A 72,089-nucleotide genomic window follows, 5' to 3' on the forward strand; every position below is an offset into this window, starting at 1 on the left:
CCAGTAATTTCATTTTTTAAAAAAGATTTCACTTATTTTTTTAGGGAGGGGAAGGGAGGGAAAAAGAGAGGGAGAGAAATATCCATCTGTTGCTACCCACATGCCCCCAGTTGGAAACCTGGCCCACAACCCAGGGGTGTGCCCTTACTGGAATCTAACCAGTGACCTTTTGGTTCACAGGCTATGCTCAACCCACCAAGCCTCACCAGCCAGGGCTGTAATTTCATCCTTTTTATTATAATCCCTGTCTATAGCTATACCAATTTTTTTTTACACATGCCCTAGTTGATGGATATTTGGAATGTTTTCAGTTTTTAGAAATTGTGAATAAAGCAGCTATGCACATTTATGTACAAGTCTCTTTTTTTTCTTAAGGTAACATGAATTTTTTGACAACTTATTTGAGCAACCAGATAATATAGAGTGAAACATGCAACATGGTGGTGTGGTCAATAGCTACTTTTATGTGTGGCTATTTATATTTGCATACAAGTGCTTTTGTGGACATTTAAAAAAATCACTCTTTATACTTACCTGGCAGTGGAGATACCATGATCACAGGCTTATCAATTCACTTCAGATATGCTGACACCTATGATTTCCCCAAATGTGGGAAACTTGACTGCATGATTTGTGGTAGTGGGGGACTGCATTCATGTTCTCCCCTGGAAAAAAAAATAAACAAATTAAAAGTTGCTCTTTGATAAATACCTAAGAGTAGAATTATTAGGTCACATGGTAGGTATATTCTTTAGGTCCCCAAGTGGTTGTACTATTTTCTTTTTTTTTTAAGATTGTATTTATTTATTTTTAGAGAGAGGGGAAGGAAGAGAGGGAGGAAGAGAAACATCAATGTGTGGTTTCCTCTCACATGCCCCTTGCTGGGGACCTGGCCCACAACCCAGGCCTGAGCCCTTAGACCAGGAATCAACCTGGTGACCCTTTGATTTGCAGACTGGCACTCAACTGCTGAGCCACACCAGCTAGGGCTGGTTGTACTATTTTTAATTCCTGCTGGCAAGATATAAGTATTCCAGTTTCTCTCCATCCTAGTTGATACTTGGCATTAGAAATCTTCTTAATTTTAGCCATTCTACAGGTGTTACATGGTATCTTGCTGTAATTTTATTTTGCATTTCCATGAAGACTAATAATGTTAAGTATCTTTTCATGTGTTTGTCAGCCATTTCTACAGTGTTGTAAAGGGTTTATTCATGTCTTTTGCCCATTTTTTGTGTTGTTTGCCTTCCAATTAATGAGTTGTCAAAGTTCTTTATATATTCTGAATGCAAGTCTCCTTTCAGATACCTGCTGCTGTGAATATTTTCTCCCAAACTGCTGTCTGACTTTTCAGAGCAGGCAGTTTTAATCCGGATGAAGCCTGACTTTTTCCCATGGTGTGCTGGCCTCCCTGGCCCCTCACTCCTCTCAGGTGCCCCATGACTCACTTCAATTTCTTTTTTCCTGCTTTGCAGACAAGCTTGTCCAGATCCTCTCTCCAATCTTTTATAAAATGCTTCTCAGTGCTCAGTTGAGGGGGGCGGGGAGGGAAGAGGAAGAGAAAGAGAGACAGAGAGAGACAGAGAGAGACAGAGAGGAAGACAACCCTCCTTGAAAAGAATACCTTTCTACTCCCTTTCTCACAGGTCTCTCTCTTCCTCCCCCATTCCCTGCACATAATTTCTTCCTTTTTCATTCCCTTACTTCTTAATTTGCCCTGCCCCTGTTTCTCATTTATCTTGGACCAAAGAAAGTAAAATCAGGTCTTTTTCCAACTGAGGCTTTTATGCAGAGTGTTCTATTAGAAACTTGTCTGGGTCCCATAGTACCAGAAAAAACTCTCAGGTATGTGCACCTAGAAAGTAAATCCTGTGACACCAGGAACCATAAATTACAGGAGTCTTTATTGTATGAAAAGAGGCTCCATACAGGTCATGTCAAGGAACAAATTGTATTTCTTCTCCTGGAACATTCTCACCTGTGTATGCTTCCTGCCCAGAAATAGGCCTCCTGTCAGATTAGATAGTGAAAATGTATGGAAACACTTATTAAGCTTCCTCACCTGCATCAGTCACTCACCTGGGTAGCTTTTATTATACCTTCTCCTTCTGCACCAGAGTTTGGCTTTACCCATTAGATAGACAGTGGTGGTTCTCAAAGTGTGGCCTCAGAACAACAGCATCCACATCACCTGCACTCCTGTTAGAAATGCAAATTTCTAACTACAGCAGTGGGGCTTGCACTTGAGTGCACATCAAAATTGCATAGAGGGTTTGTTCGAGTAACTAGAACAGAGATTTCTGGAGCTAACTCTAAAATCCAGTCAGTCAGTAATGGTCCTGAGAATTTGTGTTTCTAGTTCCTACTACAGTAACACACTTCGAGCACCACTGCACCAGCTGTTCTGATTCTGTTGGTCTGGGGTTAGGCAGGCCTAGTGTAGTCAATGTTTCAAAAGCAACATGCAGTTCTAATGTGTAGCCAAAGTTGAGAACTGGTCCAAGGGCTAGGTTGCAACACTGCTAGAGTTGCACAATTCCTTTGGAATAAAAGATGTTTTAAATATGGAACCTTCCTAAAGGATTTTTCCCTTGCCTAGCTTTTTTCTTATAGGTCAACCCTGCACATTGTGTGATCAGGGCCCCACACATTTCCTCTTAGAATCTGCAAAACCTTGGAGGCATCTCTGAACAGTGCTGGTGTGGGGCCTGGCTATTAGCGCTTGGCCCTAGGTGTTGTCAGAGCTATAAGAGGGCCACTTAGGGGAGCTAGTCCTTTGAGAGCTCTGGGCAGGGCCAGAGCTTGGTTGGCTGAAAAGGGATATGTCCTTTTTGATACTTATAACTGGTAAGCAGTGTCAAAATTATTGCCAAGGACTTGGGACTGGTTCTGTATATGAGGCTGTTCTATTAAACTTCCAGATGACTGTTTATTATATTACATGCAAGTCTTTGATGTTCATCCATGCTTCTGTCAAGTATGGCCAAGGCTTTTTTCATTGTTTTTCCTCTTTTACTGAGGCATAATCTACATACAGTAAAATGCACAAATTTTAAGGGAACAGTTCAGTGAATTTTTACCTATGTACCTCCATGATCGAAATCAGGCCAGCAAGTTCCCTTAACTCCTGTTTTAGTCAATTCTCACCTCTCACTGCCCCAGCCATAGGTCCGTATCGACATAGATAGATGTGTTTTACCTATTCTTAAACTTCATATGAATATAGTCACATGGGATGTGTTCTTTTTGTGTCTGGTTCCTATTTCTTAACATTGATTTTGAAATTTATCCATATTATTGTGTATAAGAGCAGTTCATTCTTTTTCTTTCTGTGCTGTACACAATATATTTACCCATTCTTCTGTTGATGGGCATTTGGGTGGTATTTGGGTTTTGGCTATTACTAATTCAGCTGTAGTATACATCTTTGTACATACATACGTCCTAGGCTGTGCATAAACACTCATTTATGCATATACTGGGAGTGGAGATGCTCAGTCATATGTATCAGTTTAATTTTAGAAGAAATTGCCAAAGAGTTCTTTAAAGTACTTGTACAAATTTGCACTCCTACCAATAGTCTGTGAGAGTTCTGGTTGCTCCACAGCCTCATCCATCCTTTCTATTCTCAGAGGTTTGATTTTAGCTATTCTAGAGAGTATATAGTCACAGCACATTGTAGTTTTAATTTTCATTCCCCTTTAACAATTGATGATCAGCATCTTTTCATGGTTCCTGGCCATTTGGACATCCCTTTGTGTAAAGTGCCTGTCCAAGTTATTTGCCCATGTTTCTCTATTGGGTATCTGAGAACTTTTAACAGAAAGTATTGTGAAATAGTGCCTTACTTATGCTAGGAATTGAGAGGGTCCCAAGTGAGTTTGTGAAAAGAAGGATGAGAGAAAGAAGGACCCTTTTTACTGAGTCTGCTCCCCAGGTCCCTGAAGCTCTGTGTTTTCTGTCTCCCCAGCACCTACGGGAGGGCCAGACACAAGATTGGAACCCAGTAAAGTTTATCAGATATGAGGATTGTCCTTTGTTTTGTTTTGTTTTGTTTTGTTTTGGGAAGGTGGGCTGTTGTGGGCCTTGCAGTCAATGATATTCATCACCCTCTACTCTTCCATCCCTCTGAAGCTGCGCCAGACATTGGATCCCTTCCAGTTATGGACAAGAGGCTCATAAGCAGCCTGAGTCCACCAGATGGTTAATACAGCCCTGACTTAGACTTGTTGATATGCCAGCTGTGATCCCATAAACACCCTTCCAGAAACTGGGGTCCTCCCCAATCCTTTGGGATTGTATCACTATTTATGACTCAATTTCTTTAAAGTTAAGATTTGCATCCAATAGCACAGGTCTCCCGGCATCTGGATCTCAATCCCCAGAATAGTTTCTCAGAGACCACCATCCACCCTCTATGCCCAGGTCTTTGCTGACCATTTGCTCTGTCTGTGATGATTTCCAGATTGGGGATTAATGTGGGATACATTGTGTTCTTTTGTATGCAGGACTCTGAAAAGCAGCCCGAGCTCATTTCCTTTGTCACCTGGCTCCCAAGCAGCACAATCAATATTTCTAAACTGAATGGAGAAATGGATGGTTTAGGGTCTTACTCATCTCCCAATTAGGCAAACCATCTTTCATTCCTGCCGCATTGGGCCAAAGGAAAAAAGTAAAACATCTTTTTATGTTTTCTGGAGACTCAAAAATTTTCATGTCTTCTTTTTTTTTATGACTTCATAAAGTCCAGACATTTCTTGATTATAGAACAGTTTTGTGGTCATTAAATTGTTTGAAATAGTAATTCCTGTTTCTGCATTGACATAATATAAGAATGTGTCCAGTTGGTAAAAAAAAAGAGAGAGAGAGAATAAAATGCTCAGTGATGCAGTTCTGGAATCCTCAGAACCAATCAATCAATCATTTAAGTAACTAACATTTATTATGTATTTCTTGGGTGACAGGCATTATATGAGGCATATGATACTGGAGATTTCAGTCTGGTGATAAAAGAATTTTCTCACTCAGTTTCTCCTCCTGGTGCTTCATTCCTGATCCTCTCCTGGTGTGAGATTTCTTCCGCACTTGTGGATCCTCTGACATTCCACTGATGGTTGTTGGACCCCAATGTCTGGCCAGTTTCCAGTGTCTGATTGTGCTAGGTTGTAATTCCATGTGCTGACAATAGGTGCCTCTCTCTTAACACTTGATGCTCCCATGGCTGAAAATTTTCCATATGACAACTGAGAACAGTGTACAATTACATTTTGTGAATTTGAAGTATTATTTTTTTTTAAAAAGTTAACTTTGAATGAAGAGTGACCTTGGGTAGTGCAGGAAAACATAAATTTTTGGAATAGTGCCGTCCAACAAAACTGTGGCAATCTTGAGTTGTCCGATGTCAGTAACCCATAGCCATATTTCACCAACTAGCGATTGATATGTGGGTAGTGCAACTGAGAAACTGAATTTTAAATTTTATTTAACTTTAGTTAATTTAAATTTAAATAGCCATACATGCCCAGTAATCACTGTTATCAGGCAGCACAGCTTTAGCATAATTTTTGTTTCTATCATTTCAGCAAAGAAAAAACAAGAAAAGCAATACAAGAACAGAGCAGCAACCAGTAATTCCCCTTCTCACAATGTCCAGATGACAATTCCACTTCAGGTTGGTTTAGTGTAAGACTGTGGAGCCAGAGAGATTTGAACCAATTCTGGCTTTGCTGCATAATAGCTGTTGTGGTCTTGGGCATAAGAGTTTATCTCTCTGAGCCTTATTTTTAAATCTGTAAATTGGGGACAATGATATCAACCTCAAGACTGTGGTGAAGAGTGAGTGAAATATAGCCCTTAGGGCACCACCAGCATACAGTAAATGCTCTGCTGCCCCTGTTGGTGATGATGATGTTGCAGTGATAGACCACTCAGATCTGAGTTGGTCACCTGCTCAGTGCCTGTACTTGAGCTAAAATCAGGATAAGGACACAGTCCAAGGTCAAGAACTGTGGCAATCTTGAGTTGAGAAAACATCAAGCAAATGGATTAGGCAGGAGTCCCCTAGGAGTCAGGCTACTATGTCAACATCAGTCACCCAGAGGTCAGAATCAAAAGGGCTTGTGAGGGGGCTGAACTGTGCTCTAAGGGGGTATGGTCTTCACCCCAACCTATGCTCTTTGGATGGCTAACCCCTGCATGGCCTCTGACTCTGCCTCCCTCTTAGGGTCCTGACTATGACGGGTGCTGGAAACACACGGACCAGCTGGATCTCCCATTCTGGGTCCAGCAGACTGGCCACCTCCACCTGTCTGGGTTATGTTAACATCTTTGTTACTAGAGGGTTTTTTCCATCACCCTAATGGTGGTTCTCGTCACCTGTACCCATCCCATCCACAGTCCTGAGTACCTGAGGTCATAACACGTGACTGTGTATGAGGTGTGAATGTGTGTGGTGAGATAGTGTGAATTTCCCTTGAAGCGGTGCTTCTCAAACTTTTCTGTGGGCACAGATCACCTGGAAATCTTGTTAACATGTAGATTCTGACTCAGGAGGCCTGGGGGTTGGGTGCTGAGAGTCTGCATTTTCCCAAGCAACCCTGATGTTGCTGTTCTTGCACCACACTAAGTAGCAAGATTGTCTCAATCAGTTGTTCTCAAAGTATGGGCCTAAAACCAGCAGCATCAGCATTCCCTAGCCAGCACCTTGTTAGAAGTACACACTCTCAGGCCCCACCCCAGACCTCCCGAATGTGGAACCCAGCAGCCTGTGTGTTAGCAAGCCTCACTAGTGACCTGAACACTAGATAATGTTTGAGAATCTCTCTTCTAAATCCCTGGTTCTCAAACTTGGACTAGTCCTTGAAATCACCTGTTTCCAGTTGTTCATTTTTTTAAAATTTGTTTTTGATTGTTCCTTTTGGAACCAAATATTTGTATATTTGGAAATCAACATCATGAAGGTATAATATACAGCAGAGTTAAAAAGTTAAGTTACTTGGCCCTGGTTGGGTAGTTCAGTTGTTCAGAGTGTGGTCTTTATATGCTAATATTGTGGGTTTGATCCCAAGTCAAAGCACATACAAAAATCAACCAATGAATGCACAAATAAGTGAAACAACAAACTAATGTCTCTCTCTCGTTCTCTGAAATAAATAAATAAATAAATAAATAACCTCTGTTACTTGCGTCCTAACCCTAGAGCTTCAGGTTTGACTGGTTGGGAATGTGGCCGGGGTATCAACACTTTTAAGTCTTCCTGGGTGGCTTGCAAGGTCAAATTTTTAAAGCCTGGCAACTCAACAGAATTACTTGGAGACCATTAAAAAGCCCTGGTGCTTGGGTCCCAGCCCAAGAGATTCTGATCTAAGGTGTTGTCTAAGCTTTGGAGTTTTTAAGGTCACCTGAGGTTGAGAACCATTGTCCTAACTGGTGGGGATCAGTGGAGTTGGTGGTGGGGGAATTCCTGCTTTACAGCTGGATTTGGAAGGTCTCTTTGTCTTTATTAGGGAAAGGGATTCTTAGATTGTCCCAAATGGGAATTTGGAAGGGTCAGCCAGGATGAGAGTTGTGGAAGAAAGGTGTTCTTGTCGTGGCATGAAAAATGCATGTGAGGGAAGGACAACCCTGAGTGCTGAAATGCCTGCAGTGCCTGAGGTTTGGGGAATTTTTTTCTTTTTCTTTTTTTAAGATTTTATTTATATATTTTTAGAGGGAGGAGAGAGGAGAGAAAAAGAGAGGGAGAGAAACATCAATGCAGGAGAGAAATATTGAGTGGTTGCCTCTCACATGCCCTCAACAGGGATCATTGCTCATAACCCAGGCACGTACCCCAACTGGAAATTGAGCCAGTGACCTTTTAGTTTGCAAGCCAGAGCTCAATCCACTGAGCCACACCAGCCAGGGTGGATATTTTTCTTTTAACTTTTTATTTTAACATAATTTTAGGCTTATAAAAAAGCTGCAAGAATAGAACAAAGAATTTTTTACTCTTTACCCAGATTCATCTGTGTATGTGTGTATTTTTTTTCTGAATAAGGTGAGAATAAGGGCAACATGATGCCCTTTACCACCAAAGATTAACTTGTACAATTTCTAAAAATATAAAGGACATTCTTTTATACAACCATAGTGCAATTACACAACTCAAGAACTTTGTATCAGTTCAATATAATGATCTAATCTGCAGACCTTATTCAGATTCAGATTTCACCAGTTGTCCCAGTAACATCTATTAGCTATCCTGTCTCTACTGTCTTCCAGTCTGGAACTGTTCCTCAGGTTCTCTTTGTCTTTTAATACATCAACATTTTGAAGAGTATGGGCTAGTTATTTTGTAGAATGTCTCTCTGTTCTGGTGTGTCTGATATATTTCTTTATGATTAGACTCAGGTTGTATTGTTGTTGTTGTTGTTGTTTTGGCAAGAGTACTATGAAAGGGATGTTGTGTTCTCAGTGCATCATATCAGGAGGTCACAAAGTCAATTTCTTGGTTTGGGAGACTTTAAAACAAATTTGGATTACCAATATTTCTAGTGAGTAGGAAAATCAAGAAACCTGTAGGGAAACTGGTGTGGTTTGCACAAACAATGGCAATTAGCTCAGATTTTTGAAGGACAGGAGCAAAGGTTCAAACGCAGAAGGGGAAAACAGGAGAATAGCTGAAAACTGATGCCCCAGGTGAACTGAGGCTATAAAAACTGCTGAAGATAATTGCATGTGCTTTTAAATTGCTTACTTTAAAAACACTAACTTGTTTTTCTGTCAATAAAAAATAAAATGTGACTATTGTGTAAAATACAAAAAGTGTAAAGAAGAAAATAGCTATTCCCTAAGTCCTACAATCAGCAACCACTGCTAATATTTTGGCACAATCCCTCCCAGCTTCCTGAAGGGGCATTTAAAGCTGTGCTGGACCATGAAACAACATAAGGTAGAACTAAGTCTTCTCTGCTGGGGAAGGTGATGTCATGCCAGTGGAGACCGGTGAGAGAGGGTGGCCTGTGTGTTCACTCACCCAATGAGGATGGCATCTATAACCTGGGACGGGGAGAGTGAAGCCAGAGAGGAGGCAGAGTGTGTACGTGAAAGCCCAGAGCAGCTGCCCTGGTCTTCCCAACACTCAGGCTGATTCCAAAAGATTGGAGATGGACAAATATTTTACTGATTTGTAGAAATAAAAGCAGAGAGGGAGAGTGTGTGGTGATGGGAAAGTCTTGAGGCTAAGCTCTGTGCACTCCTGATTCAGGTTGGGGAGGCCCACAGGGGCAGGGGCAGACAGGGAGGCACCCAAAGTAGCCTTCGCAACTGTCTGTCCAGGTGGGTATTTCTCATTCCTGTTTTACAGACATGAAAACCGAGACTCCAGGGTAAAAGATGTGGCAGATACCATCAGTGCTCAACCCAGTGTCCTTGGTCACCCAGCACTTACCCCAGAGAGTTCCAGTATGAGCTGATGGCTTCCTGCATCTCCCTGTAGGGTGATCTCTGGCCTTTGGAGCATGGGGAATTAACACCCAAGAGAGTGACTTTCAACCAGGGAACTGAAGGTGAATACCTTAACTTGTTTGCTTCTTGGTGAGACAAATTTCTTTATTGTGGTAAAAAAAAATACATTACGTATGATTTACCATCTTAGTCATTTTTAAGTTTGTAGTACATAGTGTTAACTACATGTGCCTTGTTATACAACAGGTCTCTAGAACTTTTTCATCTTACACAACTAAAATCCTAGACCCACTGAACAACTCCCCTTTGTCCCTCCCCCCAGCCCTGACAACCACCATTCTGCTGTCTCTATGAGTTTGGCAACTTTAAATACTACATGTAAGTGGAGTCATGCAGTATTTGTCCTTCTGTGACTGGCTTGTTTCACTTAATGTTTTCAAGGTGCATCTATGTTGCAGCATGTGACAAAATTTCCTTATTTTTTAGGCTGAAAAATATTCCACTTAGGTATATATCACATCTTTTTTATCCATTCATCCACCAGTGGACACTGGATTGCCCCCATGTCTTGGCTATTGGAAAAGATGCTATAAACATAGGTGTGCAGATACTTCTTTGAGATCCTGTTTTCAATTATTTTGGATGTATACCTAGAAGTGAGATTGCTGGATCATATGGTAATTCTATTTTTATATTTTTGAGGAATGTTCATACTCAAAAATTTAAAATTTGAGCAGTTGCACCATTTTATTGATGAGACAATTTTGAGTTGAGTTTTACACATTCTTTCAGAGGCCCCCCAGAGGGACGGACCACCATGGTGACATAGTCATAAATGCTCTCTTTCAATTGGCTGCCTTCTCTTCCTTTTCTCACCTCCCCACTCTCCTACCTGGGTTTCCTGGAATAACCACCCAAATAAACTACATGTATCATGACTTTCTCACAGGGTCTGCTTCTGGCTGGAAAGTCAACTAAGGCCAGTCAGTTGCTTCAGGTTGCAAAATTAATAAGTGATTTATTGGAATATTTATTTCTGTATAATAAACCACCTAAAACTTGATGGTTTAGACAACAAATTATAATCACTCATGGTTCTGTGTTGTGACTGAGCTCGGCTGGGTGGTTTTCACGTGGGGGTGTAACATGGCTGCAGTCAGATGTTAGTGGGGTGGAGGCGTGTGAAGGCTTAGTTGTGCTGGACCTCCATGATGGCTGCTCCATGCTGGCAGTTGGTGGCTAGCAGCTTAACTGGGGCTGTCAGCCAGAGTGTCCATAAGTGGCCTCTTTATGTTGCATGGGCTTCCTCACAGGATGTGGCTGGCTCTAGAGAGGAACGTCCTAAGAATGACATTCCAACAGGCAGGAATAGAGAACTGCTAGCCAGGCAAAGGCTTGGTCCAGTGACACTTCCACCATATGCTATTGGAGAAAGCACTTTTAGGCTCACACAATTTCAAGGGGGTAGAGAAATGGACTCCAGCTCTTGATGGCAGTGGAAGTCAGGTTCACATTACAGAGGAGTACATGAGATGGGAGATATTTTTGTGGCCATCTTTGGAAAATACAGTCAGCCACAGTGATGGAATAAAGACTCAGATCCTGGCAGTGTGAGTTGAGAAACCAAAATCTCAACTGTTTGGCTGCCTGCACTTAAGAGATACATTCTAGGGCACAGGTGGCAAACACAAGGCCTGCGGGCTAAATCCGGCCCTCTACCTTGTTTTATCCACCAACACCTTGTTTCTACCCAGCAACAGTGCCGAACTCTTGCTTAACTGTTAAGGAGTAGTTACATTTATACCATCCTAAAATTAGCCCTTTGAAGGTAACCATGAGGCTGATGTGGCCCCTGGTGAAAATGAGTTTGACACCCCTGTTCTAGGGATTCTTGACATTTCTAGGGAGGATTCTGGAGAACTGGCAATAATGCCAAACAGGAAATGCTGTTTTTGTTTATTATGGCCCAATTTTTACATCCAGACTGATGTGGCCTGGAGAAGTATAGGTATCAAGTGAGTTCCAGAAAGTAGAGAGAGTATCTGATGTTGACTTTTGGACAATGACAGACCATGACATGGCTTAGTTGTAACTGTTAGAAAAGAATGCAGTGATCATGAGGCAGAAACCTTGGGGTGTGTGTGTGAGCTGTGCCAAGCTGTGGTGGGCTAAATAACAACCTCCCAGCGATATCATCAGGTCCTAATATCTGGAGTTGGTAGATGTTACAGAGAAAAGGGTCTTTGCAGGTGTGTTTAAAGATTTTGAAACAGATCACCCTGAATTGTCTGGGTGGGCCCTAAATGCTATCACAATTGTCCTTATAAGAGTGAGGCAGAGGGAGACACAACACGCACACACAGGAGAAAGTAATGTGAAAACAGAGCAGGAAAAGATTTGAAGATGTTGGACTTGAGACTTGAAAATTGGCATGATTTGGCCATAGACCAAGGAATGCCAGCAGGCCTGAAAGATGAGAGGCAGAAATGGGTTCTGCTCTAGAGCCTTCAGAGAGAACACAATGCTGCAGCACTTTGATTATGGTCAAGTGGTACTGATTTCAGACTTCTGACCTCTAAAACTGGGAGAGAATAAACTTTTATTGTTTTTTTTTTTTAATTTTACTTATTTATTTTTAGAGAGAGGGGAAGGGAGGGAGAAAGAGAGGGAGAGAAACGTCAGTGTGTAGTTGTCTCTTGCATACCCCTAACTGGGGACCTGGGCTGCAACCCAGGCATGTGCTCTGACTGGGAATCAAACTGACAACTCTTTGGTTCCCAGGCCTCAATCCACTGAGACACACCAGCCAGGGCTCCTTATCTCCATTTCATTTAATTATTTTTCTGGAGTTTTGATCTGTTCTTTCAAAACATGATCTTGTCGTGTTTTTTTGTCTTCTCATTTTGGCAGTGTCCCTGTGTTTGTTACTATATATTAGGTAGAGCTGCCATGACTCCCTGTCTTGGTAGCATGGCCAAATGTTTTAGGTGTCCTGTAGGGCCCAGTGACACAGCCTTCCCTATCACCCAAGCTGGGTACTAAGTGTGCACCCTTCGTGTGGGCTGAGTGCACCCTGTTCATGTAGTTGAGCCTTGATTGTTGTTGGCAGGTCAATGGGAAGGATTTACCCAGACCAGTCTGCTGTAAGGACTGGCTGTGGTCACTGGTCACCAACCCACGCCCTCCATGGAGTATCAGCTGTGCAGGGGCAGGGTGGTGGTGCTCTGATGTTGTTTGTAGCTGTCCACTGAGTGCATAGGCTTTGGGGTTTCCCAGGTGGTGCAGGTCAAGGTCATCCCCCATCTGTGTTCTGCCTGGGACCACTCTACAGGAACTATAAAGTAGTCTGAGATGGCTGCTACTTGTGCTGGGCTTGGAGATTCCCAGGCGAAGCCAAGCTATGAATCTAGGTTGGCTGCTGCTGGTGCCAGGCCTGGGGCCACTTAATAAGAGGTATGGGGGCTGGGGACTTGCTGATGCTGGCTGCCACTTGTTTGATAGGATTTAGGAAGTTGTGAAGCATGAGCCAAGACCAGCTATTCATATGGAAAAGTCACTGTTAACAGTTTTGGTAGGTCCTTAAGTTGGGTGCAACAGAGCCTCAGGGGATCTCCAGAGCCAGAAAAACAGTGTTAGCCAGGTAGATGGAGTCTCAGATATGGCACCTGCCTGCTGGCTCTGTGGCTCTTTTGGGCAGAGGGCTCAGAAGAGGGACAATGGCTTCTGCCCAGCTATCTGTCTGGGAGAAAGCCGCCCCCTAGCTGTTTCCTGATGCCAGACACTTCAGTTCCTCCCAGTATGCCACTGGTGCCTTTTAAGCTGCTACCCTGGTGCTGGAGTTCAGAGGGAGTGAGTCTGAGTAAGTCCCTGTGTGGGTTCTTTAAGGGAAACTGCTTGGGACTCCATCAGTTTCTTCTACCAGCTCAATCTCTGCTGGTTTTTGCAGCCAGAAATTATGGGGTTTATCTTCCTGGCACTGGAACCCTTGGCTGGGGAGCCTGGTGTGAGGTTGAGACTCCTCGCTCCCAAGATGTCCCTCCCAAGGTTTTATCTACCACACTTGGATGTGGGACCAGCCCTTTCCATGTCTCTGCCCCCTTACCAGTCTGGATGGATGTGGTTTCTTTAATTACATTGTCAGACTTCCATTTAACTCCATTTCTGATGGTCCTGAGAGATGCTTGTACTATATTGCAGTTGTAATTTTGATGTGGTTGTGCAAGGAGGCAAGCTGTGTTTACCTATGCCTCCATCTTGACTGAAAGTCACTTTGTTCCATTTTTAATACTCCCTTCATTTTTAGGAATGAGAGACAGCATGGTAAAGAATCAGGAATCTGTGACTTTGAATAGGTCACTGAATTAGTGACCATTTTCTCCTCTATGTCCATTCTCTGCCTTTCTTTGCTCTGAGCCTCTTTTTGGATTTGAGCATCCAGAATATTAAATTAATGCCATGAAACATATCACCCTGTGTATAAAACACAGTGGCCTAAAGCCACAATAATGATGTAATGTTTCACAATTTCTGTAAGTCCAGAATCCAGGAGCAGCTTAGCCAGGCAGTCCTGGCTCAAGATCTCTCATGAGGCTGTCATCAAGCACAGCTGGGTCTGCATCATCTGAAGGCTGAACTGGGGCTGGAGCACCAGCTTCCAAGAAGGTTCACTCATGTAAATGGTGAGTTCATGCTGGCCGCTGGCAGGAGCCTTAGTTCTTCACCCTATAGATTTCTCCACAGGGTTGCTTGAGTGTCCTCACAACATGGCAGCTAGCTCTCCCCAGAAGAAGGGATCCCAGAGAGAGAAAGGTAGAAGCCACAATATCTGTTCTGACCTAGTCACATTCTGTCACTTCCATAATCCATTACATAGGTAAACCCTATATAATGTGGGAGGGTACTGCATCACATCTGGAGTGCCAGGAGATGGGGTCCATTTTGAAGCCCAGCTACCACAGGGATAGGGGTGGGGAGGTGATGTGGCTTAAAGAAAATCTGGAGATATGAAAGCCGGAGGGTATGATGAAATTAGCTCCAACTCAGGTTGGCCAAGTTTTGGCCCTGGTTTGAGGTGGAGATCTCCGTTCATTGGTCCTGTCCGTATGTTTCTGCACATGCTGGAAGGGAGTGAAGACCTCCTTTGAGCCTTGCCAGGATCTCATTACTGCATCCACCAGGCAGGGCTTGGGGGAAGGATGATGCATTGTGAAGACAAGAGCAGTGGAGCTGCTGGCGGGAGACAATGACTTCCATTGAGGAAATATGACATAATGAACCAACCAGTCCACAGCCACCAAGTCAGAAAACAATAGGCATTTCAAGAGGGCACAGGAGGTGTTGCTGAACGGGCCGGCAACCCAGCACCATGCCCTGCACACCCTCTCCACTCTGCCATCTCAGAGCCAGTGCCAAGGGAGAAATTCTGCTGGGATTTGTCTGAAAAGGTCAGTTGTTTAAAACAGCTTTTTAAATACACAGTGCCTTCTAACCTTGGTGCAGTTTGTCCTTGCTTATTTCAAAGTGATGCTTTCCTGATTAGTCTTCCAAGTTTATAAAGCCACCATTACCCATTAGTATAAGGTGAGAAGAGATTAGGAACTAGAAGGAGAGGGTTTGAGCATGAATTGTTTAAAACAATCATACAGACACACTGAGGTTCTGTTTCCATGACGTCTGGCTTTGTGATCACATGCCCAGCAGAGTGCTGGCTGACATAGTGTCTCAGGAGCCCGGCCTGTGGACAAAACCACATGTCTGCTGGCAGGAGGTCTGTGGTCAGCTTGGGCCTTGGAGTTGAGCAGAGCCCCCAGTTAGATGCAGAGTCTGTCCTCAGGGGTGTCATATGTGAAATTATTAACAGTGAAGTACAACTTTGCAATGATGTCTCGTACCTGGGACATGGAGAGCACAGAAGAATCCCCTCAAAAGCACTTTCACTGGAAAATGCTTGCCAGCTGCTAGGTCACCCATGGCAGCCGGCACAGTAATAGTAGACCTGGGTATTCCTGATGGGTGCAACAAGAGAGAACATCTTTGGGAAAGACTCTGCTGATTGGGTGTTTAAAGATCATAGTTTAATTGTAAGGCTGCTTGGAAAATTTTCCAGAGCTGTTGGGGAGGCTGGTATTTCGATTGGGATTTAGCCACTTAACCAATGGGGTGAACTTTTGCACATTAATTTGCACCTTCTTGGAATGTATGGCTGACATCCGGTGGCCTTCCAGCAGCTGCTCCCCCTTTCAGCAGCCTTCTAATTTCCTTTTGGGGAACTATCTGCCCTCCCTGCTGCCACCCCATTTGGATGTAATCAAGGAAGTCCCTGGAGGGAATTTTGCAGGAAATGTGCTTAACTCAAAGTCAATCCAAGTTTGCTTCACACCTGTATTCACCTGAATGTCTGGGATCCTGAACAGCTCTGAGTAAGCTGAATTTTCCATAAATAAAACCATATTTTGCTCTGGCTGGCATGGCTCAGTGGATTGAGCGTGGGCTGAGAACTAAAGTGTCGCAGGTTTGATTCCCAGTCGGGGTACATGCCTGGGTTGCAGGCCATGACCCCCAGCAATCGCACATTGATGTTTCTCTCTCTCTTTCTCCTTCCCTTCCCTCTCTAAAAAATAAATAAATAAATAAAATCTTAAAAAAAACAAACAAACCATATTTTAATTACAGGGGAAGTTTGTTATTTAAAGATAACTAGTTGAAAATGTTTGTAAAACAAAAAAAAATCAGTTGTATAAATAAATCAATCAGTTGTGCAAATAACTAGTTTCTGTGCACTAAATTCATAATTTCTAACTGGGTAGTATATCTTCAGAAGATTTGTGAAAGTATACTTTTGCTCCTTCTTGTACCCCTCTGAGCCTTCCTTGGTCCCTGCCTCCTATGACCTGTGTCCTGGGATTCTGGGCTGTTAAGTTTGCATCAGTGGGAAGTCATGACATCTGGTTTCCAGTTGGGTCCACTCAATGAGGTGATAATTGAAGAAAAGTGAGGTCTGGATATTTGTCCCCCAGCTCCTTCCTTTCTGGATCCTCACAGGTTGAGTGTATCTGTTCCCCTTAAAGGCTCCAGCTCTTCTCCAGGGACCTCTATATTGGGTTCCAGTAATTGCCCCTTCAGTTTCAGCAATGATCGCTTTATGTTGTTGGCCCCAGGATTTTGCATCATTCTGCACTGGTTTCCTAAATTATTCCTTCACTTTTATAAAAAGTCTTGTTATCAAACTCCTCTCAAGTTGCCCAGTTTGAGTGTGCCATTGTGTCCCCAGGGACTGTGACTAATATGATATTCAATATTTTACTCTGTACAATGTTTTTAAAAGCTCTGTAGTGTTCTCTTCTCTTTTGAAGGCCTCTGGAGAGATATGATGTGTGTATTCAACTGAATTGTTATTGTTTGAACTTAAAAAGTAGAGCTGGCCTTTGAAGAAAGAGAATAGTAGCTTGTGCCTTCCTTCAGTGCAAGAGTGAATTGTGTTTTAAAAGTTACATCTTCTGGGGAACATGGCCCAAACCTAAGATGGTTTCATTCCCCAGGGGGAATAACTCCAGAAACCTCAGAGTAAGTCAAAGCAGGACTGGAGAGAAAGGATGCCCTGTCTGCCACAATACTGACTGTGGTGAGCTTCAAATGAAAGCCAGATCAAGGGCTGGGGGTGGAGGAAAGAAATCAGTATGGAGTGAGTGGATAGCCTGCTTCAAAAGGAATCTTGGGAGTTGCCTCTGGGGAAGGGACATGTGTCCCAAACACCAGTGATAGTTCCTACAAAAACATCCTAGGCTAAGGGACAAGTCAAGGAAATAAAACACTGGTAGGACATCCAGTGGCAGGTTAGGTGACTGCTTAACATGGTGACATACATCTATAGTACAGAGGAATATCCAGTGACACGGGAGCGGTTCCTGGTGATAAATGGGTAAAAGTAGGTTACAGCACATACTGCAATAGTAAGCCCATTTTTGTGGAATAATTTCTATATTTATTCAGAGTATATAAACTCATGAGCAGGAGGGGAGCCATGTTTGGCTACATTCGAAGTGTAGCAGAGAGAGGGGAAGAAGGAGAGAAGCAGACATGGAGAGACCAAAGGAACCAGCAATGGGAACCTGAATGTAATTCTTCATTCCAGTCAGGACTCCCAGTGCCTTTTCATAATTCCCCCTCTTCTCCTGAGTGGGTCTTAAAAAGGGGTCTGTCATTTGCTGTGTTGGAAATACCAAGAAGGTTAGCATTGCTATTATCATACCCATTTTCTAGAAGTGAAAACAGGTTGAGGAAGCCCAGCAGCTTAAAAGTAAAAGTGGCATTGAGATTTGAGCCTTGGTCATCTGAGTCCAATGCTGAATATTTGCTGCTTTGCTGGAACCAGATGCCTCCAGATCTGGGGGTCAGAGAAACAGGAGCTAAGCAGCAACCCAGTGGGGATTACTAAGGCATTTGCTTAATGGAGGGGCTGCTCATAGCTGGGTGGGCCAAGTGAAGGAACCACAAGTAGCACTAAGGCACCAGTAACAGCAGTGGGGAAAAGGCCAGAGGAGAAAGAGCATTTCCAGTCACTAGTAAGAGGAGGGTTACCTGACAGAGGAAGGAGTGGAGAGCAGAATAAATTCTCTGCCTTTTCTCTCCCAGAACCCCAATCTCCTTCCAGCTTCTCCTGTAGGCTGGCTACAACAGGAAGAGGAAAACTAGAGGTCCAGGGAACATAGTCCCTGGGGTTCTGCTCTTCAAGGTGCAAGCAAGGCAGGAATGATCTGGGATGCAGAGTCTAGCTGAGTCCAAAATCCCCTAGGCATGTAGGACAACAGGGCACCAGGTGTGGACAGAGTGGTTTTCCAGGAAAGCCACCAGAGTAGCCAGATTGGTGGCTGGCACAAGGGCGGAATTCTCCCAGTCTCCCCCCAAGAAGTGGTGCCCCACCTCATGACTCACCTCTCCTCCCTCCCCTTGCCCCTTTCTCCCACATCTTCCTTTCCTAGAATCTATTTTCTTTCTCCTTCCCCTTCCCTACACAGTGAGAACACCTGGGGGACAGAGGGCATACATAAAGTTACTTCTTGCCCCAAATGTTTACTGCCTGAAAACAAATGCTTGCTGTGTATGTGCAACAGGGGGTGAGCACAGGCAGGGAGACAGGAAGCAGGAGGCCAATAGTGGGTGTGTGGTTACCGGTGTGGGTACCTGGGACCCACTGGACTGGGATCATCTAAGGAACCAGATGGGGTGCACCTAAGAATTGTGCCATTGGGAAGGGGAAGCTGTAGGATTTACCTACTAACTGACCCCATGGGTGGAGGGTGGCCCCTGGTGGCATTGAATCCCCACCACTTCTGGGCTGTGCTGAGCACAGGCTGAGGGGCTGAGAAAGTTTTCATTTCAGCTGGAGAAGCAAAGCGATTTGGGTGCTTGAGGTGAGAGCTGTGTTCCTTCCCAGGAGCTGTTCACCTAAGGAGCTCAGAGGAGGACCCATGAAGGAGAAACTCTCTCTTCACTGGAGGGCCACCTCCCGAGCCCCCGCCGTGTGCACAAAGGTGAATAGAACAAGACACCTGCCGAGCTAACCATGGCCCATGTCCTGGAGGTACTAAGATAGAGATGCAAAGTGCTATGGGGCTGTATAGACCATGTCCGGCTCACAATAAAAGTTTGTGGCAGGAAGGTTCCTTGCAGTGGAGTGAATGAAGGAGACTGGAGAAGACAGATTTAAATGGTTGAGAAGGGCTTTAACAGTTGGAGAGGACTCAGAAAGGGTGCTTCTGGTTCAGCTGTAGGACAGGTACCCAAGAGCATGCAGGCAAAGGGACTGGTGCTACAGTGGGGGACAAGGGGTGAGATGAGCCTCAGCAGGAAAGTGGGTCTAATGATAGTCTGGTGGACATGGCTTTTGCCTGAAGACAGTAGGGACCACCACAGGTCTTTGTGCCCTTCATTGCTGTCTTTTTCAAAATGGGTTGAAATGTGTGGGGAGACAGGGACTCAATTAGGGGAGAGCTGGATGGAGCCCTTCAGCTGCCAGCTGGACTGATCCTCGAGGGGACAAGGGGCCTCAGAGGGACTGAAGCTGCCCACATTGAGCCAGTGAGCTTGGAACTGGCCACTGCTTGCTGGAGCCTGCCAGAACCATATGAGGTGCTTCAGCAGAGGGTGTCCCTGCCACCTGGGCCGCAGACTCCAAGTGGCAGCCTCAGAGGAGACTCCAATGACTGGATCACAGTGCCTGGCAGAGGAAGGGAGGTGTTGGCCCTCCTGGTGGGGCACACAGACCAGCCTTTGTGCTGAGGGGTGCAGGAGCTGTGTGGGTTGTCTGCTTGCTCAGTGCCAAGCTCAACACAAGCTCTCTCTGTGGGGCCCAGGCCACGGCTGGAGGCGGGACACTGGCTAAGGCAAGAGAACAGGTTTTCCATGGAGCAGCTCCACTGTGGTGTGTTGGGTGACAGCCCTGCAGAGATTTGGTGGGAAGATGGCAGTCTGGGTACAGGAGGTCCGTGGAGAAGGTTCCTTTGGGCCAGCCAGGTAATACCACAGAGCCAGCAGCTGTCACAGTCTGGCCTGAGCTGAAGGCTCTCCAGACTTGCCCCCTTGCTGATTAAAGCTGCTCAGTACCTAGGACCCATGGGGCCTCCTGACGGGCCTTACACATCTCAAAAGGCCAGAGTTTCAAAGGTATAACCCTGAAATGTTAGTGTGTTTGCTCTGGTGAAATTCCTGGTGAGTTGATGGGTTCCTGTGAGTCTCTCATTCAGAATCCTACCTTCTCAGGCCCCTGATCAGTTCCTCCTTGACTATTTTCCCTGGCCACCCCTCTGGATATTTCTCTGGCAGCAAAGGCTCTGCAATTTGCTCAGGTGGTCTCACCAGACAGGGCTGGCCTCACAAGCATGCAACCTGTGCAGTCACACAAGGCCCTGTGCTCAGAAGGACCTCCAGCTTCTTAATGCTCTGCTGTCACCATCTTGAAATTCTTAATGATTTTTTAACAAGGGCTCCCCCATTTGCATTTTGCACTGGACTTCACAAATTATGTAGCTGTTCCCACCTCAGGGCTCAGGGAGGGGACAGCTCAGTTTGAGGAGGAGAGGAGGTCCTCAGTTACCTGCCATCTCTAAGTCCCTCTGACCTCCCCAACTCAGGGTAGGACTAGAGGGATTAACTGGCAGTCTCTTAAACATTTTTCAAACATCAAATTACTCCAAAACCTCTCACAAAATTATCTTTAAAAATAATTATTTCTTTGAAATTATACATGGTTATTGCGGAAAGTTGAAACAATACCGAAAAATACTAAGAAGAAAGCAAAGGAAAAAATTTAAATTCGATCACAGAGAAGTAGCCACTATGAGCATTTTGGTGAACATTTTTATGGTTCTGTGTGTGTCTTTGTGTGTGTATTTATATACCATCTTAGTCAGCTCCAACTGTTGTAACAAAAATGTCATTGTTTGGGCATTTTAAACAACAAACACTTACTGCTCAAAATTATAGAGACTGGAAAGTCCAAGATTGGTGTGCCAGGAGTCTGGTAAGCACCTCTTCACATGGCAGAGAGCAAGCTCTAGTCTCTTTTTCTTCTCCTTTTAAAAAATATATTTGATTGATTATGCTATTACAGTTGTCCCATTTCCCCCCCTTCACTCCCCTCCACCCTGCACACCTCCCACCCACATTACCTGCCTTTAGTTCATGTACATGTGTCATAAGTTCTTTAGCTTCTACATTTCCTATACTATTCATGCCCTTCCTCTGTCTATTTTCTCCCTACCGTCGATGCTACTTATACTCTGTACCTTTTCCCCCCTCTCTCCTCCTCCCACTCCCCTGTTGATAACCCTCCATGTGATCTCCATTTCTGTGCTTCTGTTCCTGTTCTAGTTGTTTACTTAGCTTGTTTTTGGTTTTGTTTTAGGTGTGGTTGTTAATAACTGTGAGTTTACTGTCATTTTACTGTTCATATTTTTTATCTTCTTTTTCTTAGGTAAGTCCCCTGAACATTTCATATAATAAGGGCTTGGTGATGATGAACTCCTTTAACTTGACCTTATCTGAGAAATACTTTATCTGCCCTTTCATTCTAAATGAAAGCTTTGCTGGGATGTAAGTCCTTGCCTTTCATGACTTGGAATGCTTCTTTCCAGCCCCTTCTTGCCTGTAAAGTCTCTTTTGAGAAATCAACTGACAGTCTGATGGGAACTCCTTTGTAGGTGACTGTCCCCTTATCTCTTGCTGCTTCTAGTATTCTCTCCTTAATTTTAATCTTGGGTAATGTAATTATGATATGTCTTGGTGTGTTCCTCCTTGAGTCCAACTTCTTTGGGACTCTCTGAGCTTCCTGGACCTCCTGGAAGTCTATTTCCTTTGCCAGAATGGGGAAGCTCTCCTTTATTATTTGTTCAAATAAGTTTTCCACTTGTTGCTCTTCCTCTTCTCCTTCTGGTACCCCTATAATTTGGATGTTGGAACATTTAAAGATATCCTGGAGGTTCCTAAGCCTCTCCTCATTTTTTTGAATTTTTGTTTCTTCATTCTTTTCTGATGGTATGTTTTTTTCTTCCTTCTGGTCTACTCCATTGATGTGAGACCCAGCTTTCTTTCCATCACTATTGGTTCCCTGTGCATTTTTCTTCATTTCACTTAATGTAGCCTTCATTTTTTCATCTAATTTGTGACCATACTCAACCATTTCTGTGAGTATCCTCATCACCTGTGTTTTGAACTGTGCATCTGATAGGTTGTCTATCTCTTGGTCACTTAAAAGTATTGGCTCTGGATCTTTCATTTGTTCTGTTTGAGCCATCTTTTTTGCGGGGGGGGGGGGGAATCTGGTCACGCCTGTTACATGTGAGGGGTGGAGCCTTAGGTGTTCATCTGGTGGGCCACCCAGTCACTGGGTTGTGATGTTGTATGTGGGGGCGGGGTCCAGGAGGGAACAATGGTGCTTGCTCCACTCTCTGTCAGATTCAGTACCCTCTGCTGTTTCCCACAAGCAAATTGGGCCCTTCTGGCACTGGTTCCCGAGGAGGTAGGCTTGTGTACATTCTAGGACTCTGTGGGTCTCTCCAACAAACTCTCCTGTGAGGCTGGGAATCTCTCCTGGCACCTCAACCTCCACAAGTGTGTTCAGTCAGTGCTTTTAGGCTTTATTTCCTGGCGCTAGGTCCCTGGGTTGCGTGGTGTATCTCGATGCCTGTTTTTCACCTGGTTTATCTGCATGCAAATGCGTGACTGTGGACAGCCCACTGCCTTGCGCTCCTCACTGGGTCTGCTTGTTGCCTCCCTATGCCCAGGGTCTGCTAGCCGCTACCTGAGCACCTGGGGTCTGCACGCCTGGGTCTGCCAGCCACTGCTTTTTCCTGCCGCAATCCATCTCTGCTGGCCTTCAAATTCGCCCCTCTCACCAGTCTGGATGAGTGGTTGCTGGACTTCTGTACAGTTCAGATTTTTGTCCTGGTTGTTTTTTATTTCTAAATTTTTGTTGTCCTTAATTTTGGTTGTGTGAGGAGGCACAGTGTGTCCACCTACACCTCCATCTTGGCCCTCTTTTTCTTCTTATAAGGACACTAATTCCATCATGGGGGCTCCACCTCATGACCACATCTAAAAGTAGTTACCTCCCAAAGGCCTCACCTCCTGGTACATTCACACTAAGAGTAGGGTTTCAACACCTGAATTTGGAGAGGGACACAAACATGTGCTCATACATGTGTATGAATGTATATGCCCATGTGCATGTATTCATGTGTTCATATTCATTTATATATCCACACACATTTACTCACATCCAATTTTATATACAGGGTATGTATGATATATTTTTAATATATATTATATACATATATATGTTACTTTACATTAGATCTGGGCTGTTTAAAGTCCAGGGCATATAGACTTACCTCACTCATTTCTAACAGCTGCCTAGAGGTTCATTGCACTAGTAAGCCATCATGAGTGACTTAATCAGCACCCCCTCACCATACGCACATGTCAGTTGTTGCCAAACTTTCACTCTTAAAATAACGCTGTAATTAAAATCCCTAAATATACATCCTGAGGGGAGGAGGTCTGATGTGTAGACAGAGGGATTAGAACATTATTTAAAACCCCTAATGAGTGGGCAAATTAGATGGGGTGACATCGGAGCCACTAGAGTTTAAACAGTTATTCCCAAACCTGACTGGATTTCTCTCTCCAAGAATGTGTGGAATATCCCAATCCAAACTCCTGGGCCTGCCCACCACCCCTGTCCCCCCCACCAGCTGTCTGCCCTCCCCACCAGCTTGAAACCTTTTTTTTTAATCAGCCCCTGGAAGAGACCTTTTCTTTCCCTCTTGACCTCTGGCTGGTGTTCTCTGTGAGAAGGAACAATGATAGTTCTCTGCTCTGAGAGACAGTTGTCTTTGGCCCTCTCTCAGACAATGCCTCCTGCCACCGCTTTGGGCATCTCCACCAGCACCACTTTCTGTCCTGCAACACCTGATGTACAGCATATGCTCAACGTATACCCACTTTTGTAATAACAGAAGGCACAAATAACGCCCGTTTAAATGACAAAATCATAGGCATGTAATTCTGTAATATAAATATCACACTCAAGCATACCTATGACATTTTAGGTGAAATGTTCAAATTAAAATTTTAAATCACTACACCCATATTATTACCTTACCAACCATACTCAAGCAGGCCTTACTTCTACCAGACCCTGTATTTTAGGATTGGGTGAAAAGTATTCTCATATCCTTTTTTCTTTGTATCCCTTCAAGATTTATTATAAAAAAACTTCAAACATATAGAAAACTTGAGTAAACTGTAGAATGAACACCCATAGACCTTAGCACATGGATAGAGTTTTGCTCTATTTTCCTCATCATATGCAGTCCAGAAAGTATCCATCCATATAATAGGAAATATAGAGACATTTATTGAAGAAGATACAAGATATAAGAAACATTGTATATAAGACAATGATGCCTCAGTCTCCTTCAAAGTTATGACCTTCTTGAGGAAATCTGATTCATTGGTAGTAGTTTGAATCAAGTAGTTAGCAACCTTAGCACGATGTTCCTTCTGCTCTGGTAGCAGAAGCCATGGAAGGAATTTTGCCACAACATATTTCACGCAAAGATCCTACATCAAAATCTAGGACACAGTACTTTTTGGAATCCCCAGATCAGCTTCTAGTTCTTGCACTGTTTGTCACTGATCTTTGTTGATAGCAGCTCATACTTGTTAAACATTCTCAGGTGTTCTGCTTGTTGCAGGCCTTGCAGAACATGCAGATTCTTGATCATGTTTGAAGCATTTGTGCCACACTTGGACTGCACTCACTGTATCATCACTGAAAGCCTTCTGAATCATCTGAATAGTTTCTGCAGAGGAATGTTTAAGCTTAACACAAAATTTGGTGCAGATTTGTTGCTCTACTCGCTCAGTCATTTTGAATTCAACGGCCACAGAGTACCATGCTCAGCCACACAGTACACATGCTCATTCAATGGCATCTACCACTCCCACTGACTAGTACAGCGAAGTCATCATTGTTCATCCATGCACATTTCAGTATACTATCCTGGGCTACCTGGTTACATGCATGTCATGCAAACTGTTTTCATTATATTAACAATGGTTAGATGTTTTCTGGACAAACAAGTGTACCACTTGCTTAGTTTTGACAAATGCATACACCTGTGTGAATCAAAGCCATTACCATCATCCAGAAGGTTCCCTCATGCCCCTGATCAATCCACTGCCACTCTGCCGCCTAAGACAGTCACTGTTGATCTTTATTTTATCATCGGTTAGTTTTGCCTGTTCTAGAACTTCTTATAAATGGACTCATAATGCAAGTGCTCTTTTGAGTCTGGCTTCTTTCACTCCCTGTAATGGTTTTGAAATCCATCCATACAGATCAGTTCCATTATGCATGTGTACCAAGGTGTGCTCATCCCTCACATCTTCCATATCACTCAACACACTTTATTTAAAAGGCTGTTTACAGTTTCCCCTTGACTGGATTAGTCTAAGACCCCACTGCCAGTAGGAGGAGGGTCAAGATTTGTTTCCATGCCTCTAGGCAGGGAAATGCCCCAAAGGATACTGTGGATTCCTGCCCTTTCTCAACTGCCCTCGGACTGCCTCTGCTCCCCCTGCCTCTAGCTCCTCCCAAACTTCAGGATTTCTTGATGGATAGAGTACATTTGCTGCCTCCCCTCCTCTTTAATGTTCCCTTCTCTCAAACTTCAGTTCACTACACAGTGGCTTTGGTTTCTTATTAGACCTCCTTGCAGCATCCAACATGGTCAGCCTGACTTCTGGACACTTGCTTCTCTTGCCCACCCCTGTGGACTTTCCTGCTGCCTCCCTGGTTGCTCTGACTCCATTTCCTTGGCTGCCTTCTTCCTCTGCCTGACTTGCAAGTGCTAATGGTTTTCACAGCCTGGTTTTGCTCTGCTCTCTGAGCTCTCACTCCCAGCTTGTTATGCCCACAACCCCAGTTTAACATCATCCGAAAAAGAGCCCGTGGTTCCCCTCTCTAATCTGATCCTGTTCCATCTCCCTTTCTAATTACATGGTTCCTCCAGCCTGGAACCTGGGGAGCATCCTTGATCTCTCCCACATTTTCAACTCCTACATCCATTCCATCACCAAAACCAAATTTTAGATGTGTCGCCTTCTCTTTATTGCCATCCCATGGCCCTAATCTGTGGGATACCTTATACTAAACATTTCTGGGATTATCTAAAATTCAAATGTAAAAAGGCATCCTAAATTTTTTTTGATAAGTGTTCTTCCACCCCACAAGGGGCCACAGCTGGTTCTCACTTCCACTCAGTCTGACTTCACTCCTGTCAAGAAGGTGTCTCTCCTGGCTGCCTGGCCCATGTGGACTCAGAGTAAACCAGGAGAGCACCAGCTTCCCCAACCTGCCCTTTATACCTTCCCTTCCTGAGCACTGAGGGGGCAGTTGAATCCTCTATAAGCCCCTGAGATGTGGGAACAGCCCAGTCAGAACTGGTCTTCTGTCCTACTCTCATTGCAGGCTGCTGGGACACAGATGTTTTCATTGTAGATGGTGCCAGTGATGCTCCCTCCAGAGTTCTGATTTTTAATGGTGGAGGGGACTGATATTTGTAAGGGTTCCAGCAGAGGGCCTGGTTCACTCAGTGTCTGATAAATGATAGTTCGTCTTCTGTCCTTGTTCCTGTTCCTTGTATTGACACAGCAAGGGGCTATAAAGGAGAGGAAATAATTCTCCAAGTGGAATGTCTCTCTCTTCTTGAGCAGACTTCTTGTGAAATCATTGTGTTTAAAGCATGCATAGTAGTCAGGGCAGTTCTGGTACTTGCATGGACAAAGTCTGGTTTGCAACTGATGAAAGAAGGTGGGGGCATGGACACTTCTGTACAGACTTCCTGAGTCCATAAGGGACAAAGTCCAGGCCCCACCCCAGGCCCATGGCCAGCCAGCCCTGGCTTATCTTTTCAACCTTGCTCCTCCCCCTCATCTTCTCTTCTTCCTGGCAAACTCCGGCCAAGCGGAGAAACAGAAAGATCTGGCTATTTGGGATTCAGGAAGATACCCCTTTACTAAAGTCTGCTCATGAGGAAGATGTGACTCACTCTCAGTGCCTCCACTTTTTCACCAGCCAAATGGGTTAAGGAATTCTGCCCGCTTCCTTTGCAGAGCAAATGGTACTTTCCACACATTTGAGAGCTCAGGAAGGGTCAAGATTTATCTCCATGCCCCCAGGAAGGGAAGTGCCCCAAAATACCTTCTGTCTGTGTGGGTGATCCCTCTTTGAGACCCAGATCCCTGTCATCCAGAAGATTTCCTAACTGCCACCATTGACTTGAATCTAGTTCCTCTGCTGTTTCTGTACCACTTTGTAGACTCTTGTTTTATTATCTTCAGCAATATGTGCTTAGTGACCATTATTTATTTTTATGTTTCTTTCTGCCACTTCATTCTGAGCTCCTTGACCTGCAGGAGGCTGTGGTTCCCTGCCCATTGCCTGGCACACAGATGGTGCTCAATAACTGCTCGATGAACAAACATAGATTGTGAAATTTGACTGCCTTTTAGGTATCTAGAATAAAGGGAGAGGCCCCTTCAGTCTCCCACTTCCTGGTGTTTATTATAAAACAACAGTTTATTTCTGTCACTGAAAATGGGATCCTCCTTTGGCCAATTATACATCTTGGGAAGATTAACATTAAATTTTGAACAGTCCTTTTTCTGCCTATGGGAGATTAGCACTGATTTTAAGCCAGGCCCTTTATTTGTGTTATTTTATTTAATTCTCACAATAACCCTATGAAGTGGATACTGTTTCTATCATCCCCATTTTACAGTTGGAGAAACTAAGGCCCAAAGAGATTAAGTAACTTCCCAAAGTCACACAGCTAGCAAGTAGTACATAAGGAATTTGAACCCAAGCTGGTCTAATGCTAGAGTATATGCCCTTGAACCTTTAGGCTACACTGTCTGAGGGTTATGAGGGCTCTAAAGGGATAAGAAAGAAAGCTTGGAGGGACTGGGTGCTGAGCAAGCTGAGAGATGTGTGTGCATTCTGTGTGTGTAAGTGTGCAGGGGAGAGGAAGGACCAGGAGGGTGGAAAGAGGAGCTGACGGACAGGGCTGAGCAGACAGAGCCCAGGCTAGGGAGGTGGGGCTTGGTGAACGGACTCTGCCAAGCCCTCCCTCCCAGTCTGGCACCTAGCCAGGCTTCACTTGTGCCGCTAATGAGAAGCAGATTGAGGAATGGGACAAACTAGAGACCGGAAGACTTGTTCTTTGCTACGTGGCGTTCTTCAGCTCTCCCTGAACTTGCTGCCAAACCTCTGAGAGCTGGTCAGGGCTTTGCAGCTGTGCCATGGTCTCCCTCCAGTTTTACCCCAGCTTGGACTGTACTGTATTAAAAGATGGACTTAAACATTGCCAGCTTCAGTGAATAATGCACGGTGCATTGATGAAGACATTGGCCACCCATAAGAGAATGTCCCCCTTGCAATGGGTCTCCCTTTCCCTCCTCAACATGTGAACAGTCTAGCTCACAGGCATCCTGCATCCTCCTCCCAGGGAACGAGGGTACAGGAGGATTTAGCAAGGGCTGCTCTGAAGGGCCAGCTGGTTTAGCCTCCAGAGAGGGCACAGAAGCAGGGGTGGCAGCCTCCATTAGCCCGAAGTCTGGGTGTGCCTTGGTGACAGCTGTATCCCCAGCACCTTGCACTGTGTACCTAGCAGAAGTATAATAAACATTTAACCTACCTAAGATAATGTCTCTGCAAACAAGTTCTGGAATCAGCTATGGGTTTGAACCTCAGCCCCATGACTACTTACTAGTCTAGGAGAGGGCTTAACTTCTCTAAGCTTTAGTTTTTCTATCTCTGAACTGGAGATAATAAGAGTCTTATGACCTTATGAAGGGTGTTTTGAAGGTTAACTAGTGTTTATTGAGCACTATATGTCAGGCATCATTTTAAGTGCTTTACTTGTTTCTACTTATTGAATCCCCACAACAATCTGAGGCAAATAAGTTCTTGTTCTCATTATATGAGTAAGGAAACTGCTATCCAGAGAGGCTAAGTAACTTTCTCAGAGTCACACAGCTGGTAAGAATCAGAGCCAGGCTTCAAACTCAGGAAGTTGGCTTAGGGCCCAACTCTCAACCAGTTGCCACTCTGAAATGTGCAAAGCTTAGCATGGTGCCTGGCGCATAGTAAGTACTCAGTGGAAGCTAGTCATTGATGTTTAATTAACAAAAAGTAGGAGGTAAAGTGGAATGCCCTGTGTCTCCCTGAAAGAATTAAAATGATGGAATTTTATACCATTCATTGCTTATTCATCCTGTCATTCGATTGATTTTCATTCAATAACTCTCGTGCAAACATTGCCCAAAATGCAGGGAGACTGGGTGTTGGGAAAGAAATGGCTCTGGGTTTGTCATACTCCTTAAAGCCTGTTTGGGGGCAAGAGCAGAGAGCCATTTAAGTGAACTCAAAGGAGAAGGGGTTCACTGTAGGAACCTGGCTTGTAGGAGGGAACTCAAAACCTCAAGGACCAGAGGTTGCCAGGCAACCTGGGTTTGCAATCACTTCTCTGCCAGACTGATCCCCTCTCCCTGCAGACTGATTATGTCTCTGAGACTTTGTGCTTCTGTTCCCCCCCAGACTCAGTGTGTGACAGACTCTGAGTCCCCATGGTTACAACCCCAATTTTATATGTTCTTACCATTCTAGGGTCAGCATCACCTGACTGTGGGTGGGTCTTTTTGAGTTCAACTTCTAACCCCCACCAGGGGTGGGGTCATCTGTTTCAAACCTGGTTGTTCACTGCTTCATGCTCAGCAAGGAGGGTAAACACATCAAAAAAATATAGAGTCACTAGGAAGGCACCCCAAGCATCCCTTTCAGACTATTGCTGCATTATTTTTATTTTATCATCTTACCTCTCTTTCCCCAAGACTGTTAATAAGCTCTGAGAGACATAGTAATAAGCCAGAAAGATGTCCTAATTTATATTTCCAAACTTGTCACCTGCCAGTTTCCTTCAAAAACCTGCTTTTCTAGGCAGACAGATCCACTCTGCCAATGGAACATGCCAGGCTCCTTACTGCCCCCAAACTCTGCTCATACTGTCTCCTTCATTCAGAACACCCTCCTCTTCAACTCTTAGCCCTTAAAATCCAGCTCAATTTCTTTCTACTGCATGAATCTTCCACTTCCACATGATTCCAGCCTGGAGTGGTCAAGATCCTCTGAATTTAGCCTTTATTGTTTCTTCCATCCATTTGGTCACCTCCTATATTGTTGTCAGGAAAAATTAGTGAAAGACCTATGAAAAGACAAGAGAAATAAAAAGATCACTGAGTGTCCTGCCTAGGGTACCTTTTGTTTCAGATTACCTCTGCCTTTCATGGTCTTTGAGCTAGTTCACATCTTTGTAAGACATAAAAAACTGATAATAATGCCAAATATTTATGTTTATAGAAATGCAAATTAACTGTGTCCAATGGAATTCAATAGATTATTGAGCCTTGGATAGACTTCTTCCTGCCCATGTGTAAAGTCATTTCAGCACTCTGATCACCTAGATCAGGGGTGTTAAACTCATTTTTACCAGGGGCCACTTCAGACTTGAGGTTGCCTTCAAAGGGCCAAATGTAATTTTAGGACTGTATAAATGTAACTATTCCTTAACAGTTAAATAAAAGCTCAGCACTACCGCCAGGTAGAAACAAGGTGCCAGGTGGATAAAATAAGGTGGAGGGCTGGATTTGGTTTGCAGGCCTTATGTTTGCCACCTGTGACCTAGATGATTTGATTCTTGGAATTCTCCTCTAAACCTCTTAGAACACTTCAGCGGGTTCTCTCATTAATGAATGAGTTAAATAAAATTTGTGTATATATTTTTAAAGATTTTATTTATTTATTTTTAGAGACATGGGAAGGGAGGGAGAAAGAGAGGGAGAGAATATTGATGTGTGAGAGATACATCAACTGGTTGCCTCTCACAGCCGCAACCAGGGACCTGGCCCACAATCCAGGCATGTGCCCTGACCGGGAATTGAACCAGCAACCTTTTGGTTTTTGGGCCAGTGCTCAATCCATTGAGCCACACCAGCCAGGGTAAATTTGTATATTTTGATGAGGTATAAATTTACCCTCCCCCACCAATTCTTTGACATTATTTAACTCCTGAATGAAAAAAAAAGCTGTTGGGAGGTCATTAGCTTGTAGAATGTACAAGAGAGCTTGAAGCTGTGGCATTAGAAAATGGACTAGAGCCACAGGTGGTCTGAGATAGGACTGTAGACAAAGGTACAGGATGGGCTGGCTTGGAAACTACCTCTGGACACTGTCACTGCAGTATATCACTTCTGGTAACCTTTAGCCACTGCTTCAGCCACTAACTGCTATGGCCATGAAATGAATGCTAACTGGTTCCTGAGTGTTTTCATCTCTCGCTTAACATTTGAAGTCCTGGGCAAGGTGATCCAATTGTCTGGGCTAAGGCTGATGCCCTTATCTTGGCCTTCTGGACTAGAAAGCAGGGATCTCTCACCCACCAAGATTCACACAATGGGAGCACATTCCTCCAAATCAGGAAATAGCTGCCAAATGGTGAAAACTGTCTACCAGCCTTTTCCTGAGACTAAATTGTGCCTTCTATAAATACTGTCACCACAAAGTACACATATTTCTTGTTTAGAAAGTTAGGGGATCACTGAGGGGCCCAATCCACAAGACCTTGGAGACATTATGAAAGAAGCTGATGGAAAATATGGAATTAGAGAATGTCTGCGCTGGGTAGGTCACAGAAGCTACCTGAAGCAAATCCTCTCATTTTCCTAATGAGGTCACTGAGCTGCGTGCACTGTACGTTCTGTGGGGCCCAGAAGATGGGACCAGTCTCATGGCATGCTTTGTTCATGAAATGTTCATGAAGTGGGGAGCACCTGCTTAGCCTCTAATCTGGTTATTGTCACCAATGGGAGGGAGCAGGCAGCAGCTGATTTGAAACAGCATCCTGAGTAGCATTTGGCTCCTGGGCTGCTTCCCAGCTTTCTTGGCAGCAGACTTCTCTTCCGTGGTATGTTTTGCTGACGTGGCTGGTCACAGGGAGCTGGAGGCACATTTTTCTGAGGATCTGTTTGCAAAATGAAACCCTGCCCTTGAAACTTGCTGCACATCACAGCTGTGAAGACATGTGAGCAAAAGGCCAAAGGCAACCTTCCAGCAAGTCCTCTGTATCCCCCCACCCTGCGGTGCCCACAACTTTGGGAACTCAGCTGTAAAGGCTGCAAAGTGTCCCCTGTCATGGGTCTTTTGGGGGAAAACAGGTCTCTATCTTCTCTTTGCTGAGACTCCATCCTCCCTCTCCTGTTTCTTCCTCTTCTTTCATCTCACTCACATCCCGATTTCCAGAAGGCAGGAAATTCCACCTCAGACCCAGAGATACAAGTGTGACCACTGGACTTGCTGGACCCAGCGTGGGAAGACAAGAGTGTTCCCATACATGGCTGAGGGCACCAGGCTTAGACTAGGGGGTCCCCAGTAGGGGTGAGGAGAGGTTCTGGTAGACAGGCAGTCATCTGTTCACCAGGTGGAGGCCTTTGGGGTTTGACAAAGGTGCCCCTGCAAGGCAAGGGCAGGAAGCCTTGTGTCCAGCTCTCCATTCCTTGGGGTAGCTTTCTCTTCTCCACCCAGGCATGGACCAGTTCCAAAGAGATCAGTCTGCCCATTGCAGCCCCTTGGCAGCCCTCACTATCCCCGCTTCTCTCTTCTGTTCCCAGTCATATCTAGGTTCAAATTACTCCACTGCCACTTACTATGTGACCTTGGGTAAGTTCCTTCACTTCTCAGAGTCATGGTTTCTTTATCTGTAAAATGATGATAACCATAATAAGACCTGTCCCAAAGATAGCACATACATATAAAGTTCATGTGGGACTATTAGTATTGTTTTGTGTGTGTGTGTGCACTTTTGTCTTTCTCTCCAATTGGATCAGGCAATGAATTTTTCTTTTTCTCTCACGCTTTAGTTTCCTACTGTGTGTGGCACTAAGTAGGTGTCCAAAGAGTTGTTGGTTGAGACTCTGGGGAAGGTGATTAACACTGCTGAGTTCTGACTGGTATATGCTGCTGTATCTACTTAATGTTCATCTGGTTCTTCGAGGTAGGGATTAGTACCCATCTTATAGATGGTGAAACTGAGGCTGAGAACATGAGAAGTTGGTGAACTCAGACTCGCTGGGCTCCAAATTCCACAGTCTTCCTATGACACCTTGTTGAATTTCAGCTCTTGCTACTGTCCTCTCTAGTTTTTCTGCTCTATCAATCAGCAAATATCCTAAGTATGACTGATGGAGCAGCAGGAGAGGAAAAGAAGGAGTCAAAGTTTTCCTGTTTTGTCTGATATTCAAAACTCTTGTAGACATTTGCCTGACCATCTGAAATGGTCTCCTCATGTTTGGAAAGAGCCCCAGATACCTGAGTTCAAAAAGCTCCTTCTGCCCTGGCTGGCGTAGCTCAGTGGATTGAGCACGGGCTGGGAATCAAAGTGTCCCAGGTTCGATTCCCAGCCAGGGCACATTCCTGGTTGCAGGCCCAGAACCCCCAGCAAACTGCACATTGATGTTTCTCTCTCTCTCTCTATCTCCTTCCATTCCCTCTCTAAAAATAAATAAATAAAAATCTTTAAAAAAATTACTAAAATGATCTGAAATTATAAAAAAAAAAAGCTCCTTCTTTGCATTTCCTCCTAAAAGTTTTCAGCTGAAATGGCAGAGGTTGTGCCTTGCTTCCCTGGCTCTGGAAAGCCAGGGAGTAGAAAGAGAACCCCACCACACTTCTAGGTCACCTGGGGCTTTTCTGCCCCCAGAGTTTCCTGATTGGCAAGGGAGCCTACCAGCTATGCCCACATCACAGCCCTCACCTATCAGGGATGGCAGTGTCCTGAGGGGGAGGGTGTGCACATTCTGGAGTCACATCCATCCCTGCCACTTTACTGCTCCTTGAGCTGCTCAGAGCCTCAGTTCTTCATCTGTAAAATGGGAATGATAAGAGAACTTACTTCATGGAGTTGTTGTGAGGATTAGTTAAGTTTATGCATGTAACCATTAAAACCACTATGGTTTCATACACGGTGATGTTTCCCACTCCGCAGATGATGCCTGGGATAGAGGCTTTTTATTTTCAAGAACGACCTAACACAGTCTTTTTTGTCATGGGGTATTCTCAATTACTTTATATTGACCAACCAAGTGATTGCTTGGATGAGATGTGTTATCTGAAACAACCTCCATTGGTGGTCATCTGGAGGAATTGCTAAAAGGCTAGGAAGTTTAACCCAGATTTGGGACTGATTCCACGGTGTATGGTGAACAAGTTATATAAGGACACTTAAGAAATCCATAGTCAGTGGTTACGTTATGGAAACTATGCATAGACAGCTCCAGAATGAATGGAACAACCAGCTGCCCTAATGTTATGCAAATAGGCACTCCAGGCTTGGGATAAAAATTCCATCGAAAGCATCTTCCAGGTTCCAAAAATGCTTCATCACCAAGAACAGAGATGGAGGGAGGGAAGAAATTGTGTTCAGAAAACTCTGATGATTCAAAAGATGACTCTGATGATGGCAAAGACCCTGAGTGCAAAGACAAGTTGGAAGAAGCTGCATGAAATTGAGTCATAGAATGAGGGTGAACAAAAGCAATATCTTCTAAATTAACATATCAGTACATGTAATATGTGATTGTAGGCATGCAGGGCAGGTAATAATTAATTGTTATAAATAGATGTTTGAATATTTCATGTACTTTAACAAAGATTATATATTCAATTGGGTCACACATCCTTGGATCTTTGAGTGGGGAAATGGTTAACTCATAGTTTTTAGTTTTTTTATTTGGGTGCTGTTGGCGCCTCCCTTCCCCAAACCAGGTTTCCCCTTTCCAGAAGGTCCCACTGCTGACATTTATTTCTTGTGACTCCGACCCAGGGCTTCCTCTGGATACCTGCATTGGGAATGGCTGCAAATGTCAGGGCATTAATCCCTAGCAAAAGCTACCGCCCAGTGACTGATGGGCTAGGGGTATAAATTCTCTAGCTCTTTCATCTCTCATCCCTTCAAGGAGATGATGCTGAAATGTTGTTTTGCACTGGCACCCACAGTCCCATGGGGATTAAGCTCCAGTTGCCCCCAGGTAACCTGCTCGACAACATACCCTTTATTGGCTGACTTCCTTCTCTGTCTCATTTTCCCATTAGACTTTGGTTCCCTCGAGGTCCCCTGCAAAAATGTAGGTTGACTAGAATGTCTGTCTCAGGTTTTGCTTTTTAAGAAATCCAACCTATAGTAAGCACATCTGATAAAGAATAGTGGTTGCTATTATCACTCTAATTATTTTGAGAAGATCAAGAAAATGCAGTTACTGATTTGTGCTCTCTTTCCCCAGGGCTTGTGTTCCTTTGGATCTGGTCAGGAAGGGGGAGGTCTAAATATACATATTTATCGCTATGCAATCTCAAAGTGATTCTCTCTCTCTCTCTCACTCACTCACTCAATTATATGCTTGAGCAGCTAAGCCAAAAATCAGTCCATCCAGAGCAATTAAAAGCTTCCTTTGCCAGACCTTGGGGATTTCTCTCTGATCAATCAGAAAAACACCACAGCTGGAAACACAGCCGAAACCAAGAATAGGGCAATTGTGTCTTGGCTGTTCATATGAGCTAAAAAACCATTCAAGTGTATTTTTAGAAAATTCTTTTATTTTCCAATATGGAACTAGAGGGAACTTTTATACAGATGAGCAGAAATTTCCAATTAGTTTTCTATCCCTTTTATTCCCAAACTGGAATTCATTTGTGAAAATTTGTGTCTGGTTCCACTTACTAGCTCATGAGCCATGGTAAGGTATTTACTGTCATATTTATAATTAATAATAAAATAATGACAACAGAAATCATGTAACTTGTAGTTACCATGTGCTAGTCACTGTTAACAACAGTTCATGTTTTACCTCAGCTGACTCTAATGACGCTATACAGAGGTCACTGTTATTATATCTATTTCATTGATGTAGTGACTTGGGCTGAGAGAGGTTAAACAAGTTGTCTGAGACCATACAGCCAGAAAGTAGCAGAATGGGGTTCCAAACCCAAGTAGTCTGGTTTCAAAGCATGGGTTTTTAACCATGGGAAGAGCAACCTGCCTTTTACACCAGAAGGAAAGAAGAGACAGAATAGCGTGGTTGACTTTATCCATTAAGGATGGGTTCACCCTGACTTGCCTTCCCCAAGGAGCTAGAACAAGTTGGGATTTTATTTTATTTTATTTTATTTTATTTTATTTTATTTTATTTTATTTTATTTTATTTTATTTTATTTTATTTTATTTTGTTTTAATTGATTTTAGAAAGTGAGAAGAAGGGAGTAAGAAAGAGAGAAAAAAACATTGACTTGTTCCACTTACTCCCACATTCATCGGTTGCTTTCTGTATGTGCCCAGACCAGAAATTGAACCTGCACCCTTGGTGTATTGGGACAATATTCTAACCAACTGAGCTACCCAGCCAGGTCTTACAAGTTGGGTTTTGATTCTCATGCCACTTCTTCTACTCTCTTTTGTGGAAAAGTCAGAGAGTTTTGTAAACTGGGTTTCTCCAGGTCTCAGCTGCCTGTGGCTGCAGAAGGGGTCATGGCCAGAGTAATGGTGGGCATTTTCTGGGTCTGCTGTGCCCAGCAGTTGATGTGGTCCCCCAGCCCCTATGTGTCCACACACAAGCTAGTTCCCACTGGAGCCACTGCTATGTTATCTAGAAAGACAGAGTGATGCAGAAAACATATGATTCTAGTCATGCACCATTGTAGGTGATCCACTTTTGAAGGTGGGAAGACCAGGGTACTCTGGGGTGCCTATGGAGCCAGGAAATGGATGAAGGACAAGGAAGGTCCCCAAGGAACATCCAGGACTGCTACAGGGAATAGAGTCATCCCAGGTTCACTCGGCCATCGTTCACTGTGTGATTTTGGCCACATCACCCCCTATGCCCTATTTCCTCCTCTGTGAAATGGGTGGATGATTCAGAGGAGCCCCAAGGTCCCTCTTTATGCTCAAGGATCCATGAGCAACACTTCTAGAAGGTGGCTTGATTACCCCTACCCCTTGCTCCATGCACTGTCTTTTCTCTCCATGTCCTTGCACTCATTTGCATGGTTATGTGTGTAGTTGAGGATTCTGCTGGATTGTTAAATTCTAGAGGGCAGTGAATGAGACCTTGTTTGGGTTTGGATTTGCACAAAGTAGGTCTAGCATTGTGGTTCCCAGCCAGGGGTGATTTTGCCCTTTTGGGACATTTGGAAATACCTGAAAATATTTTTGATTGTCATGACTGGGGAAAGGGTGCTATTGGCATCAATTGGGTAAATGTCAGGGATGCTGCTAAACATCCTGTAATGCACAGGATATCCCCAAGGAAAAGAATGATCTGGTCCATAATGTTAGTGGTACCTCCATTGAGAAACCCTGATCTAAAGGATGCTAGGTGGATTCATGGGCTATAGGTACCAGTTACTATGAAGTCCCTGATTTTCCCTCCTCTTTAAATTTCTTTCCCCCAACATTCAGGAGAAGACAACCAAAAAATAATTATGGCTGACTCAAGACAGTTCTTTCTTTCTTTTTTTTTTTTAAAGTAACACATATACTCATTAAGAAGTTCAATACAGCTCGGGCTGGTGTGGTTCAGTGGACTGAGCATCAGCCTGAGAACTAAAAGGTCATTGGTTTGATGCTTGGGTTGTGGACCAGGTGCCTCGTTGGGGTATGTGAGAGGCAGTTGCTCACTGTTTCTCTTGCACATCGATGTTTCTTTCCCTCTCATTTTTCTTCCCTCCCCTCTCTGTAAGAATAAATAGATAAAATCTTAAAGTAAAAAAAAAGTTCAATACAAAATGGCTCAACAGGGTATACAGTACATAGTGTGTATCCTGATATCCCTTCTCCTTCCCCACAGGTGACCACCTTTTACCTATCTCTTATATATCCTTCTGGACCAGGATTCCTCAATCTCAGCACTAGTGACATTTCAGATCAAATAATCCTGTGCTGTGGGGCTGTCCTGTGTACATTAGGATATTTAACAGCAAACCTGGCCTACACTCACTGGATTCCAAAAATGTCTCCAGACATTGATAAATGTCCCTGGGAAGCCCTGGTTGAGAGCCACTATTCTAGAGATATGCTTTGTATATTTTCACATGTATGTGTTTATGGAAATATGTACTTTTCTTATGGTGCTTGGCATATAGTAGAAGCTCAATGGATATTTATGAAAGAATGGATAACTAAGAATCAAGCATTTTAAATAATAAATCAAATCCTATCTTAAATGCTGCAGGTGTAAAGGTTACAACTATCTTAGTGCAAATACAGGATATGAAACAATTTTTTCTCATTTTTACTTTATCAGTTTTGATTTGAGGAATACCATCTCTTTATGCTCCCCAAACTCTATCCATCTCACTGCTAGAGACTCGGATGTGGGGACCTGTTCCAGATGCCTCAGAGGCTCATCTTCAGAAGCAGCTGGGCTGCCTGCAACAAGAATGACGATCTTCCCTGAATGTGAGGGTCTCCTTCCCCTGTCCTGACTGAGGCTGGGAGAGGTGTCAGGGATGTGCCTGATTTACCCTTAGTCCCCTCCCATCCCAGCTGTCTTGCCCTGCCAGCAAACATCTAGCTTTCATGAGAGCTGTGGCCTTGGCTCCAGAAAGAGTGCCCTTCCTAAGAAGGTGGAGGCGTTAGTCCAGCTTGGGCAATCAGCTCGAAGTCCATTTTGTGTAATTTTGGGCAGTCTGCCCAGCCTCTTCCTGGACTGCAGCTGGACCTGGGATGGTTTCTGGATTTTCCATGTTTCCTGGAGTGGAATGGGTGGGGATCTGGGAGCTGAGCAGGTGACCTATACCCACAACCATCAGGACCTGCTCAGGGCAGACACCACACCCAGAGCCTGCTTATTTTTACCACTTACTCTGGGATCTGGGTGGGGTGTATATGGGAATGTGTAGGGGATGCACAGTGAGGGTGAGGGAGGGAGGGCCTTGTGAAAACTCCCAGGGAACAAGATAGATTATGGTCACCAATCATGGTAAGAGGTATGGCTAGATATGTTGGCTGAGGCTTGGAGTCTCTGTTTATGGTGGCTTTAGGATAACTGGACTTACTACACAGTAGCTCAGGGCTTCAAAAACACGTGTTCCAAGAGAGAAACCTAGGGAAGGTTCATAGACCTATCTGACCATGAGTTCCAGCTATGAAACCACCCAACATAGTTTATGCTGGACTCTACTTGTTGAGGTAGTCAAGTCCCACTAGGTTTAAGGTGAAGGGACATACTCACCTGTTGATGGGAGAGTGTTGAGGTCACATTGTAGAAGAGCACATGGGATGGGAGATACTGTTGTGGTCATTTTTGGAAAATGTCATCTGCCACAGGGTTCTAATGGAGTCTAGTCCTGGAGAAAAAGATAAGATCCAGGCTTCTGCATGTACAATCCAGGAGCCTTGGAGCTCCACTAGCTTCCACTGACTATTCCCTGTTAAGCTTCTCTTGACAGGACAAACCCAAGGTCAGGGGATCCAGATGTGTTCTCTGCCCAAGCCTCTTCTTTCTTCAGCTCTTCGTGTGCCTTCTCTATGTCCCACTGGTGATAGTGGGGTGGGTGGTTGAGGCAAAGTGGGAGAGGAATATTCAGGTGAGTTTGCTAAGTCTGTGCTGTTAGGCCAGCAACTTTTGTCCACCCCAGAATCTCTTTCACCTATTCTTGGATTCATCCCCTCTCCCCCTCCTCTCTTCCTTGCTATCAAATCTGTTCTGAGTATTCTCCCATGTTTCTTCTTCAAGGAGTGACATCCACTCTTGCATTGACCCGGAAGCCTCCACTCCTCTAAGATTGCTCTCACATGGTGAGTGGAAACCCCTAATCACCAAACCCTTTCACTTCTCATCTTGTTCGCTTGGTCTCTTTCTGTGATTGATCATGACCTGCCTGCCTTTTTGGAACTCTTTCTTTGGCACCCCACATCTTATTCTACCTCTCAGACTGGCTCCTTCTTCTTCCCAGGGTGCATCCTTGGTTCTCTCCTCTCATTGAACTCTGTGACTTTACCTGTCCCCTGATTATAGAATCTATTCACTGTTTCCTACTTTTCTCATGAACCCTGAATCTCACATTTCTAAATTGCCACTAGAATTCCCCAAATGGCTCATCTCCAACCATCTTGGATCCTCTGGACCAGGAGTCCCCAACCCCTGGGCCATGGACCGGTACCTGTTAGGAACTGGGCCACACAGGAGAAGGAGGTGAGTGGTGGGCAAGCAAGTGAAGCTTCATATGTATTTACACCTGCTCCCCATTGCTTGCATTACTACCTGAGCTCCACCACCTATCAGATCAGGGGTAGCATTAGACTCTCATAAGAGCACGAACACTACTGTGAACTGTGCATGCAAGAGAATGTAGGTTCTGCGCTCCTTATGAGAATCTAATACCTGATGATCCGAGGTGGAGCTGAGGCAGTGTTTCTAGCTGGGGAGTGGCTGCAAATACAGATTATCATTAGCAGAGAGGTTTGACTGCACAGAAACCAAACTAAATCAATTGCTTGCAGAGTTATATTGAAACCCTATCAGTGAGTGGAAGTGACAGTTAAGCTGCATCTGGTGGCAGGCTTTAAGTCAGAATTTGATGCTTATTTTAATCCATGCATGGCCTGCCCATTATTTTATTTACTACTTCTGTCTATGCCTCTTTCCTGCACTGTGCACTTAGGTCTCAGTCACAGTTTTGGTAAGGCCACCTGCTAACTTTAGCATGTGGTAAGTTTATAATAATTTCATTATGTATATAATGTTATAATAATAGAAATAAAGGACACAATAAATGTAATGTGCTCGAATCATCCTGAAACCATCTCCCCAATGCAGTCTGTGGAAAAATTGTCTTCCATGAAACTGGTCCCTGGTGCCAGAAAGATTGGGAACCACTGCTCTAGCCCCAAGTTAAACTTGGTATCTACCTCCAATTTTGCTCAGTTTCTCCATGGCACTGAGCATCACCATGCAATCAATCAAGACAGAAACCTTAGAGCATCACTAATGCATCCTTCTTCCACAGCCACATTTTAATTATATAAAGTTCTAGCAAGTCTATTGCCACAACAACTTTTGAACCCATTCATTCCTGCATTCATTCATTCATTTATTCTTTTAGTTAGCAAATATTTGTTGCATGGGCACCCCAGGCTCTGTTGTGGTGACTGGAGATATAGCAGTAAGCCAAACAATCCTTACATTCTATGAGGGGAAGAAAGACATCAAGAAGATAAATAGGCCAACACGAGTACGAAAAATGGTGGTTGTTTTATGTCAGGTACACAGGGATAACCTTACTGACCTTGTAACAGTAGAAACCCAGGAGATAATGAAGGTCATCCCCATGGACAGCCTCTCATCCTCTTCCCCCAAACCATGGCAGTCACCTTCAAAATGGCAAGGACCTCTTTGTTTCCGCTTTCAGCCTTCCCTCTCCATCCCCTTTCAGTGGCTTCCTGTCTTCCACAGGATAAAGTCCTAACTATGGCCTCTAAGGGCCTTTACAATTGTTCTTTCCAGCTAAATCTTACTATGGTGGGCAGAAGGCTAAGATGGCCTATGGTCTCCACCCTTCATTGTTACCCTCTGTGTAATTAATTCCTCTCCTTAAGTGCTCTTACTGGCACTAGACAAAGGAATATGGCAAAGGGGCAAAGGTTACCTTCTATAAGATTCTATTTCAGCCAAATTTATTGAGCGAGATTCTCCTGCTGGTCTCAAAAAAACCCACTGCCATGTTGTGAATTGCCTGTGGAGAGGGCCACAAGGCAGGCAACCTGTGGGACTTGGGGGCCTTGGGAGCCAAAGCAGCTTCCAACCTAGGCCTGTACGAATTTGAGACTTAGTCCTGGAGTCACAAGTATATGAATTCTGACAACCACCTGAATGACCTGGAAACACAGTTTCCCTCATTAAGCCTCAGATGGGATCATAGCCCCAGCCAACACACTGTTTGCACCTAGTGAGCTAAGAAACAAGCAGAGCTGTGCTCAGGCCTGACTCACAGACCATGTGAGTGTTGGAGTGTGCTGGTTTAAGCCTTTGAGTCTGTGATTGTCTTTCATGCAGCGATAGCCAATACACCTGCTCTGTATATGCTGTGTAAGTCCTCAGGCCATCCCTGCTCAAACAAGCTTTTTTTTTCCCATGCCCTGTTATAAACACAGATCCTGTACCTAAACTCTCTAACCCTACATTTTCTCTCTGGTAAAATCATGTTTGTCTTCAAAACTGCACTCAAACCCTCTTCTCCTCTACACCCTGGTTATAGGCTGGCTCCTCTTCCCACTCCTCAGTTCAACACACAGTGCTGACTGCAGGCCTTCCTCTAGCTGCTTGTCTGTCTGCCTCAGGATTTAGTTTGGTTCCTTGCCTCTAGGACATCAAGGGCTCCTCACTTGCTCATGTGTGTGTGGGGTCCTGTCATGGGGCTCATACTATCCATAAATTCCTTAAAATTGCTTAGAGAATACTGCTTATGAGAAATTTTCTGGGTCTATAGCCTTTATTAGGTTCTCAAAGAGGCCAAGGTCCTAAAAAGATTTGGATTGATTGAGGCAGGGTATCAATACATGTTTCTTGAGTTTAAGCCATTGGGTTATTGCCCACAAAGGGATTTTCACTTTAAGCTTTGTTGCTAATTGTGGCTTTGCTAGAGGGATTTGAAATTCCTGAGCATTTTTGCAGGAGAGCTTCTCTTTGGTATGTGTGAAAGTACAGTTATGTAGGCAGCCCAGGCTCCACCCAGAGATGAAGATGGTCCAGGCTAGGGAGAGAGAAGGAGGCAAGAACAGAGCAGGGATGCAGGCAAGCCCAACCACATTCATGAAAGGAAACAGAGAGAGAGTCTTGGAGACAAAAGGAGCAAGGGGTTCTGGAGGATGGCTAATTCTGTATTGAAGGGGGGACTACATTTCTCCTTTTAATTGTGCCAGGTGCTAGGATAACTCTTCCCCACTGCTGGTTCCCCTGGGCTCTCCAAAGACTGCCTTTGGCAGTGCCAGTATATTTTTAGCCCTCCAGTAAGTGGAACAAAGTGCTCTGAGAGGCAGTACTGTGCTCTTGGCTCCAGACAGTGCTCAGCAGCTTTCTGAGAAAGTGCAGGACTCCCTCTTCAGCAGCAGCCAGATGTGGGTGCAGCTCCTTCTCCTCTCTCTGACTCCCTCCCATAGGGGTTGGGGAGAAGAACAACTTTGCCAGCTGAGGAGGCTGGAATGTGTTGCAGGGGTGGTTCTGGGGAGAGAGCAAGCTGGTCTTTTACCAGCAGGGACACTGCATGGTGCTGATGCTTGCCTTCTCTAGTCATGCATTCTGGGGGAGAAAATGATTTGTCCTGGGACCACCTTGGATTAGGTGGGCAGGGCGAGGAGCTATAGGACAGGGGCTGGGAGGCTGAGTGGGCCCCTGACCGCAACCAGAAATGACTGTCCCTGAGGATGCAGTGAGGAGAGGTACAGGGCAGAGTGGCCAGAAGCCACTACATGATGACTCAAGTGATGAACTGTCAAGGTCAACCTCGAGTATTGATCTGCCAAATATTTGCTTGGATCACTGACCCAGTGGACTTCCTGCCTTTACACCTCCTCGCTTTTACTGGGGACTTTGGCAACTGGGCAGCCCTACTTTTTGGCCCTGGAGGGATCAGTACTCTCTCCCAAGGAGGCCTCTCCTGGCAAGTGTGGCTGGCAGTCCACTCCTGGGGATGAGGACTACAGGTGAGGGTGGATGGCTGGGGGATGGAACTGGCATTCCCATATACCCTTTGTTTGAAGTGGCTACCTTAGCAAAGCTGGTCTGATGTGGTCAAGGTTCAGCACAGCTGCCCACGTACAACCAAACTCCACAAGGCCAGGCCACTAGAGCCTTCTTCCCATAACAGCTTTCCACCCACCTGAGCCTGGGAAGGAGTGTGCTCCATTCTTCAGAGCAGATAGAAAGAGCCTGAGAGGGGGTTGGCTGGGGACTGGGAAGAAGGGAAGTCTCTGCCTCTCTTATATACACACATACATAAACACTCTACTTTTCCACCATGTGAAATTCTGCACAGGTCTCACCCCTTGAATCCTTGTGACCCTGTGTTTTACTCTTACTCTGTTTTACTGAATTGAAAACCAGGATTCAGAAAGATTAAGCAACTTGTCCAGGCTCACAAGCTAGTGAGGGGGGAAGCTGCATGTCACAATAATGGCCATTGGATGACTTGCTGCTCCCAAGAAAGAGAGAGAGAGGGAGAAGATCCTACAGCTGTTCTCTGAGATTCTAGAATGCAGAGTGAGGTTAAGGGCTGGAGAAAGGGCAGAGCTGGGTACTTGTGTCTTCCCAAGATTGTGATAGAGAGAGAAGTAAAGTTCTGTTGTTTGGGATTTTATGCAATTGGAAGCCTGATATTAAACAATACACTCATGACCTCAGCCCCACTCTGCCTTTGCCTGTCCTGTCCACTCAGGCTGCAGACTTACCTCTGGCCATGGCAGTCTTCACTGATCCTTCAAGGCCCAGCTAAAAGGTTACCTCCCCCATGATGTTTTACCTAATCTCCACCTCCCCAGGTATTACCAGTTCCTTTTCTTCTAAATCTCCTGTCTCTCAGTTTATTTCTTGTACTGTGTTCAGCATGTTCTTATTGGTATGTTATGATCTTTCCCTCTGTATCTCTGTTCACCTTACCCCTTAGGTTGGAAGAAAAAGTGTTTTTTTTGTCCTAAGGTCAGTGGTGTGCTAAACTAGCTCTTTGGAAGGAAAAGCTCTCTGATTTGTAGTGCTTGCCAATTCCCATGGTATAAACACTGTAACCAACTTCAAGCTATGACAGGTTAATAGTGGGCCCAAAAACTTCTTAAATATTAACAGTTGCTTCTTGTGAACCAATACTCATGGGCTCCAGCTCACCAGAGCTTACAGGTCTGACCACTGGTTATGTTTAAGGTTGGCACTTAGTTGGTGACTCTGAATCCTTGTTTGGATGGATTATTTGATTCAGAATTTTTATTTGTTTGTTTGTTGATTGATTTTTCCTGGAGCGCCTACTTTTTTCCTAGAAGAAGTTAGAATGGACATCAGGGGAAGATCATCTGTGAACATGGTGACAGTCCTTCTGTCCTCTATATCACTTCCCTTTTGGAAAGTGACTTTGCAGCTTCTCCCATAAGATCTAGACCAATTTCCCAATCCTTGAATTTGGCCTGGCCTTGTGACTAGACTTAGCTATTGGGCTGTGGTGGAGGTGACTTATGACCATTCTAAGTCTGGCCCTCAAGAGGTCTTGAGTACCTCTGCCCTTGTCTTGGGATCCTGCCAGATATATAAAGCCCAGGCTACTCTGCTGAGAAGAGAGGCCACATGGGGCAGAGACAGCACACTATCTCAGCTGAGCCATCCTTGATCAGCCAGGTCCAGCATACCCAGAAGCTGGTCAAAAATGTGAGACAGAGTCCAGCTGGGACCAAAAGATCTTCCCAGACTGAACTCTTTAACCTGTGGAATCATGAGCTAAATAAATGGTGGTTGTTTTAAACCACTAATTTTTGGGGTGATTTGTTATGCAGCAAAAAGCTAACTGATAGAATACCATCATTGCATTCAGAAGTAGCGTAACTTTTGACCAGACTGTTCATCTGTGAGTGAGGTAGAGATAGTGTCCTGCTCCCTGCAGCTACTCAGCCATGAGCAAGAGCTCCAGGGATCAGCACTGCTGACCCCTGCAGCACACCAGTTCTGGCAGGGTGTTAGTCCTCCCCTAAACATATCCTACAGAACCCGGAAGGTATGGACACACTGGATCCCTGACAGAAGAGATAGACAAGAAGCCTGGATTGTGTGGACACAGACCTGAGCTAAAATCAGCTTTCTCCTCCTTTTACTTTGCCTGCAGCTTACTAAGCTGCAGGCTGGGACTGAGCAATGAAGACTTAGTTGCCTTTTGGAACAGGAAAACTCACAAATTCCTCTTTGCTGCCCTGCAGAATTACTTGTGAATGTGGGAATAGAGGTTTTTAACATATTTGGGGTGGGAAGGGAGAGAGCTATGTCTTAAACCAAACAATGAATTCCTATTTTCATTTCAAGAGTAAAATATTGCCTTACCACGTGAAGGAGTGTGTGAAAAACCCAACCCAGGCCATTCTGCCCTCTCAGTTTGACCTATTGAAACTATTAGCAAAGTGGCACTCTAGAGAACATGAGAGGAAGTAGGCTATGAAACAGGTTTGCAGCTGCATGTGGCAGCTGTGTGTGGTTCTCCTTTCACCAGCTGTGTGACCTTGGACAAGTCACCCAATATCTCTGAGCCTACAAATGACAAGGGAGATTAAAGAGCTCCACAGTCCCTTCATGATGTGGTCTTTTCATTGGTTAAAGGGAAAAGCCAGGGAGAGCCAGAGAGTTGACTGTTTACTTTACCACTGGGAGTATACAATACACGCATGTGCTGACACAATGCAGAGGCCACACCGCACTCTGGTGCCTCCCCCAGTTCATATTTGGCTTTGGGATGCTGTCAGAAAATACGCATTCAATATCACCTGCTCACCTTGGCTCAGGAACAAGGAGTCTTGAACGTGACTGAATAGGTAGGGAAATGTCAATAGTATGTGGGGTTAGTTAGCAGTCACTCCATCACTGAGTGACACAGTGTCTCTTATTGATAAGCTATGTGACCATAGGCAGGTTATTCCATCTCTCTAATCTTCCATTTCTTCCTCTAAAAAATGATGTAATGTGAAACTTTTACAATGCAGAATCAATAAATATTGAATGAAAACATCTGTGGTAATGATACATGCTTCATTGCATAGAACACATACAGAAGTTAATTTTGTCCTATTCACTTAATAGAAAGTTATGTTGACCCAAATGTCTAATTTCACATCAAGCAGCCACACTACATACTCAGACCTTTGGGATGTTCTCATTTTCAGTTTCAGGACTTGGATTTTGTTTAGTTATTTGTGGACACCTGTGACACACTTATTTTTTTTACCATAATAATTCTTTTGCTGTTTTTTTTTTTTTCTGGGAAGACTCCTGGGGATTATCTTAGAGGATTGTTAAAAAGATTAAATAAAATAGCCCATCAAATATGAAGCTTAGTGCCTAGACTAGTAGATGTTTCATCAACCACTGATGCTATTACTGTTGTTTTGTTTTTTTTTTTTTAGAATGTTGGCTATGTACTCCTGCTAACCAGGAGTTGATTCCAGTTCTGGCTGGCAGGGCCACTCAAGAACCACTGTGCAGGGAAAGTCAGTGTTGACAATCCATTCATATTGGCCCCACAGACTGCAGGTCAAGTAACCTGAGGTGCCACCTAGGGTCATTCTCCTGCTCTCCCTCCAAATGGGGACAGAGTAACAGTTCTGCTCATCCCCTCCATTGCTGTATGGGTCATGAGAGACTCAAAGATGTCACCTGAGGCTATCATGTCCTCAGGTGGCATAGGAAACCTTTCCATCCTGTCCTATAGCTAAGGCAGTGGAACCTATCTTTTTCATATTTGCCATCAATCCATTCTTCATCTTTCCCTCTCTGCTCTGTGTTCCCAGGGCCTGGCCATGTGGACTACATTTCCCAGACCCTCCTGCATCTGGTTTTCTGTAAGTTCAGCCAATGGGAAGTCCTGATGGGAGACTGGCACTTGGGAGGAAGGGAGAAGCCAGGGTGAGGCTCCCTCCAGCCCTCTCTCAGTCAGCAATGACTATATCCTCCATAGTTCCAGTTCCTGATAATACCTTCTCTTCCTTTGTCTCTCCTAGGGCAGTAGGAGTTTCTTGCTGCTTCTGATCTCTGGTTTGCTTCACCTTCCCCTGATTATGTTTCCAGCTCTTCTGTCACCTTTGTAACTCCTTGTATTAACTCACTATTGAGCCACTTGGCCTGGTCTCTGTTTTTCTAATGGGACCCTGACTTCTGCAGGTACCATAGTAGACATCTTGAAGACTGTGGCCCCTGAGCCACCCCTCAGGCCTATGCTAGAAGAAGAGGACATGTGGGATTATCTAGCTGGGTGAGTCCCCTTGGTCCCACCAACTCCTGACCCTGTGTGGAGGAAAATGGCCTAGAATAGCCAGAGTGGGTCTCTGCAGGGCCTGATACACAGGGTCAAAGGGCAGCATTACTGCTGGGTACCCTGGGAGTTACCTCCTTCCCAGTGGGCCCACTTCTTACTCCTTGGACCATCAGAAACTCATCCCCCTCCCCCATTCCTCTCTGCCAAGTTCAAGTTCTTTCAGGCTGACTTCTTATCCTCACCCATCCCTTGATGTAATGGACACGGTCTTTCTCTAAAGAAACAAAAACCCTAAATTCAGTTTCTGCTGGGGCATCTCCTTTGGAAGGTTACCTCACACAGAGGAATCTTAGTCCACTCTAAGTGGATCCCCCATCTTGGTGCTCAAAATCCCTGTCTCCACACCTGCAGTTACAGTGCCTACCACTCACTTCCTGTTCTCAACTCCCTTGAGGCCCTCGGCTCCCACCTGTCCCCTTCCATCCAACACCCTTTGCTGCTCAATGGGTCAGCCAGGAAACAGGAAGATGTGTTTTGCAAACCACTGGGTTGTGGTTAACCTGTGGGGGCTGGGGGGGTTGTAAATGCACTGCTTGAAGTTTCTTATGCCTTACCTCCCTCCTGGACCACCAGAGCTCTCTGCTAGAGCAAGTGACATATATATTTATGGTGGCAGTGCCTGCAGGAGCCCGGGGAATAAATAATGCTAGTTGAGGACTTTGGGTGCACTTCTTCCTCTTAATGGAATTCTTCTCCAGCTGCTGTAGCTCAGGAGGCTCAGACTGCATTATGAGCTCCAAGCCCTTGATGCAGCACCCAAGAGACATGCTGTGTTGAGTCTTTAGAGCTGAGATGCCCCTTCTATTATAGTCCCACAGAGGAGCAGGGGCTTGGCCCAGTTGTCCTAACTCCAAAGGCCTTTCTGTGAGCTCAGGAGGGTTTGGCCTTACAGGCTTTCTCCAGGCAAATGTGGATTCAGCAAACTGCAGCCACTCCTTAGAGTGTGGGGTGTCTTAGGAGGGTGTGGACCCTGAGGGAGCTCCTGAATAGCCCTTCTGAATATGAGCTCTTGAGTGCTCAAGAGGATGGGCAGAACTTCCAGCCATGGGCACAGAGGCAAATGCTCTCTGAAGCTCACTCCTGAAGTGGAGCCCACCTCTGAAGTGGAGCTCACCTGTGGCACATGTTCTGGGACTAAAATGTGAAGGCATCCTCCCTGTTTCTTGGAGGTATTGCTGGGGGCTGCCTGGAAGAGGCCAGATGAACACTTGTGAGGTGGTTGTACCAAGAAAAACTTGCTAAGCTCCATTTAAAAAGTGAAACAGAATGAGCCCGTATGTGTGGTGTGTATGTGTGTGTGATTTGTATGCATGTGTGCATATGGGTGTAATTTATGCACACACATGTGTGTATGTGGTATAAGAGACTTCTGTTTGGCATGCATGCACATAGATATTCATGTGTGCGCATGTGTGTACGTGCCCGAGTGTGTGTTTCATGTGTGCACATGTGAGCAAATATGTATTTGTGTGTGTGTTGTGGGTAGGTATGTATAAGAGCATGTGTGTGTACACATTTACATGTGGCATGTGTAAGTATATGTGTATGCATATGGGGGTGTGTGTGTTTGTGAAGAAGTGTCCAGACCATGTCATATTATTGGCTTCTGGTTTTGTCTCCTCCTAGGGAAGAGGCTGCAGGATGATGACAAGCATCTGTGTTGGCCAGTCCTCCTTTTCATCAGCATCTTATGCCCCAACTTTTTTCCCTACTAACAGCTTTGCCTGGAGCCTGCAACTGATTTAATGTTGCTTGAAGATTGTCTATCTTCCCTATTAAAAAATGTGTCTTTCTTGAGGAAAATTTGGAAAATACAGAAAACCACAGAAAAATAAAAATCATCCTTATTTCCAACAGCCAGAATCCTGGCTGTAACCTATAATTTTCCTCTCTGGACTACAACCAGAACTGGGGAGACACAAGGGAAGGAAACACAGTACCATCACTACCCCAGGGCCTTTGATCACTGACCTCACACTGGCTAAGTCTTTGGAGCTGCAAGGCTTCCAAATTGTTTTCTTTTGTTGTTGCTGAATTCTTCATGGTTCACAAAGTCTCTGAGGTGATGAATTTGGCCTGAGCTGTGAAGACAGACTCACTGGCCTGGGTTTAAATCAAAGCTTCACTGACTTAAAAGTTGTTTACTCATGGTTGAGTCAGTCACTTAAACTTCTCTAAGTTTGTTTCCTCATCTCTAAAATGGGGTAAAAGTAACTACCTCTAAGGGTAGTTGTCAGAATTAGAAATCTACCCCCCCACCCCTCCCTCCTGCTTCTGATGGTGTCCCTGGCAGTGGGCTGCATCTCCACTGTGCCCTGAACCATGGCCTCTGGAAAATTCACCTTCTCCCTTTGTCCCTTTCTGTTCTGGCCCTAGTAGTGACAGCAACGAGTTCCTGTTGTTACTAAACTCTGGGTCACCTCGCCATCCCATTTGACTCCTCCAAAGGCTACAAAACAAATCCCCTGTGTTAAAGTCCCTCAGTTGAAAGACCTTGCATGGTTTTGGTTTTGTGCTGGGCACTCCTCTGATATGGATACGACACACAGGCTGGGATCTGGTGCATAGAAGATGCTCAATGTGTGGCACTCAGGTCTGTGGCTGTGGCCCCTTATGGACTTGTGACAACCTCACCAGCTAACCCCTCTTCTCAGTGAAGAAGTCAGGAGCCATACTTCTTTCCCACTCCTGAACAAAGCCCTAACTAGGCCCATTTAATTTTATAAATAGCACAACCCAGTGGTGAGAAAATGGTCTCAGACTAAGGTAGCCCTAGGTTTGAATCTCAGAATTCACCATTACTCGTTGGGTGTCCTTGAGCACATCACTAAGCTTGGATGAGATCTCAAAACCAGGGGATAAGAATAGTGATTCATAGAGATAGTGTATTTAAGATGCTTGATGGAGAGGAAATTATCATGTTTAACTATTATAAATAACATTACCACCACAGTCCCTTCTTTCAAGAACTTGGGATTTTTTCACCTGGATCTGGGTCAATGGACGTAAAAATGACTCATCCTTGTTCCTCCTACTATCTCTTCATATGAAGAGCTTAAAGGTTGCTGCAAAAGGGGTGGGCAACTATGCACAGGGGCTGAGAATCCTTTTGGGAAGAAGAGCATAAAGACTCAGAACCTTCCCTTTTGGTGTTGATCTTAAAACATGTTGGGTGGGTAGAGATTGTCACCAAGAGAATGAGGACCTCGCCATGATGGAAGGCTGTGCTGGTGGGGTCCTAAGTGTACAGAGCCAAGGTCTAGATGGTTGGAGCAGGAGGGCCAGCTTGGTACATATATGACTGAGGACAGATGCACAGAAGTGACAATCTTGGATGCTAATCTGCTTCTTCAACACAAGACACTGGAAGTTCTTGGAATTCACCCTGCCCTTCTCTCCTCCCCTCTTTGGCAATGTTTTTGCTTCTTCCTGAAATGCCTTCTTATTTCTTGTTTATCCAGCAAATTTCTACACATCCTTCCAGACCCAGCTAAACTATCACTTTTAGAGGCCTTTGGTGACATCCCTAAGCAGAGTTAAACACATCATTCTCAGTGCTCTCAGAGCTGGTACATTCTTCTGTTGTGGTACTTTGCATATCCTGCTCTGTACTTGCACTATATCTATACATTCTTCTCTTATGGCACCTATCACATCCCTGAAGTATTAGTAATCACAATAATGATAGCTGGTAACTGTTGGGAGCTTCACCTACACTGTGCCAAGTGACTCAGGTGCAGTACCTCATTGACTCCTCACTCCTTCCTCTGAGATGTCCCCATCTCACAGATGAGACAGACTGCTAGCTGGTTCTGGAGTCTGTGCTTTTTTAACTGTCACGTTGCTTGTTATCACCCTTCACCGCCATACACTACCCACCCCACCCCCAGCAAAGGAGACTGGCTTATACCCACCTTTGTGTACCTAGCAGGCAGGGTGCATGTCAGCACTTAGTGAATGCCAGGAGAAATAAAAAACATTCCATTGTGCCGATGTACCAAGATTTATTAAATCATTTCCCTTATGCTGCTGTGCATATTTCCGGACACATCTCTCTTGATCCGGATTATTTTCTTTGGGTCAGCTCCTAGGATCTGAAAGTCTAAACCCCAGGATGTGGCGCTTCTTCGTGCTGCCACGTCATCTTCCACCTCCAGCGCCACTAGTCTCATAGTAGAGGACCCGGCCCTGGGCAGCCCGGCAGGCCTCTTCTCACCTTGACGTGGCGCTAAGGTTGCGCCTGCCTCCCGCCTCCGACTGTGAACTTGGCCGGCACCGGTGCAGGCGGAGCCACGGAAACCTAGAGCCAGAGGAGCTGCACGGCTACTCGCGGGGCGCGCCCAACATCACTGGTCTCCGCTGGGCTGCTTCCAGCTGCGCTGCACTCTGCTCCGCTCCCTCCCCGAGGCCTCGCTGGCAGCTGGGTTCAGCCTGGGGGAGGGGAGCAGACCCACAGGCATCCTGGTTTGACCACTCCACTAGCTCCGGCTCCCTTATTTGGAGAGACAGGGGGTGGGGAGGGAGTAGTGGGGTGGAGACAGCAGAGGGAAAGAGTTGTAGGGCCCAGGGAAACAGGGCGATAGGAAAGGGGTGGCCCTGTGTGTGTACGGGTTGGGAAGAGGGTTCGAAGTGGTTAAACTTTCAGTCCGTTTTCCTATGCTGCAAGGTTGAGCGCAGCAGCTCCCCAGATTTCTGAAGACCTTCCCTCCAAATCCTTGGCTGATGGGAGGGAAAGGCACATTCTCGCTCTGGAGTGCGGGTGGAAGTTGGGGGCAGGGGGAAAGCAGGTGGGGTATGCTGGGCCCCTCACCCTCCAAGTGTGAGCCACCTCCTTCCCTCCCCTTTTCATCTATTTCAACATCTGGGATTTTCACTCCACCAACCAGGGATGCTCACGTAAGACCAGAGACATCTAGTTAAGCAGCAAGAAACCCAGTTTAATCCAGACACTTAGAAGGTGTCCTAACCAGTTGAGACAAATTTATTTATATTTTAGAGTTGCTAGGTAAAATCCAGGATGTCCAGTTCAATTTGAATTTCAGATAGACAATGAACAGTATTTTTTATAAGTATGCCCCATGTTCAAGTGTGCACACTTGTACATGGGGCACACTTGTACACTAAAAAACTTATTCATTGTTCATCTGAAATTCAAAATGAACTAGGTATCCTGGATTTTAATTTTTTAAATCTAGCAATCCCAATGCATTTTCCTTCTTTTCCTGAATTTTAAACTCTGAGTTCTGCATCCCCTCTCCCAACCAGCTTCTTTCTCTCACCTCCTATTTTTTTTGTAATTTTTATTTTTTATTTTGTTGATTTGAGAGAGAGAGAGAGAGAGAGAGAGAGAGAGAGAGAGAGGGAGAGAGAGATTTGTTTTCCCACTTATTTATGCATCCATCGGTTGCTTTTTGTATGTACCCTGACTGGGGATTGAAACCACAACTTTGGCCTATAGGGAGGATGCTGTAATCAAGTGTTACCTGGCCAGGCCACTGTAGATTCATGCTGTTTAATTTCTCTTCCCAGGGTTTTATTTACTTTAACAATGTCACACTGTGGGTAAGTCTTTGATGTTATTACTAGAGACTGGGGTTAATGTGGCATAAGTTTTTAGGAAGGTTTCTTTGGGACATTGAAAGGAAATTAAACCGTGGAAAATATGCTTGACATTTTTTTTTCTAAAAAGAAAGTTTGTGGATCAAGCTCCTTTATAGTCACGGGACCACAAACATTGTAGCTACTGCCAAACAGTCATTTCTCAGACTGCCCCTAGCCCCAGCCCTGGCCCCAGCCCCAGCCCCAGCCCCAGCCCCAGCCCCAGCACCAGCACCAGCCCCAGCCAGGTAGTGATTTATTTCCAGCTGCACTGATGATTTTCTCAGGGTTTCCATCCTCAGCTGAACTTGTTCAAGGAGGCCCTGAACTTAGCGGCTCAAAGGGATCTGAGAAATCAGCTAGACCAGGACTTCCAAATGATGCTGTGCGCATGAATCCCCAGGAGATGTTTACCAGTCGCAGTGCCCAACCTCATTAACTGGAGGTGAGGCCCAGGAATTAGGATTTAAAAAACAAAAACAAACAAACAAAAACTTACCCCAGTTGATTCTAGTTTGAGACTAAGTGAACCAGAGCAGTGCTTCTCAATGACTGATGCAAGCTGATGGGTAAAATATTCCAGCTTCTTTCCTTTGGTTGGGATAACTCTGAGGCATGTGACTCTTGCCTGTTGGCCACCTCTAGCTTTGGTTGCATAGTTGCCCACAGCAATAACCGGCTCTGTGAAATGCCTGTGTTGGTTTCCTTCACTTTCCAGGAAGTGCTAGGGTGCTTTGGTTGCAAACAATAGAAAAAACAGATTTGGGCTCTGGCTTCCTTTCCTTTCTTTCATCTTCCCTCCTTTGTAGATCAGCTTTATTCTCTGTGCTGGCTTCCCTCATATTCCAAGTCTGCACACTCCCTAGATTATATCTGTGTTCCAGAATTCCCAGCTTCAAGATAACTGAATTACCTCTGTACCACTCCCTGTAGCATTGCATGGGGATTCCTGTTGCTAAATGACTCCAGTCTGGGTTATTTGTACCAACCACTGTGCAAGTGGTTAGGACCTACTGAAACTCTTATATTTCTTCCTAAGGAGTCAAGTCACACCCTGGGCCTGGGGCAGAGTCAGATACACACAGTCTGCATTGTTGCCACATGGTGGTGATGGGAAGGAATGATATTTGGGAGGGATCCCATATCTAAAGGAAGACTGGGAGAGATGGGAGAGCAGAGAGGCTGTAGGAGGGGCCCAAGCATCCTCAGTTGATTCTCAGACAAGTAATGTCCTTTTACAGCCAAGTTTTATGGGGCTCTCAACAATTGTACCAGCTCCTGGCAAAGTGATTCTCCAGTGCAGGAGGAGTTGTCCATTGGCCTTGGAGGGGAGATAGATCCTGGATGAGGGCTCATGTGCCTGCGATGTTCCCCCAGGAGAAATGTTGAAGAGAATGAAGGAAGCAGGTCAAGGTAGGGAGGAGGCCAAGGCAGGAGCAATATCAGGCAAAGTTCCACAGAGGATGACTTCGGCCTGATACTTAGGGGAGCTCTGGAGTGTGAGGGATACTCAGGGTTATTTTGACCCAAGTTAAAAGGCTGGCCTTCCATAATCCTGCTTCCATTAGTCCTTTACCAAGGATGGCAGGTATGGGAGAAGAATATAAAATTTTAGGCACCTCTGGCTCCAGGCAAGGAGCACCAGTTTCACACATAGGGAAGCGAAAGCACTTCAGAGCCGAGAGGGGTCAGGGACACAAGATGGTAAAAAGTGATCTGAGGGATGGGGTGGAGCATGGACATTGCCCATTCCAGGCTGCCACGGCCCAGCCAGCCAGGGCCCATGCATCATCTCTCACTTATAAACTGGAGGTCTCAGGTTCCAATCTGCAAGCCCAGCTCTACCCACAGAGGCAATTTGCTTAGCCCACATTGTGGTGATTCATAAGCATCTTAAAGCTTCTGAATTAATTGCCAACATTTAAATCTCAGATGATCTTTTGCACAAAAATGCAGAGCTCTGTGTCAGGTTTGTTATTAGAGGCCCAGATCTCCACATAGCCACAATTAGTAGATGACCCAGAGTCTGCCCAACCTGAACAATTTTACCTGGTGGCCCTGGTGCCACAGTCCCCATCACTCTCTATTGTGTCCCAAATGCATGTGCTATTATTTTTCCTATAGGAAAGCTAAGAGGAAAGAGAAATATTTTTTGTACCCTGACGTGTGCTCACTGGCCTGCAGTGAGTGCGGAATGCTGCGGATGGCTCGTTGAAACACGAGAAAGACGTACACAGAGACAAGCAGTTTCTGTGGGGAAGTAAAAACAGAATGGCCACTGACTCTAGTGGGGAGTGCCTCATCTCCATTCCCAAGCAGATTTTTATTGAGAATACAGACTTAGTTTGTGGATTCACAGTCTGGCAGAAAAGATAAAAAGAAGTAGGTGACTTACAAAGGTGCAGATAGAGCCCCTGCTGTGATTCTGGGCAGAGATTTGGAGTTTTAACATATTGCTTAAAGGGCTAGTTTTGGTTTCCTGTCTGTGCCTTCAAATTCTAATCTAATAACATCCTCCAGCAAACAGATCTCATAGGATCTCACAAACAGATCTTTCATATTCTATGTCCCAGGCCTGATTACCCCAGGGGTCTGTTGTTTCTGTTCTGGGCTGCACTGCCCCTGCTGTTTCCACAGGCCTGAGTTAACAGAGAAGACAAAGGCAGCCAAGAGACTTGGATTTCTCACATCTAAGAACAAGGACTCAGGCTTTGACAAAGCCGAGGGGGCAGGGGTTGATGTCCATCACCCCTTCATTTCCACAGCCCCGAGTCTCTTCCCTTAGGGCATTCCCATGTGATTGCATCTGCCTCAGGTTCATTCTCTTTCTTAGAGAATTGTTACCTGCCATTGACTGCTGATCATGCAAAGGGAGCCAGGCATTAGAACAGGCAGCGTTCATGCCAGGGAAATAAGTTTTGTCTCCTTAGTGGCTCCTGGTCCGGAGGTTTTTTACTCAGCCTAAATCACGGGGGGTTACATCTTCCTGAGACCAGGCAGGGCAGTCCCCAACAGTACCCGCATCTCTAAAGTAGAGGAAAATACATAGTCCAAGGAGAGTTAATGTGGATACAAGATGTATCTGTGTCTGAAAAATATAGCCCAAGATACCATTAGGAAGGCTATTTTATGGTGCATCCTGGGCCCACTGAGCAGAGTTTCCTCCTCCTGCTGTGAGGTTCATGCCCCCACTGGTTTCCCTTTTCCACCAAGATCCAGCTGTGCTGCTCCCCTTCCCCCAATCCCATTTTGTTAAAAGCAGCTGTTTTTCCCCTTCCAGCTCTCCAAGTGCTGATTTCATTTCTTTTCTGACAAAAGTTTGCAGCCAGGAGGGAAATGGTTTGGCAGGAAATCAACATGCAGTGAGTGGAAGAAGACAGAGTGGAGAAAGCAGGTTCTGTAAGGTCTGGGATAAGGACTCTGAATGAAGACTGGACCCAGGCTCTGAAGATCCCCAGAGGCAAGCAACATAAATAAATAAAAATCTTAATTTTTATTTTATTTTTGAATAGCCGTTGTACTCACTTGAAATAAAATCCAAAAGTATAAAAGAATATATACTGAAGAGTCTCTCTCCTTCTCCTCTTCCTAGCAACCCAGCTTCCTTTCTGAGAGGCAAACTATTTCTCTTTCAGATCTAACACAAGAGAAATATCTAACGATGGCTCCCATGCCTCCAAATGGGTAGTTCAATGGGTGGTTGTGTTTCTGTCTGTCTGACTGTGTTACTTGTTTGCTTAGAAACCTTGGAAAGGACCTGACCAGTGTGGCTCAATTGGTTGGGTGTTGTCCCACAAAGCAAAAGATTGCTGGTTCAATCCTCTGTAAGGGCATATACGTAGGTTGTGGGTTCAGTTGCCAGTCAAGGCATGTACAAGAAGCAACCAATCAATGTTTCTCACATCAATGTTTCTCTTCCTCCTCCCTCTTTTTCTCCCTCTCTTCTCCTCTTTCAAAAAATAAAATCTTAAAAAAAGTAGGAACCTTAGAAGGCCCTTGGAAGGCCATCTAAGATCCTTATATGGCCATAGGATTTAGTGATCTGGCCTGGCCCCTCTGAGTCCACCAAATTATTCTATTTTTTCTCCCCTCAGGTGACTCATCACAGTAACCTGCCTTCTAGCCTCCTTTTGCTACAGAACCTTGCACACACTATTTCCTCTTTCTGGAACACTGCTGCTCCCCCTCACCCATGCAGGTTCTTGTCATTTTGCAGGCTGCTTCTACCAGCCTCACCCTCAAGGAAGCCATCCCCAATTCTCAGACAGGACTATGAGAGGAGGTGGAGTTTGTAACCCCAAAATAGGCCTTTTGGAATATTGATTATTTTAAGCTGGTTATTTTCAAGAAGCAAAATACTTAGCAAAAGCTCTTGACTTTCCTTCTAACTGCCTAAAAGAATTTAGATAGAAGCTTCTCCAGGAACAGAGCTATCATCACAGAGAACTATAGTTTAATATGAACTAGCATGATTGACAGGGAGGAACCTAGCAAGGCCTCCTTGTTCAGAGTTCTCTCTGTATCCCATTGTTAAAGATGGCCCAGCAAACATTTGTTTCCCAAACATTTGCTTTTCTGTCTCCAAGTGAATTACCTTCTTGCTTTTTGAAGTCCAAAAACCACACCCCACTTCTCCTTAGCTCAAGATGGCATATAACCCCAACTTCCTGATCTGCCCTGGGCCCCATATTCTTATGGAATGCCTGTATGTACATATACAATAAATTCTCTCCTGTTAATCTGTCTCATGTTAAATTGACTATTAGTCCAGCAAGAACTTAGAATAGTAGAAAAAAATTTATTTTTCCCTCCCCCATAGTTACATTTCTAGTCAGGCCCTCTCAAGACACCCTGTTCCCTCTTCTTGCTCTAGGAGGAAGGAACTGGCTCTAATTTGGGCACCAGGCACACTGCCTGGTATGTGATAGGCTTTCAGTAAATATTTGTGGGAAGTGTATGTGCTTGAGAATCCTTCATTATCATGGGAGGAGGCACCAGAGCTAGGGTTGGGAGTGGAAGTGGAGGGATGCCCCCCAGCCCCACCACCACCATAGCTGGAGAACATTCTCTGTGTTGGCCCAACAACAACCCAAGGTCAAGATAAAGAAGACAAATATCCCCACAATGGACAGTAGTCAGCAATGGGAACAGCTGGATGTGGGCAAGTGGGTAACTGGCTCCCATTCCCCCAAGGCCTGAGGCTCAGAGTTCCTGAGAAAGCAAGCAAGTTCTTAGGAGAACCAGACAGGGATTAGATAAGGATCCAGGCACCCAAACAGAGAAGTAGACCCGAGGGCCTGAGGCACCAGAGGGCCTGGGGATTAGGTATGGCTAAGTGTTCTGGAGGATTATTAAATGGATTTTAAAGGCTTAGGAAACAGGCAGGGTCCTGCCTCTACCATGCTAGGGCCATCAGAGACAATGTGTGCCCACCTCTCACAGCAGGGCAACGTTGAAACCCATCATAGTTAATAAATCCTCCGGTGTCTGGAGTAGAAAGGCATAGGGTGTGTCATTTGACCCCTGAGTTCTGCAGTGTCCCTTGAGCTAGGAAAGATGAAAGGAGGAGCTGAACAATCTCTGCAGACAAAGAACTTTTCCACTTTCAGCCTGAGGGCACAGGGAAAAGTAAAATTCACAGATAGCATCCCCCTCTCCCACTTCTCTTTGGAAGAGAGAGGCAAGATGAAGGTTAACACACCTTTAACACCCTGGATGACACCATGAAAATATATTCACTGAAAAAGAAAATCCCAACAGAGTAATAGTACATGGAGGTGGATTTGTTTTGTTTTGTTTTTTTTAGGTTTACAAAGCCACGTTCAAAATTTTCTACAACGAATGCCAACATTTTAGACTTTTACGACAGAATTAAACCTTTCAAAGATTCTGTGTACATTCTCTGACAATACTGGCTCTAAATCTTGAGTGCATGTTGGAATCATCTAGAGAGCTTTAAAAATACTGATGTGTGGGTCCCACTCCAAAGCAATTCAGATTTAATCAACTGGAGGTATAATCAGCCCAGCTGATTACAATGTACAACCAGGTTAAGAGCCAGTGGCCTAAAGGAGTATGTATGTACTAGAGAGGTCAAATGAAAGATATACTGTTACTGATTCATATGCCAGAAGAAACATTCAGGTGTATGAGTTGTTTACTGCATAACTGCAGGGGATGCCATTTACACAGTCTGTAGTGTGAATGGTGCCTTCCTGGAGTTATGCAAGGTGGAAGTCTTGCAAGTATAGATACATAATTTACACATTCATAGTTACATAGTTTAATCATTGATTGCATTTATTTTAAAAATATATTTTATTGATTATGTTATTACAGTTGTCCCATTTTTTCTCCCCTTTATTTTCCTCCACCCTGCACCACACCCTCACCATCATTCCCCCACCTTAGTTCATGTCCATGGGTTGTACATATAAGTTCCTTGGCTTCTCCATTTCCCACACTATTCTTAACCTCCCCCTGCCCATTTTATACCTACCATTTATGCTTCTCATTCCCTGTACCTTTCCCCCATTCTCCTCCCTCCCCCTCCCTGCTGATAACCTCCATGTGATCTCTCTTTCTGTCAATCTGTTCCTGTTCTACTTGTTTGTTTGTTTGTTTTTTTTAGGTTTGGTTGTTGATAGCTTTGAGTTTGTTGTCATTTTACTGTTCATATTTTTTATCTTCTTTCTCTTACATAAGTCCCTTTAACATTTCAAATGCTAAGGGCTTGGTGATGATGAACTCCTTCAACTTGATCTTATCTGGGAAGCACTTTATCTGCCCCTCCATTCTAAATGATAGCTTTGCTGGATAGAACAATCTTGGATGTAAGTCCTTGCCTTTCATGACTTTAAATACGTCTTTCCAGCCCTTCCTTTCCTATAAGGTTTCTTTTGAGAAATCAGCTGATTGTCTTATGGGAACTACTTTGTAGGTAACTGTCTTCTTTTGTCTTGCTGCTTTTAAGATTCTCTCCTTATCTTTAATTTGGGGTAATATAATTATGATGTGCCTTGGTGTATGCTTCCTTGGGTCCAACTTCTTTGGGACTCTCTGAGCTTCCTGGACTTCCTGGAAGTCTATTTCCTTTGCCAGTTTCAGAAACCTTCATTATTTGTTCAAGTAAGTTTTCAATTTCTTGCTGTTCCTCTTCTCCTTCTGGCACCCCTATGATTTGGATGTTGAAACATTTCAAGTTGTCCTGGAGGTTCCTAAGCCTCTCCTTGATGTTTTAGCTTCCTATTTCTTCATTCTGTTTTGGATGAATGTTTATTTCTTCCTTCTGCTAGTAACTGTTGATTTGAGTCCCAGTTTCCTTCCCTTTGCTGTTGGTTCCCTTCATTTCACTTTTCATTGCTTTCATTTCTTTCTCTGTTTTGTGACCATACTCAACCATTTCTGTGAGCATCCTGATTACCAGTGTTTTGAACTCTGCATCTGATAGGTTGGCTATCTCTTCATCGCTTAGTTGTATTTTTTCTGGAGCTTTGATCTGTTCATTCATTTGGGCCATATTTTTTTGTCTTGATGCACCTGTTACATAGTGAGGGGCAGACCCTTAGGTATTCACCAGGGCAGGGCACCCCACATTGTTGCCATTGTTGTCATGATGCCATATATGGGGGAGGGGTCCAAGAGGGAACAATGCCTCTTGCTCAGCTCTCAGCCAGCTTTCAGTCACTTCCCCCACTGCCCACAGGAACATTGGACTCTTCTGGTGCTGATTCCTGCGTGGGTGAGCTTGTGTACATTCTAGGACCCTGTGGGTCCCTCCCATGAACTCTCCTGTGAGTCTGGGAGTTTCTCCCACTGCTGCAACTCCCACAGGTTTTTCAGTCAGAGGTCTTGAGGCTTTATTTTCCGGCACCGGAACGCTGGATTGTGCAATCTGTCTTGCTCCCTAGTTGTTCCTCCTGGTTTATTTGCATGCAAATGTGGGACTGCCAGCTGCTGCCTTGCCATGTGTCCTCTCATCTCCAGCTGCCCCTCTTCACCCCTCCTACCAGTCTGGATGAAGGTTTCTTCTTTAACTCCTTGGTTGTTGGGCCTCCACACAGTTTGATTTTCTGGCAGTTCTGGTTGTTTTTTGTTTTTAAATTTGTTGTTGTACTTCTTTTGGTTGTGCAAGGAATAAAAATGTATCTATCTATGCCTCCATTTTGGCCAAAAGTCTCTTGTGTTCTTTTTTACATAGAAATATTTTAAGGAGTTCTGACTTAAAATGGCTTGGTGCTATGATGGTGGGGGAGGGGGTACAGGTGGAGGGGAATAAGGGGGAGGAATAAATGGGACAACTGTAATAGAATAATCAATAAAACATATTTAAAAATTAAAAAATAAAAATAAAATAAAATGGCTTGGTGTTATTCAAAAAGTGGAAAGAGAAATGACACCTTTAAGACCTAAAGATCACTGGAGTCATTCCAGGACAGCTATATTGTGGCCAGGATGGACTCAGGACCCCACAGATCCAAGCTAAGGCTTCATGTTCTCTTGGGTCCAGCCCCAGGTTCTCAGTGGTACCAGAGATACACTTGGCTCATGTAGATAGCCAGGAGACCTATTTTTACAGGATAGATCCAGCTCTGTTTCCTCAGCCTTCTTCTGAGGGCCTTTTGGGATCTTCATTTGTAATTAGGACATCAGCTATGGTTTGTTCCTCCTTCAGAACATGAGCAGCTATTGGCATCCTCATGCTTTGCCACTTCTGGGAGCTCCAGCTGACCCTAGATGCCATCATCTCTTTGCCTGAACAACAGCTTTGGCTTTCAGAGCCCACTTCACTTGCACACAGGTATGACCATCTAGAATGTAAAAATAGTGTTCAACAGAAGGAATAACTCCAAGCCTCTGTCCCAGAGACCCCTCATGCCTGAGTCTCAGTTGCCCACAATGGTCATCTGATCAACCCCACTTCTTCTGCTGCCTCTTTCCCATCCCTGTGTCCTTCCCTACCTCCCTACCAGTGTTTTTTGAGATTGTGTCCCAAATATTTATCCTCAGGAATGCTTGTTTCCATATCTGCTCCTGGGAGAACACAACCTAAGACAGAGACTAAATCCCCTAATTATTCAAGAGCAGCACAAGATCAACTGAGAAATCAAGTTAAGATAGAGAAAGGGGTTATCTTTCAAAACCCATAAAGATCTAAGTGATTTTGCAGTGAAGGAGCCTGTCTGATTGTTTGTGGGATCTGGAGTTGATCATTCAGGATCCTTGTGGATCATGGGGATCCCCAAGATTCAAATACATAGTTCTAGATATTAAGAATAGTAATCATGTCATGGAATCTAACCATATTTCATCTAAATAACAGTTGGGGGTGGAGGCACTGAAAGAAGTAAGAAAGGGATATGTTTGTCCCTGAAGATCCTCAAGAAAACATTAGCAAACCAAATACAGCAACACATCAGAAAGATCATACACCATGGTTAAATGGGATTTTTCTCAGGATGCAAGGTTGCTGCAGTATCTACAAGTCAATAAACATGATACACTGCATAAGCAAAATGAAGGATAAAAACCACATGGTTGAATAAATGGATGCAGAAAAAGCATTTGATAAAATCCTGTACCCATTTATGATAAAAACTCTTAGTGAAATGGGATTAGAGAGAACATAACTAAACATAATAAAAGCCATATATGACCCACCCTATGCCAGTATCATAATCAATGGGCAAAAACTATAAGCATTTTCCTTAAGAACAGGAACAAGACAGAGATGTCCACTTTCACCTCTCTTATTCCATGTAGTACTGGAACTCCTAGCCACAGCAATCAGACAAGAAGAAGAAATAAAAGGCATCCAACATGGAAAGGAAGAAATAAAACTGTCATTATTTTCAGATTACATAATACCATATATAGAAACCCCAAAGATTCTACCAAGAAACTACTAGAACTGATCAATGAATTCAGCAAAGTAGCAGGATACAAAATTAATGCCCAGGCAGGCAGCAGCTGGTGGACCCAGTGAGGCGGAAAATTGTGGAGCGGGACGTGCAAGGCTGAAGCTGGCCAGCAAAGCAGCAGTGGGCAGACCTCATGAGGCAGCAGACTGTGGACTAGGTGGTCCCACATTCATGCACAGATAAACTGGAAGAAACAACTGGGGAGTGGGATGAACTGTGCAACCCAGGACCCCAGTGTGGGGAAATAAAGCCTCAAATGACTGATTGAAACACCTGTGGGGGTTGAAGTAGTGGGAGAAACTTCCAGCCTCACAAGAGAGTTCATTGGAGAGACCCACAGGGTCCTAGAACATACACAAACCCACCCACATGGGAATCGACACCAGAAGGGCCCTCTTCATTTATGGGAAGTGGGGGAAGTGACTGAAATCCAGCAGAGAGCAGAGCAAGTGTCATTGTTCCCTCTCAGACTCCTTCCCCACAGACAGTGTCACAACACAGCAATGTGGGTTGTCCCACCCTGGTGAACACCTAAGGCTCTGCCCCTCACTACGTAACAGGCACGTCAAGACAAAAAAAGTGGTCCAAATGAAAGAACAGATCAAAGCTCCAGAAAAAATACAACTAAGTGACAAAGAGATAGCCAACTTATCAAATGCACAGTTCAAAACACTGGTGATCGGGATGCTCACAGAATTGGTTGAATTTGGTCGCAAATTAAATGAAGGCTACACTAAGCAAAATAAAGGAAGATGTACAAGAAGCGAATAGTGATGGGAAGGAAACTGGGACTCAAATCAATGGAGTGGACCACAAGGAAGAAAGAAACATCCAATCAGAAAACAATGAAGAAACAAGAATTTAAAAAAATGAGGAGAGGCTTAGGAACCTCCAAGACATCTTTAAACATTCCAACATCTGAATTATAGGGGTATCAGAAGGAGAAGAGGAACAGCAACAAGTGGAAAAGTTATTTGAACAAAAAATAAAGGAGAACTTCCCCATTCTGGCAAAGGGAATAGACTTTCAGGAAGTCCAGGAAGCTCAGAGTCCCAAGAAGTTAGACCCAAGGAGGAACACACCAAGGCACATCATAATTACATTAGCCAAGATTAAAGATGAGGAGAGAATCTTAAAGGCAGCAAGACAAAAAAAAGAAGTTACCTACAAAGGAGTGCCCATAAGACTGTCAGCTGATTTCTCAAAAGAGACCTTATAGGAAAGGAAGGACTGGAAAGAAGCATCCCAAGTCAGGAAAAGCAAGGACCTACATCCAAGATTGTTCTATTCATCAAAGCTTTCATTTGGGATGGAAGGGCATATAAAGTGCTTCTCAGATAAGGTCAAGTTAAAGGAGTTCATCATCACCAAGCCCTTATCATTTGAAATGTTAAAGGGACTTATCTAAGAAAAAGAAGGGAAAAAGGAGTACAGTAAAATGACAGCAAACTACAATTATTAACAACCACACTTAAAGACAAAAACAAACTGAGCTAACACTAAAACAGGAGCAGAATCACAGAAATGGAGATCACATAGAGGGTTATGAACAGGGGAGTGGGAGGGGGAGAGGGGGAAAAGGTACAGAGAATAAGTAGCATAGACTATAGTTAGAAAATAGAAAGGGGGACTTTCCCCCTTTAAGAATAGTATAAGAAATATAGTAAGAATAGTATAGGAAATGTAGAAACCAAAGAACTTACATGTACAACCCATGGACATGAACTAAAGGGTGGGAATGTGAGTGGGAGGGGCTGTGCATGGCAGAAGGGAGCAAAGGGAGGAAATGGGACAACTGTAATAGCATAATCAATAAAAATGTTTTAAAAAATTAATATACAGAAATCAGCTTCATTTTTACATGCCAATAATGAACTACCAGAAAGGGAAATTAAGAAAACAATTCCATTAACAATTGTTACAAAAAGAATAAAATACCTAGGAATAAACCTAACCAAGGGTGTAAAAGACCTTTATTCAGAAAATTCTGTATTCAGAAAAGACATTTAAGAAAGATACTGAAGAAGATACAAATAAATGGAAGCACATGCCATGTCCATAGATAGGAAGAATTAACATCATTAAAATGTCCATACTACCCAAAACAATCTATAGATTCAATGGAATTCCTATCAATATTCTAATGATGTATTTCACAGAGCTAGAACAAATAATTCAAAAATGTATTTGGAACCACAAAGGCCCCACATAGCAACAGGGATCTTGAGAAAGAAGAACAAAGTTGGAGGAATCACACTGCCTAATATCAAACTGTACTATAAGTTCATAGTTATCAAAACAGCATGGTATTTGCATAAAAACAGACACTAAGATCAATGGAACAGAATAGAGAGGCTGAAAGTAAAACTACACCTTTAGAGCCAATTAATATTTGACAGAAGAAGCAAGCACATACATTGGTCTAAAGATAGTTTATTCAATAAATGGTGATGGGAAAACTGGACAGATACATGCAGAAAAATGAAACTAGACTACCTTTGTACACCACACCTCAGAATATCAAAATAGGTCAAAGGCTTAAATATTAGACCCCCAAACCATAAAAGTCATAGAAGTAAACATAGGCAGCAAAGTCTAAGATGTTTCACATAGCAATATTTTTTTGGATATATTTCCCCAGGCAAGGGAAACAAAAGAAAAAATAAATAGATAAGACTACACCAAACTAAAAAGTTTTTGTACAGCAAAGAAAATCATCAACAAAATACAAAGACAACCCACAGAATGGGAGAACATATTTGCTGACATATCCTAATAAGGGATTAATATCCAAAATTTATAAAGAATTTACAAAACTCTTGAGTGTGGACTGTGAACCAAAGTATCGCAGGTTCGATTCCCAGTCAGGCCACATACCTGGGTTGCAGGCCACAGCCCCCAGCAACCGCACATTGATGTTTCTCTCTCTCTCTTTCTCCTTCCATTTCCTCTCTAAAAATAAATAAATAAAATCTTTAAGAAAAAAAAGACCTTACAAAACTCAATACCAAACAAACAAACAACCCAATTAAAAAAATGGGCAAAGGACATGAATAGACATTTCTCCAAAGAGGATATACAGAAGGCCAATAGACATATGAAAAGATGCTCAACACCACTAATCATCAGAGAAATGCAAATTAAAACAACAATGAGATACCCATCTCAGATCTGTCAGAATGGCTCTCATCAATAAATCAAAAAATAGCAAGTGCTGGTAAGGATGTGAAAAAAGGGGAACCCTTTTGCTTTGTTGGTGGGAATGCAGATTGGTGCAGCCACTGTGGAAAGCAGTATGGAGTTAGCTCAAAAAATTAAAAATGGATCTGCCATTAGACCCAGCTATCACACTTCTGGAAATACATCTGAAGGAACCTAAAACACCAATTTGAAAGAACATAAGCACCCCTATGTTCATTGTCGCATTATTTATAATCACCAAAACATGGAAGCAGCCCAAGTATACATCAATAGATGAGTGGATAAAACAACTATGGGACATTTACATAATGGAACACTATGAAGAAGAAAAAAGAAGAAAATTTTACCCTTAGTGACAGTATGGATGGACCAGGAGAAAATTATGCTAAATGAAATAAGCCAGTCAGAGAAAGAAAAATACCATATGATTTGACTCATATGTGGAATCTAATGAACAGACTGAACTAACAAGGAAAATGGAGACAGACTCATAGATAGAGAGCAGGATCACAGCTTCAGGGATGGGGGTATGGTTAGGGGCTGGAGGGATTGAACAAAAAGGAAAAAAGGACTCATGGACATGGACAGCACTGTAGTAATAAAGGAAGGGAGTTATAGGGGGACTATATGGTAATGGAAAAAATACAATAAAAATTAAATGTTTAAAAAAGAAAAGAAACACCCTCATCCACAGGGGCCCAGATTTCTTGCAGAGGCTCTGCCAACCAGAGCCCCTGCCAACCAGAGCCCAGGTCTCATCAGGAGAGATACCTCAAGAGCCTCGATTAATACACATAGCTCACAGGAAAAACAAGTGTCAGGTATGGGACACAAGACAATGTGGTCCCAGGTTGGGGGGAATGGAGTCACAGGAAGGGAGAAGGGCCACATCTTTCCTTTCATCACTGTGCAGGAGTGGTCAGCAGCCTGGGTGGTCTTGTCTCCTCTCCACAAAGAGATGCCCCCTTGCTGCCTTCTGGCCCTGCCCAGTGGGTTGACATACTCCCTGGGCTCGGTCAGAGCACCTCCCCTTCCATGTGTTCACTCCAGGGCACACCAGGCTGGCAACTCACAGAAAGGCCACAGTGCCTGGTACATACAAGCTCCAGGAGCAGACATCATTTGACAGGAAAGTGAGAACTTAACAATGTCTTCTTCAGCTGCATTTAGGTGCTTCTGGACAAGCATTCACAACAACCCATTCTTGAATCAGTTAGCCAGGGGTTTCTTCTTGTTGAATAACTGAAGTCTTATGTCTGTTCCCAGTGGACTTTTCCAGATGGCCTACATTGCTCCTTCCAGTGTGGCCTGTGGGAGGCAGCTGGGTCAATGGCATCAACAGCTTATTTGCCTATTTTGGTTTTTAACTTTTAATTTTTGAACCAATTTTAGACTTAGGGAAAAGTTGCAAAAGTAATAATAGAGAGAGTTCCCTTATATTTTTCAAGTCACTGTCCCTTATGTAATATTTCACACAACCACAGCACAATAATCAAGAACAGAAAATTAGCACTGGTGAATCTAAGTTAATCTTTGTTAACTAAATTGCAGAGCATATTCAAATTTCACCAATTTTTATGATAATATCCTTTTCCTCTTGCAGAATTCTATCTATGATTCCACATTGTATTCAGTGGTTATTTCTTCTTAGTCTCCTCTGGCTTGGGATATTTCCTTAGTCTGTCCTTGTTTCTAGACATCTCAACACTTCTGGAGGGGACATGGTCAGTTGTGGAATGACCCTTAGTTTGGGTTTGTTCAATGTTTTCTCATAACTGGAGTGAGGGTATGCATTTTGGCAAGAATTGCATTAGAATGATGCCGTGTCCTCATCATATCAAAGGGTTCGTGATGTCATGATGCTTACCTTGATCACCTGGCTAACTTAGTGTCTACCAGGTTTATCCATTGTAAATGGACTTATGCAACATATACCCTTTGGAGCCTGACATTTTGTTTCTGGATATTGAGTTTTTGAGATTCTTTGATCTCAGATTTCTTTACCTCAGGAGATTCTATTGCACACTGTCATTTAGGAAACTCAGAGTAAAGTCCATACTCTGGTATGGCAGTACAGTATAATGAGTAAACTCATTAGCAGTGAATTCTGACTCCAGGTCAAATTTCATTCTTGCCACTCATGAGCTAGCTAACCTTGAGCAATTACTTCCTCAGCTGTGACTGTTAAATCAGTAAAATGGATGTGATGTGATAGCAACTGTACCATATGGCTGTTTCAAAGATTAAATAAGATTTAATTAGAAGAAAGCCTTTAGCATGGTGTCTGGTGTATATAATAAATACTCAACAAATAGTGTTATTGTTAATTTGCTAATTTTTATTGATTACCATTATTTATTGATTATTATTAACATTATAACACTGCTCATTAGCTTTGCAGCCTCCATCTCTGAGTGCATAGTTTGAATAAGAAGGCATTTCCAAAGGCTGCCAGCAAGCAGAAGAATTTCTGTGCCTCTTGGACCCTGAGTGGTCCTGGGTCATCAACAAATAACAGCACTCAGAGGATGTGTGTATTACTAGAATAAACTAGAAAAGCTGAACATGTTACAATGGAGAGAGAGAGAAAACCTCTATTAATAATTGATTCATGCAATTGTGAAGACCAACAAGTCCAAAATCTACAGGATAGGACAGTAGTCTTGGAGACCCAGGGAAGAGTTGATGGTGCTGATATTACAGGCTGAGTTCAAAGCTAGACTGCAGGCAGAATTTCCTCATCCTCAAGGGAATCCATCTTTTTTCTCTTTTAAGGCCTTCAATTGTTTGTTTGAAGCCCACCCACACTGTAGAGAATAATCTTTTCACTTAAGCATACTGATTTAAATGTTAATCTCATCTAAAAATTATCTTCGCAACATCTAGTCTAATGTTTGACCAAATACCTTGGTATCATGGCCTATTCAAGTTCATATATGATATCAGCCATCACAGTGGACTGCAGTTCACATATAGGATTTGAAAACTCGAAATCCCTGCAGTGGCAGGTGCAGTGACGTAAGTGACACTCATCAGGTGGAGCATACCTCATCCTAAGGAGTTGTGGAGACTGTAGCTAACCTGGGAGCCCAGGCCTCAGTGGAACAGGGTGACCCATGCTTTGCCCAGTTCACTATCACATGGGAACATGGTATATCAGGAATCCCAAACACATAAGTTTTTCAGGAAATATTGAAATATGGATTTTTATGTGAAATTCTCTATTTTTTAATGCTGGCAATTAAGAATATTTTTTAAAATATGTGCAGGCCAAACAAATCCAAAATAAGATATGCCCTTGGGCAGCTCATTTGCAACCTTTGGCCCACAGGATCTTACTGAATCTGTCAGCTTTCTTGTTTTATTTATTCATGGAGCTTCTAGTAATAAAAATTGCAGTTTAATAGAGGGGTAGTAAGTTCTTTCAAAGCAGGATTTCCCAGAAAATCCAGAGCTGTGGTTCTCAGACTGTTGTGTGGATCCAAGTCACCTGAAAAGCTTGTTAAGTCACAGATGCTGAGCTCTGTCCTTCCCATCCCCACCACCACTGTCAGTTCTTGGCCCAGTGGCTATGGAGTGGAGACTGAAAATTTTCATTTCTAGAAAGTTCCCAGGTGACTTCAAGAAGCATCTTTTAGAGGGAAAAATAGAAGCTGGGTCTGCAGAAAGTGGGTTAAATGGCAACAAGACAGGGTAGAGCCTGCAGTAGGGTGAGCTGGGGTGGTCACTCTCTTTGACATCACTGGGCTATTTCTCTGGGTTCACACCTCTTTGCAGAGAGGAGAGCCCTGTCTGCCTTCCCTTTTGGGATCCTGATACTCACAGCTCCATAAAGAAGCACAAATGGTGGGCTGTGTGGTGAAGACATCTCCTGTAAGAAGATTTACTCATGAATGACATCCAGTGGCTAGATGAAATGAACCTTCCTATTCCATCTTTGATGGTCAAACAATATGTGAACATACTTAATGCCACCTAAAAATGGGTAAAATGATAAATTTTGTGTTATATATAGTTTATACAATAAAATATATATGTATACATGTGTGTTTATATTTGTAAAAACACAAAACCCTCCCACACAGACATTGAGGGACTGTCAGGGTCTGAATTGGGAATATATTGCTGGAAGGAAGAGCTCTCTAGCTTACCTAGCCATTCTGCAGATGGGTACGTTAGAGCCTAAGGAGGCCACCTTTGCAGTCAGGACTGGAACCGAGGAGTTTTGGTTAATAGTTGAGTGTTCTCGTTACTTTACCATCTGAGGACCTAGTCTAGAGCGTGATTTACAGAAACCCTCTGTAGTGGGTTGAGTGGTGGTCTCCAAAAAGATATATTCTTGCCCTAATCCCTGGAATTTATGACTGTGATATTATTTAGAAAAAAAAAGTCCTTGCAGATGTCAGGATGAGATCAACATGTATTTCCCAAGTGGGTCCTTAATCCAGTGGCAGTGCCCTTATAAGAGATACAAAGAGGAGAGACCTGTGAATGAGAAGAGAGGAAGTCATACAAGACAGAGACGGAGAATTGATCTACACAGTCAAAAGCTAAGGAATGCCTCGAGCCAACAGAATCTGGAAGAGGCAAGGAAGAACTCTCCCCTAGAACCTTTGAGAGAGCATAGCCTTATTTACCTTGATTTTGGACTTCTGGCCTCTAAAACTGTGAAACAATACATTTTTATTGTTGTAAAACCACCCAGTTTGTGGCAATTTGTTATTACCAGTCCAAGGAACTAATATACTCTCATAAATGTTGCTATTAAAAGTGGAGGAGAAAGGGGAGGGTGCTTTTGAAAGTAACAAATGCTACAGAAAAAGCTTAAATCTAGGCATCTCAACCTAAGCCACCTTCCCCAACTATGGTGAGATGGTCACTTCTATGTTACAAACCCTCATCCTAGCCTCCTCCAAGACACTTGACTTCTTCTTGGCTCATGGAAGGTCAGCTGGGACATATCTCCTACTTCCAAGCAGCCTCTGTATACACACATGCACAGCCCAGACCCCTAATACATAAGGCTGGGAATTCCCAGGCCACATTCCCTGAGTAGACTCAAATCCCCTCTAAGAAAAAGAGTGGCAAATCCCACAGAGTTCCTGCACAATCGCAGTGGGATCAAGGTCTTGCTCTGTTGTTGCACCACCTCAAATGAAAGCCAAGTGTCATCTGCGAGAGATACTCCAGCTTTCCTGCAAGAAACAGGC

The 72,089-nt window shown here is 44.1% G+C and overlaps 1 long non-coding RNA gene and 1 pseudogene across 2 annotated transcripts; one reads left to right on the forward strand and one right to left on the reverse strand.

Moving 5' to 3' along the window:
- Window positions 1-526: 526 nt before the first annotated feature.
- On the forward strand, window positions 527-668 carry LOC114507195 (annotated as a pseudogene).
- Window positions 669-31,907: 31,239 nt separating this feature from the next.
- LOC118496782 lies at window positions 31,908-53,228 on the reverse strand. 2 transcript variants are annotated; one of them, XR_004899333.1, is made up of 3 exons: window positions 52,075-53,228; window positions 39,343-39,457; window positions 31,908-32,084 (listed from the first exon to the last, which is right to left on the reverse strand). It is a non-coding gene; the product is annotated as an uncharacterized LOC118496782 (long non-coding RNA). The 2 variants fall into 2 exon arrangements; XR_004899334.1 differs by having other exon boundaries at window positions 31,908-32,132.
- Between the last annotated feature and the right edge of the window lie 18,861 nt (window positions 53,229-72,089).

This window comes from Phyllostomus discolor, chromosome 9 (assembly GCF_004126475.2).
Source record: "Phyllostomus discolor isolate MPI-MPIP mPhyDis1 chromosome 9, mPhyDis1.pri.v3, whole genome shotgun sequence".
Classification (NCBI taxonomy): domain Eukaryota; kingdom Metazoa; phylum Chordata; class Mammalia; order Chiroptera; family Phyllostomidae; genus Phyllostomus; species Phyllostomus discolor.